Below are 72,089 nucleotides of genomic sequence, written 5' to 3'. Positions count from 1 at the left end.
GCTCTGAAAGTAAAGACCTGATATAGAAACACACAGCGATATTATTTGTGGCTCCCTACACTCCCCTATCCTGGTACATATTAAATGTTTCCATGGAGGGTCCGGTACAGGGAGTCTATGGGCACAATTTACATTCATCACATTCAGTCCAGATGGACATTATTTGCCGGGGAGAGACAAAGGCTGAACTGGGGCTCCCTGCCAAATCGGGGGGCTGCCAAGCTGCGAGAACTTGCCAAGTGGAGCTGGGGACAAGTACCAGGAACCCATTGGAGCAATGACTTGTTTGTATGTGACGGGGGCTACAGACGACTCCGGCAACTCTCCAGTCTGGCCTAGTGCAAGGCATTCTGGGAATTGCTGCCATTTTTCAATAGGGAATCATCAAAGGTACGAAATAATATTCAACTAAACCACATTTGTTGTGCAAAATATTTATAGGGAACAGAGATACAGGGGTGATTGGGTAACTGATGCAGGGAATGGTGGGGGCCTGGAAAACTCATACTGATTTTAAAACAATGGGCACAAACCACCCTTGATTTTACCCCTATGAGTTGTCCCCAGCATGCCGCACTCTGCACTTCTAAAATAAAGTTCTGCGCTTATTGGGGGAAGGCGATGGGCATCATGTGGGCACCCCCTGGAATCAGTGGTCTGTATGTGCTGCCCACCAACGGCACATTCTCTAATCTTTAGCACTTAAATATATTGATGTCCAAAGTGCTTCTTTTATTATAGGGCTATGTATTCTATATTTATTCTATATTTCTACATTTATTTATTCTATATTTATGCTATATTTATTCTATATTTCTACATTTATTTATTCTATATTTATGCTATATTTATTCTATATTTCTATATTTATTTATTCTATATTTCTATATTTATTTATTCTATAATTATATATTTTTTTATTCTAAATGTATTGTATATTTATTCTATATTTATTGTATATTTCTATATTTATTTATTCTATATTTATTGTATATTTCTATATTTCTATATTCTATATTTATGCTATTTTTATTCTATATTTATGCTATATTTATTCATTCTATATTTATTTCTATATTTATTTATTCTATATTTATTCTATATTTATTTATTGTATATTTCTATATTTATTTATTCTATATTTATGCTCTATTTATTCTATATTTCTATATTTATTTATTCTATATTTCTATATTTATTTATTCTATATTTATTCTATATTTATTTCTATATTTATTTATTCTATATTTCTATATTTATTTATTCTATATTTATTCTATATTTATTTATTCTATATTTATTTATTCTATATTTATTTATTCTATATTTATTCTATATTTATTTATTCTATATTTATTTATTCTATATTTCTATATTTATTTATTCTATATTTATTCTGTATTTATTTCTATATTTATTTATTCTATATTTATATATTTATTTATTCTATATTTATTTATTCTATATTTATTCTATATTTATATATTTATTTATTCTATATTTTGTTATTTATTCAATAGGAAGGAACAAAGATCTGAGAGGGGTGTGAGAGGGGCAGGAGGATCGCTCAGGAGGTGATTCGGGATCAGTTGGGTGTGAGGGGCTGTGTAAGTCTTCACACCTGTGAGAATGGGGGTCAGTGGGGTCAGTGGGGTCAGTAGCACATGACTGTGGGACAAAAGGGAATGCGCTGCGTCTTGTCCGGATCTCTAATTGTCATTGTTAATGGCCTCTGTCATGATTCCTGCTGGACAAAAAAGGGAGTTTGGTTTGAATCCCTGAGCCCTTGCCAGAAAAATAATTAGGAAATCAATAAAAGCCAAGAGCAGAGGGAAAAAGTTTTCAGAGGGAAAAAGACAGAGTCATATTCAGTGAGAATATTCACACTTTATACACAGACTCTTCCTACTCCCAACAGACACTTTATTGCTCATGGATTTCAATGAAAATCAAGTGGAGATGATTCATATTATTTCATTTCCCCCAAAAATCAGGGCTGGCCGGTTCTAAACATCTGAGTACCATTGGGCTGCTCCGACTACCCCTTTCTGCAACTTTGGTGCGGCCCTAAACTAACTGCCACACCTGCAACTGCCACTGTACAGGCTTATTGCTCCTGTAGGTTTTATACAAAGTATTTGTAACTATAAGGGGCCGATTCACTAACTTCGAGTGAAGGATTCGAAGGTAAAAAACTTTGAATTTCGAAGTTTTTTTTGGGCTACCTCGACCATCGAATGGGCTACTTCGACCTTCGGCTACGACTTCGAATCGAAGGATTCAAACTAAAAATCTTTCGACTATTCGACCATTCGATAGACGAAGTACTGTCTCTTTAAAAAAAACTTCGACCCCCTAGTTCGGCATCTAAAAGCTACCGAAGTCAATGTTAGCCTATGGGGAAGGTCCCCATAGGCTTGGCTAACTTTTTTTGATTGAATTATCCTTCGATCGTTCGATCGAACTATCTGCGCTAAATCCTTCGACTTCGATATTCGAAGTCGAAGGATTTTAATTCCTAGTCGAATATCGAGGGTTAATTAAGCCTCGATATTCGACCCATAGTGAATCGGCCCATAGTATCATTATTATTATATCAGGGTTTTTATTTTTATAAAATTATTTTTAATTTTATTTAGCTCTTTTTGCTCTTTTTACATAAGAAATTTAGTATTTTTATTTTTTCTAATTTAATTGAAATTCACTTTTATTTGTTATTTATACAGGTATGGGACCTGTTATCCAGAATGCTCGGGACCTGGGGTTTTCCGGATGACGCATCTTCCTGTAATTTGGATCTTCATACCTTAAGTCTACTAGAAAATCATATAAACATGAAATAAACCCAATAGGCTGGTTTTGCTTCCAATAAGGATTAATTATATCTTAGTTGGGATCAAGTACAAGTGACTGTTTTATTATTACACAGAAAAAGGAAATAGTTGTTTTAAATTTGGATTATTTGGAGATGGCCTTTCCATAACTCAGAGCATTACAGATAACGGGTTTCCAGAAAACAGATCCCATACCTGTGTATAATTACTGTAATGCTAATATTTAAGTATTTTTTTAAAAAATCCCTCTTTAATTATAAATATTTCTAGAATATAAATATTTGGATTATTTCCAGTATTTTTCTTGCTTGTGCAAAGACTATTTTGGGTAATTATTATTATTGGCAATGGGGAGGAAGTTTCTGGGGGGGGGGGGTTCTCACTGCGCTGACCCAGCAAGAAACCTAAAAAGTACTAAATAATAATAATATTTGCTAAAAACTTTGAAATGTTTTTGTGAAAGAGCACTCATTGTTAATGGGCCAAGAAGGGTAAAGAAGCGTAATGAGTCGCTAATCATTTTCACACCCGTCAGACATGTTATAGAGGAGCCCAGCCGCCCAACCCCAGGAGCAGCTCTTTCTATAGGAATTATGTCACTTACAATCAGATCTGCTTGAGGTCACCCAGAAAACACAAACAGCTGCGGCCCAGGCCCCTTCAGATCTGGGGACACCTGGATCTGAATTTTATGCAAAAATCCAACCACAAAATAAAAAGATTTCAACTGTTAATTAAGGATTTGGGGTCAATAAATATTGAAATGTTTTTCTTGTTTCTGTGTGAAACCCCTCCCTGTTCATTGGGCTCCTTTTCATTTCCCTTTATCTCAACTGATCTTTGTTTCTAATTAAAAGGATGGAATTGTTATAGTGGACCCAAAGTAATTGCTTTATAGACTGTTGTTCTGAATAGGATCAGTGAGTTACCCGGGAAGAATTAGATACACGGGGGATCAGTCAGTAACACGGGGGATCAGTCAGTAACACGGGGGGATCAGTCAGTAACACGGGGGGATCAGTCAGTAACACGGGGGATCAGTCAGTAACACAGGGAATAGTCAGTAACATGTGGATCAGTGATGGACACAGAATCAGGGAATAATTTATATTATTGAGCTTGAAACCCTAGAGCATTGGCTTATGTATATTTCCCCTTTAAAAACAGAGACTGGTTTATTCGGCTGGATTCTCATTGGGCAGAGAGTTAACCTGTTAGAAGTCAGTTGGGGCAGGCGCTACAAGGCACAAGCAGTGGAAGGGATTACACAGAGTAGTTACACAGAGTAGTTACATTGAGTAGTTACAGAGTAGTTAGACAGAGTAGTTACATTGAGTAGTTACACAGAGTAGTTAGACATAGTAGTTACATAGAGTAGTTACATAGAGTAGTTACACAGAGTAGTTACACAGAGTAGTTACATAGAGTAGTTACACAGAGTAGTTACATTGAGTAGTTACACAGAGTAAATAGACATAGTAGTTAAATAGAGTAGTTACATAGAGTAGTTACACAGAGTAGTTACACAGAGTAGTTACATAGAGTAGTTAAACAGAGTGATTCTCACCTGGTTTCCATGTAGCAGCGCAGAGTAAGGACAAACATGGTCATTATTTAGCAGCTGTAATTAAACTCAAGGCTTCCCAAAAAGTTAATGACCAGATGGTGCTCTGCTTAAATAGCCCCCCCCCGAGTCTGTTAATGAATGAGACGTGTGATAGAGGGTCTGGGCCCATCTCACAAATGATTGGGGGGGGGTTAACCTAAAAACCTCCCTTGTTTTTCCCTCCTTCTCTTTGTCCCCATCGCTCTGTATATATTGCCCCATTCATAGCCCTGACTCTAAAGCCTGTTTACACTTGCCCACCCTTAGTGAATGAGCCCCAGTGTGGGAATGATCATGCCAGTGCTGATCCTGCTATTGGCTCGTTGATAAAACAATACAATTACAATGTGGAATACTCTCGCCGTCTCCTCCTGACGCATTTCGCACTGCACCTGTCAATCCAGTTTAGGTCTCATTTCCCTCCTCTACAATAAATGGATTGTGCTGCACTTTCCCCCGCAATGCGACATCAGCCGTATCACTACCTGGGAACAGTGCGTGGCCCATGACCCGAATATCCTACTCCCTCCTCGCTGCCCTAAAGCCAATGACATCATCAGGCTGAGCAGCCAATGGGTGAGGATCTTCAAAGCGCTCTGAAGGGTTGCCAGGCGACTGAGCATGAGTCAAAAGGAACTGAAATACAATTTGGCAGTTTTGCAGATTAGAACCTGGCACAGGATCATTGCTTTCTGGCACAGTGACTTTATAAAGAGTGGAACCCCCTACCCCAAACACAACGGCTACTAACCCCCCAACTGCTGCCCTAGTAACCTATGGGGCACAAGGTGCTGTTCTCGTCTATATTGAATCTTCTACGGTGTGGGGTGGCCACCATTGAACGTGCACCAGAAAGAGTGGAGGAGTTGTGTGCTGACACAGAATCACTAATTGAAGCCTTATCCAGTCTGTCTGATTATCTGGTTTTGACCGCTTGCCTGCCTGACGATTCTGCCTGTCCTGATCCGGTCTGTTCCGTTTTCACCAGACGCCTTGTCCTTGACCTTCTGCCAAAAGATTCTGCTAACAGTCGTGCCCCTTCGCCAGCCAGAACTCCTTGCCTTGTACCCCTCGTTAAGTCCAGGTGGCACCCAATTAAGCTGAGGGATCCTCCCGAAGTCCAAAGGTGGTCACACTACTGGTGAAGCCGAGCCGAGACCAGGGTCCTTGGCATTTGTTCTGGTATTGGGTGCCGGCCGTGACACAACTTTTCAATTGGCCTTCATTTTTTATTTTTTATAGTTTTTCAATTATTTGCCTTTTTCTTCTGACTCTTTCCATCTTTCCAATTTAAAAACAAATGCTCTGTAAGGCTACAAATGTATTGTTATTGTTACTTTCTATTACTTTCTATTCAGGCCTCTCCTATTCATATTCCAGTCTTTTATTCAAATCAATGCATGGTTGTTAGGGGGATTTGGACCCTAGCAACCAGACTACTGAAATTGCAAACTTTTGTTAAATCAAAAGCTAAATAACTCAAAAACCACAAATAATGAAAAATTAAAGCCAATTGGAAATTGTCTCAGAATATCCCTCTCTGTATCCTACAGTTAATTAAAAGACGAATAACCCCGTTAAATCATATTTTTCATGGAACAGAATGCTAACACTGCTTTTAACAGTAGACCTCACATTAGTATGGGCACTCCTGCCCTAATAAATTGCTTTTTTTATAATTATTTGTTTGGAACACATTTCTTGGGGTATCCATATTTTTGGTATTTAATTGCAGTTTGCCTTTAAGCTGGGGCTCTCCATATTGGATACCAACTATTAATTGCATTTCTAATAACTCCCTATTAGTGAATTTGTCCTGTTTCGCTTCTCTGAAAAAATGTGTGAATTTTGCAAAACAGCGAGGATTTTGACGCCCGCTTTAATTTTGCCACCCACAATAAAGTTAATGGGCGTCCGTTAATTTTAATGCACGACAGTTTTAATGCACGCGACTATTTTGACGCACGTCCAAATTTTTTTTGACGTGAATTTTTGCCGCAGTTTCGCTGCAGATTTATTTGTCAGTGGCGAAACGTGGAAATAAAGCTGCACCTGCAATTTATATCTTTTACACTACAGAACTACAACTCCCAGCGCTGGAAACTGGGTAGTGCTAGAACTTGTAGCTGAGCCAGTAGGAGAAGGCGCTGAGTCTATGACACTGTAAGAACGAGGTTCGGCGTCGCTGTTAGTTCAGGCCTAGGTGTGGGGTAATAATAACAGACATTCAGTCTTTATTTCTCTCTAGGATGAATCAGCTCAATTAATAAAGAAGGAATAATGTATTTTAAGGAATTCTCATAAACATTTCCCCAAAATACAAATCATAATTCACAGCACAGGAATGCTCTGGGCACACACTTGCCTCTACCCACATACAGTGCTGCCTAAGGGAACAATATGGCAGCCAGCCGTGGACTGGAATTCTAAATAGGCCCTGGCATTTCAAGTAAGTAATCAGCCTTATATTGTGACATTTCTATTCTATGTGTACTGTATATTGTGAGTGGCTCCCTAAGCTCAGTAAGTGACAGCAGCACAGAGCATGTGAATCAGTGAATCAGCAGAAAAGAAGATGGGGAGCTACTGGGGCATCTTTGGAGACACAGATCTTTACTGCTAAAGGGCTGTGGTTGCCTTGGGCTGGTACAGAAGCACAAAACATCATGTGCAACATTTCTAGCTCCTTCTTTAGTTAGGCTTTAATTCCCCTTCATGTCAGAGCATACGTGTTTTAAAAAACTGTGGTTTCCATATAAATTGGAATTGTTGGTACTCACTGAGCCTGGGGTGGGAGATGTAGTCCCGGGTCACTGCCAGCATGTGCCATATTTGCCTGGTGCCCTTCCACCCTCATTGCCACTTTGGTAGCCATATCGGCAGCCTCTGCCAGTGACTCCAGAATCCTTGGCTTTTATAGGCTGGTGCCAGGGGCAGACGGGATCCATTGTTTGGGTGTCAGGGTTTCCTCTGCCGATCCGCCTGCACAGGGAGTCTATTTTCCAGAATGAACCCACCTCTCAGGCTCTGTTACCTGCTGGCAGCATTCTCTTATTTACTGTAATATCTACCAAATGTACATAAACTGCTTCTGCTCCTGGGCAGTGGAGTAACTAGATGCTACTGGGCCCCACAGCAAATTAATTTTAGGGCCCCCAACATTTGTCCTGTTTTACTAATATATATTGACATTTCTCATTAATTAGGGCCTCATAGGCCCCCTATACCTCCTGGGCCCCCCTGCAGCCGCAGGGTCTGCTTCCTCTGTAGTTACGCCCCTGCTCCTGGGCCATTCATTCTATTTATATGGGATCTATATAAATATATTCTATAGCTGGGCCTCACCCCTGGCACTGTCAAGCCTACTGACAAAGGTTTGCTCACTGTCCATTGCAATCTAGCACATCAGCAGCTCAATAGTGTTGTTTGTTGGTGTTTCCCCTGAGGCTATTTACTTATTCCAGTTTGTTTATACCCAAAACATTTCTGCCCAAACACCTTTTAACTGTTCTTGCAAACTGTGTTTTAGATGAAAGATAGAGGGCAGGGTGGTATCTCCTTAAACTAGGCAGATTGCTCCTTCCTTGTTGTCATGAGAACTTCTCTCTTACCTTGGCCAACAGCTGGTAGACTGAAAAAAAGCCACCAAATCTACTGTGCCGATCTCCCTGTGGCTGATGCTGTTCCACAGCCACAAGACAGGGTAATAATGATGGGCAATAGTTCTTACAACACTTTTTTGGGGAACAACATGCACTTGTGGTGATGCTGTAGGCCATACAATTCATATTTTAGGGCACCTGGAGACACCATGGACTATCTCCTGCATTGTTAGGGACACGATGGCCAGTCTGAAACATGTTTGGGATCACTGTGAAGGGTTTTATTTAGGAATAAGACGGATTTTTGTGGTCAAATTGAAAGTCTTCTTCAGTGGAGGTACATTCAGTCATTGAGCAGATTGGTAGACATGCATTTGAGGTCTGAGAAGGCAATGCCAAACCAACTGTTGTTACCTTCAGTCAAGCATATATATATATATACAGTAATTCTGTGTCTAACCCAATATAGTCTTTAGTTGGACATGAAGGCCGTTTAAGGTGAGTTCATCTAGATATCCCATAAACACCAATATGAAGAACAGTTAGGATGAAATTTTGGGATGACCACTAGTTTCTTACCTTGGAACTGTGTTCGGATAAATGATAATGCAATGTTTTATGTTACTTTATTGTAGATTTTGGACACACTGGCCAAATAATGGATCTCAAACTGGGGCTTTAGCCAAAAGCCTAGAAAAACCACTGCTTTAAGGGGTCTTACTGCTTAACAGAAGTAATTGTAGAACATAGGACCTACAGCTGCAGGTGGGCAAGGGGTAAGGACCTACATGTTGGGCCCCTGGCTGTTCAGTTGTTGATCCTTATTTTCCTGAAATACAGTTTGTACCCCTCAAGTCCAGAATATCATATAGAATCAATAATCAATAAAATTGTCTCATTATTTTACCCAGTTAGTGTATTTCGTAAGTTGCAAAATAATGTGAAGAACAAATCACTGACTGTGTCCAGTCAGCACAAAAACCATGAATAAAACATAGAATTTAAGATTCTGCTGGAAAGGCCTCAGTGACATGTGGGAAAGTCTCTTTGTTAAATCTTTAATGAGAAAACAACACAGTAGAGGGGCCTTCAAATCTGCTGAGTTCCTACTAAAACTTACCAGACCATCATGGGCCCTATTTATCAGATCCTGAAATTGGATTTCAAATAAAATTTGACGAAAATAAATATTTTCATTCTAAAAAGTGGTTTGAAACAAATTGTTTAGACTGTTTGATCCTTTCCATGATTACTGCTCGGTAAAAAACATAGGGAATAATTAAATTGGGAGGCCACTTTTTCTATAATTTATGTCTTTTTTGTTATTTACAAGTTTGTGATACGATACGTGGATTTCAGACCACTGACTCATTTTCAGGTGACTGTGGGCTTGAATCACATGACAGGAAGTGTGAATGAAGGAGCTTGCGTACCAGGATGTCGGGAAGCAGAGAAGGTTATAACTTATTCTAAAAATTACATTTTATGAAATATTTTGATGTTCCTTGTCCATCAAACCAAAAATATATGATTTATTTTTTTCAAGTAGCCCTTTAATACTTAGGGGCACATTGATCAAAGTTCAAGAGAAAAAGTGCGGATAACAGTCTGGATTTTCCATTTCAAAGGTACGACATTGGCTGTTAGGGCAGTGATTATTATAAATGGGATTTTTCTTTTAAAAAAATGGTAAAACATTAATTTTCATAAGGGGGTTAGTGCACAGCGTACTTATCTGAATCTGCTGCACAATAACATGCACAAATGAATGACTTAGGGAAGTCCTTTATGCGCAACAATAATTGGTTTCAGCAAAAACATCCATCATTTTTAAATATGAAATAATTGGCATGTTTTTTGGAAAAAAAATCAACCCTCTAGTGTAATTGACTCTCAGTAAGATAACTGACCACTACAGTTTCATCTCACCCAATCCTCCAACTCAAGCCCCCTTTAAGGAACTCCTCCAAGCCTCCTTTTGGAGTACAGAAATTGCCTCCAAGGAGGAGCACCTTAAAAGTTCCTTTTGGAGAATTGAAATGTCTCCATGGATTGGAGGAGTGTCTTAAAGGGCTGTACCTTCTTTTTGGAGCATTGAAATTGCCTCCAAGGATTAGAGGAGTGCCTTAAAGGGCCATATTTTCCTTTTGGAGTATTGAAATTGCCTCCAAGGATTGAAGGAGTGCCTTAAAGGGCTGTGTTTTCCGCTTGGAGTATTGAAATTGCCTCCAAGGATTAGAGGAGTGCCTTAAAGGGCTGTATATTCGTTTTGGAGTATTGAAATTGCCTACAAGGATTGGAGGAGTGCCTTAAAGTTCTGTGTCTTCCTTTCGGAGTATTGAAATTGCCTCCAAAGACTGAAAGAGTGTCTTAAAGGGCTGTATCTTCCTTTTGAAGTATAGGAATTACCTCCAAGGTCTTAAACGGCCATATCTTCATTTTGGAACAAGTGACTCTTAATACCTGTTTTCATGATAAATATGATTTATAACGGGTTAGAGCAGATAATTGACCATTTTAAAAACAGCTTCTTTTTGTTCAAAGACAGTTTTATAAACATAATCATATAAATGCCACATTTGTTGTATTTGTGTGTGTATGTGCAAATAAAAGGCCAGAGAGATAGATGCCCATCAGTTGAAAATATAAGACATTTACTTGTGCGGTGGATTTTTTTCTCAAACAACATACATAGTAGAATGCCCGTTGACCAGTATCATAACCTTGGTCTTCTGGAAGGAATCTCAATGTTTGTGGAGCACATATTTCATCATCACCACTGGTTCTTGAGTCAGGTTACATCATATCATTGCACCCTCCACCCCCCAATATTAAAAGTTAGCTCTTCAGGTCAAGATTTCCTCGGCTTATACCACTGACTGAGCGGCACACATCACAAACACTAGTGTAAGAAAATATTATTAGTAAATCTGTATATATTTGATTCCAATAGACTATTCATCATCATAACATTGCAAGAACTTTACAACAACAAAAAAACAAACATTTTCAGTCCAGTCACCAGGCTAGTGCATCTCTATGGTTATTTTAGTTATCAACATAATGACCTTGGCAATCAAAGGCATTGTCCTGCGCTAAATAGAGAGGAAGCCCACAATGATCTCTCTCTAGGCTAAATGATTCTAGAGAACCTCATGTCATTGATCCAAAGAATGCTACATTAATGTTACACATAGATAAGAGTCATTTCAATAACTGGTAGATGACTGCAGTGTTTTTGAGGCTTATATGGTGGTTTAGTTTGAGACCAGGGGTATAACTAGTATTATTTGAAGACCACCCTATTCCCATGCTTTCACCAGTCAGGCTGTGAAGTGACTGCTCTTTTATCTGGTGGAGGTGTGTTCACCTTAAATGGTATTTTAGCAGTTCAGTGGTGGACTGGACCTTCTAAAGTCCACCAAAGAACTTGACCTCTGGAGCCTACTGGTATGGCTCTTGGGTGTATATAATAATGAACTGATGGGCAGTATACCACAGAGGGGATCACTAGGGTCAGGACCACCTAGATAACCCTTTGGTATCCTGGCAGGTTAATCCGCCCCTGTTGCAGTTGGTGGTGTTTCTATTTTGCTTTTTTACAACTTGACCAGAAAACTGATCACAATGTTAGGTTTTTATTGCTATATGACATGTTTGAGTTCATTTTGACTTCAGGTCATCTGCCAGTCTGGCATTCAAACCACCGGCCAGTTGTTAGACTTCAGGTGTCCACTGATGCCAGTCAGTAGAGCTGCAGAAGAAAATGGTTAAAAATAAGCGGAAAAACAGAAACATATAAAAGAAGACTATTTGGGAACTGTCCTGCTGTGCCACTGATAACATCATACTATTATATTATATATTTCCGAAAAAATCAACTGCCCCTTTATTCCATTGCCCTGCCCCCCACATTTGGCAAGCTGTATACAACTGAAATAAATAATGCATTTTCATAAATTTTTTAAACACTGATCTACCAATAATCTTAGCCATTACCAATAAGCTTGCCATATAATATGGTCCCTTAACTATAATGGCATTGATACCAATGTTGTATGAATGATTAAAGGCAATCTATCATCTTCTTCAAACATCATAAATCTGAAATATGGTCATATTTTATTTGAGTGCTGCTTTCTAGAAAAAAAATCCTTCTTGAACTTTCCAGCACCTGTATAATTTTTAAAGGAAACTTTAACGATGCAATGGCTGAGGACCACAAGGTCCATAATTCAACAATGGACAAAAGGGAAAGGCTAATATCAGTAACAATAATAATACAACTTGATACTAGGATGTAGCACAAAAAACTGTAAGGCTGTGCTTAGAAGGAATTAAGATTATAACATTGCTTTAATGATAGATTCCCTTTAAGGATCACTTGGCTATGAATGATATACTTGTACTCGTGCTTCCACCTGGATGTGTCTCAAGAACCTCTTCATGCCCAATAATGAACCTCCATATATATCAGGTTTTGTTACAACCGCGAAGCAAACACACACACCACTAGACACATTTTGGTAAACAGTCTTTGACAATTCCCACCAGTCACAGAGTGTGTAGTACCAAGAAGCCAACACATCAGATTTAAACAGACACCTTCCATTCAGTTATGTGTTTAAGAAGTTGACTTCTTGCCTGAAGCAGTGTCTTTCCTATCCAGGCGAGTGTAAGGCTCAAAAGCAGAGCTTCCCAGTCCATACCCTGAGGGTATTTCATGCAGACCTCCCAATAGAGGACCAGGAAAATAAAAAGGGGTCGGTAACCTTGGAGAAGATGAGGCTGCTAATGATGGAACTTGTAAGCTGAAAGCTCCTGCTCCAGGAGGTGTAGTACTGATGACTGGTGAAGTGCTTCCCGATGTCCCCAGGCTGGTTCCATTTCCCGATGAAGTGCCCATGTTGTTTTGACTAGAGATCATATTCGGTGGTGCTGGGACTGACAAAAGTCTGCCTTGTTCCAACAATCGCAAAATATTGCAAGTAGCAAAGGATTCGGAAGTGGAAGAAGAACGTTTCTCAGAGTCCCTACTCTGATCTTTTTTCTGTTTCGTTCTTCTGTTCTGAAACCAAACTTTGACCTGCATGGGGGGGAAAAACTGTTACTAGAACAACGTAAATGTAGAGATTATTGCACTCATTGCTTAAACCACTAACAAGGTTGTTGCATATATTTTTCTTATGGTTTTGGAGAAGCTATTACATGAAATTACTGTGCTACTTCAACCTAGTCATTTTAAACTTAACAATTTTCTTCTGGTAGGACAAATTGCTTATTCAATCAGTCTGTGACCTACTTGCCAGGGTGGAATGGGTGTAACCACACATTTCACATAGACAGAAAAAGAGATCCTCTAGAAAGTTGATATACCCAGTGTGTTCCTTTAATTTAATTGATCTTATGAAAGACTAGAAGTGGGAAGAACTTGATTTATTTGATAAAGGAATTACTCTCCATCTATTTGTTGCTCAGGAAATAGTGTTAAGCCTCCATTGAATCTGTGATATGGTTGCTATAGTCTAATGCCATGACCCCAAACCAGTAGCTTGTGAGCAATGTGTTGCCCACCAACCCCTTGGATGTTGCTCCCAGTGGCCTCAAAGCAGGTGCCCTTCCCTCAGTCTTGGAGGGAAGTTTTGGATGCATAAAAACCAGGTGAACTGCCAAACAGAGCCTCAATGTAGGTTGATAATCCACATAGGGTCTACGAAATAGCCAATCACAGACCTTATTTGGCACCCCAGGAACATTTTTCATGCTAGTGTTGCTCCCCAATGCCTTTTACTTCTGAATGTTGCTCATGGGTTGAAAAGGTTGGGGATACCTGGTCTAATGGCACCCCAGGCAGAGATAGAACAGGTTCTGGGGTGGCACCAGTCACACTCTGCATAGCTACCCTTTGGAAAGAGGGAACAGAAACACTCCATGACAATATAACACTTAGTTTTTACTAATAGACACAGTCTTAAATCAATTGTGAACGCTTTATCTGGAAAGAGCCCTTGGAAATTACAAAGAACTTCAGTCTCTGCTCATCTACAAACCATTCATTGAACATCATCATTGGTCACTCAGAAGTTTCCCTGCCTCTAACACTTCTAGAATCTTACTTAATATTTATCTTCAAAGTATCACCCTACATTCTGTCCACCGACCCCTCCACCTCTCCAATACCGTGGAGTCTCTTCCTGCCCGTGTTTTAGGGAATTATGTAAAAAGAGTTTGCTTCGAAACCCATAGTCTATTCATGTTATCCATCCTACCAGATGGTCCCATTCTCTGGTCAATGGGATCTTATGGGAAATATGTAAATAGGTAAATTAGCAATTTGTTTTCATAGTTGTGATTGGTTGAGATACACACTGTTTTGATTGGTCACAACCCTTATCTGAGAAATCTACAGGGGTGTGCCCATCAGCCTATGAGTAAGTGCCCCAACAGGCACGAAACGCGTATTCTCCTAATAAATGTATTTGAATTTTTAACTACTTTTTGGTTGATTTTTTGGAGAAAACTCACAATTTCTGTTGTTGCTGGGATCTAATGTTATCCAAGCAAATGTTCCATAGCAATAAAATATGTGTGATGGAAAGGCCTTGACTTGCGTCTGCTTGTTGTGTTGTTTGTTATTGCCAATGCAGGTGAATATGTTATCATACAATGGAAGCGTACTTTAATCGTATAAGGATCTAACATCAAATTTCCAAGGGCACAAAATTAATAATTCTTTATTTTAAAAGGGATTTTAATGCCTACAAAAAAAAAAAAACTAGGCGATTGCCTTGCAAGTCCTCCCAGCGAAGTACAAATTAAAAGACAAGTAGCGGAGCTATGGGAAGCAGCATGTAAAAAAGAATAAGTGGCTGAAGGAAATCATTCATTATATGAATAAATGCACTTACTGCTAAGCCAATGTGACAGTCACAAAAGCAAACACGAGGGCCTGCTGAGAAATCTCTCGCTATAAGCCCACTCTGTTGTTTAAGTAAATCGCTTCTACGCAGCTTTAAAAAAAAAGGGGACAATTACAGTTTTCATTTTTGGCTTTTTACCCTGGGTGATTGGAGAAAAGGCCGCCATTCATCTGGCTAAAATGCAGAGGCCGGGCATTGAGTTATTAAACGCAAGCGAGAGCGCTCATATTTTCACAAACACAAGTCGGACTGTGCAGAGAAGCCAATCGGGTCTGAGCATTCAGTCAATCTGATCAGAGACATCAGGAGCCTCCTTCTTTTACCCCTGGGCCTGTTTAAAGGGGAACTATCGTGAAAATGAAAATTTAATATAAGCTTCATCATACTGAAATGAAAAGTTTTCTAAATATAAGCAATTGGAAATTCTGCACTGTTTCTGAAATAATCAAGTTTATCTTCACTATTTGTCTCTCAGCATCTGTTTCTCTTCATTCTGTCTTCATGCAGCAGTTGGGTGTCAGATATTCACTGACAGTTAGATCCAATATATCTTATAGGGGGGCTCCTTTTGCCTAGAAGATGTATTAGAGGTCACTCTATTAAACTCACCAGACATCATGTCTCTCTACATGCAGAATTTGTGCAAAAGGCAGTTATTTTGTTACATTTTGTTTGTACTGGAATCAGTTATTTGAGTGAGCTCTAATACATCTGCTGGGAAAGGAGCCCCCCTATAAGATATATTGGATCTAACTGTCAGTGAATATCTGACACCCCTACTGCTGCATGAAGAGAGAATGAAGAGAAACAGATGCTGAGAGAGGAATAGTGACGATAAACTTGATTATTTCAGAAACAATGCAGAATTTTTAACTGATTGTATTTAGAAAGTTTCTTATTTCAGTGTGATGAAGCTTATATTCAATTAGCATTTTCGCCTTTATGACATAGAGTGCAACTAGTAGTGGGTGCCTTTATGACATAGAGTGCAACTAGTAGTGGGTTCCTTTATGACATAGAGTGCAACTAGTAGTGGGTGCCTTTATGACATAGAGTGCAACTAGTAGTGGGTGCCTTTATGACATAGAGTGCAACTAGTAGTGGGTGCCTTTATGACATAGAGTGCAACTAGTAGTGGGTTCCTTTATGACATAGAGTGCAACTAGTAGTGGGTGCCTTTATGACATAGAGTGCAACTAGTAGTGGGTGCCTTTATGACATAGAGTGCAACTAGTAGTGGGTTCCTTTATGACATAGAGTGCAACTAGCAGTGGCTGCTCTTAGTGAAATGATCTGTTACTATTAAATAAGGTGAATAATTTATTCTAAACCAATTATTTTGGATTGTACCAAACTTCATGTGGGTTTCCTGAGAAACTCTGCTGGATGTAGGTCTCATATAGTGGATCATTCTATGCTCCATGCGCCATTAGTAGTTGTTTGTAATGACATTCTCCTTGCCTTCAGGTCAGTTGTGACCCCGTCTTCTAGACATCTGGTTATACGTAGAGCCAGACCTTCATAGCAAGTATCTCAATTAACCACATGAAAGGGTAGAAGACAAAAATAGCTTTAACTGTGTAGATAGCTATACTGGATTATCATGATTAACACGTGCTCTATTCTAATGTACAATGGCAATATCCAAGGCCCAGGAAGATCTACTGAATAGGACCCAACATCTGCTCTGCTTTCACTAAAACGGCCAAATGTAATCAACTAGTGGTATCCAGAACTCTACATAAAACGCCTATCAACATACTGTATAATTTGCATTGCCGCAATTTCCTTTCTAAACCCCTGTGTCCCTTCTCCGGATCTAAAGTGATGAGCAGCCAAGTCTGTCTGTTGCCCCAACTATTGGGTTGGGTGGAATATGACATATACTCTGAAATGATAAGTGAATAGGAAACATTGTAATTGGTGCAAATACTCCACAGTAGTTTAACAGTGGTTCAGCCAGGTTCTTGCCAAGTGAACCCTAATTTGGGCAGGTGATCAGTCAAACTTCAAGAAGGCCCCTCTACTTTGAAGATGCAATAGTGCTAATGCCTTCCCTGTGTTGGTTCATCCCACCCATAGATGATTCATTAGAGGGAAGCTGGGTCAGATGTGGGCGATAAAGTAGATCAGACTTCTGGCTGGCTCAGCAGGTAGTGGGTTAGAGTCAAGTTTGGTCTGAAACATCCAACCCATACATCAATACTCTACAAATGTCAGCAGTACCCCTAGTGGTTATAATTAGTGATGAGCAAAATGCTTTGCCAACTTTAGACGAGAAAATGACGCCCAAAAAATTGTCGCAAGTCAAAAATGTGTCTTTCCGTTGATTTATATGCCCCTCACCAACTCTCTTCTTTGTGCCCCGGGCTGTATTAAAAACTCTTGGACTTTTGGTATGGACAGTTGTAAATGCCAGCATGAAACTGACAGTTGGGTGCAACTATTTGCTCTCCATACCAAAGGCACAAAGAGTTCTCTCTAGCAGTTGGGAGGGGGACATCATTGTGCTTGAATATTGGGTTAAAATGAAAGGCCTTATGTTTTCTGAAAGTCAGGCAGGTTCTATATTTATATTGTAAGATATTGTATTGTATGGTCTGTGCGTTATTGGAGCCTTGCGAGCGCTGTACAAATATTATTATAATTATTACTGTTATTATATTTGATTTCTTTCCTGCCTTGCACTGCCATTGTCCAGAAACAAACATAAGATTATTGAGCGGCAATAACAAGCTGACCTTTGTGTGCATTTTTTCACATGCTGTCAAGGTTATTACAGGGAAGGACCTAATCCAAACTCTCAAAAGCTTATTACATTTATAAAAAATGTAAAAAGAGAAAACAAAAAAAAAAAAATTTTTGTGTACTATAGTAGGAGTAAACGGCAAGCGGCGTTTATTGTGCCAGTGCCGGCCTTCACATTTCGGTACGAGTTCTATTCTAGAATTTTGGCCTCTCTCCATAAAAAAATTAAAATTAGAATTCTTGCACCCGATATGGTAAATTGTGTGCGTCAGTTGGTTAAAGGGTTTGTGGGCTCCCCGTGTCCTCACTTGACAAGGAACAATAGGGTCACCCGGGGATCTGCAGCAGAACGGAGCAGAAAGTGGCAATACACAGACAATGCAAATCCTCCGTGCAGCGCCGGTGATTGCGAGGGGACGAGTCGGCCCATTCATGCAAAGAGCTAATCCCGGTTACCAGCAATGGCCACATTCCTTTCTTTTATTTTACTTTATTTTCTGCTGTACCCAAGCAGGCGGACACAAAGCCAAGAGCAGGCGGACCACCAGCTGCAGGACCTGGACCCAATATTAAGATCTGTTGTTATACAATAAGGAAAATAATGGAGCCAAAATAACTCACTCACACCCTCTGGGGTTTTACAAAGCAACTCGCCAACTTATATTTAGTTTGATTTTTGCTACACAGCGTCAACCGGGAACACTGATTTTAGCCTGTAGTTGTGCCACAAAAGTTTGTTCATGAATTGCGGGAGAACATTTTCCCAGCGTTCTTGTTATAGGTGCCGACTGCTGATTGGACAAAAACTGACTTTTTAGGACAAAGGATTTTGTCCTATGAATTTTTTTATTTTAAAAAACTCTAAATAGATATAAGGTATGAGGCCTCGTATACCAACAGTTGGGCAACGTGTAAAGTGCCGTTTGTGTATCTTGGCCCAATTGTATTGCATTGAGTTGTGACTCTTTGTGCTCCTAGAATGGGGCCTAAAGGTTGCCCCTTGCTCTGACTGGGCAGGGAAAAATTACCTACAGAAGGGACGGGAGGGTAGAGGAGATTATGGGCATCCCCTGGAAAGACACGTTCAAGGCAGGTTTTAATTATAGGGCATCACTGATCTTTCTGCACTCTGTGCTGTTTTTTAATCTGGTGCAGAGTACAGCTGTCTATACTACATGTCTTTACTATAGGTGCTCCAAGCATGTGCTGCACTTGGACTTGAGGCATTGGTAACTAAGCCCTAAAGTTTCTGCTATGGTTCAAGGGATAGTCAAGAAGACATTAAATACCCCCAATATTCTCAACCTGAATGACCTGCTCTTCCACTTCACTGAGCCCCTCCTCCATTGGGGCTTCATAGTTTCAGATTACTGCCCTAGTGGAATTTCATGGAGTGATTTCTCATAGGCATAACCAAACTAAATCCGAGCCAAAGGGATGTGGTTATGTTCTTCTCAGCTAATTATTTCAGGAAGAACTATTTGGCATTCTAAAATATTACAAGATTTGGTGCCACACAAGAGGTTTGGAAAACCTCCCTGTAAATATGAAGGTTGGGTAAAAAGAGACAGTAAGCTAGTGCCTCATGAAGAATCGCCTATGATGAATGTGGCTCTTATAACTTATCTTAATGCTCATGGCCGCCAAAAGCCAAAGCCCCACACTAGACTTTAAGCTGTGCAAGTAAAGACTCGGACTTCCATTTTGGAGGACATTTAGGGCACAGCTTTCATTAACTGAATTACTTATGGGTGAAAACTCCCATACACGTTATTGCTGCAAAAATCAGCTGAGATGAAGGAATTTGTGGAGCAGTGAGGGGCCTCATGCCCACGAGAAAGGCCAAAGTAATGAACTACTTACCCCTGTGGTTTAACTCACATAACTCTGACCCCAGAAGTTTTATAAGTCTGACAGAATAAATAGAAGCTGATCAAACCAACTAGGTATATGCACTGGAAAGGATATCAAAGGGCTCCTGCAGTCAGCAACACTGGGGTTCATCTCAGCCTCTTCCCAGCACCCCACTCCAGGGATAATCTTCCCTTATTCTGTGAGGTTGGACAAAGCCTCAGTTCCACTGGGAGACAGACCTCTGTTCTTTCACTACAGGGCTGTAGCTTTCAATTGTTATTGGTCAATCCACTAGTCGTATCTGGTAGTGATTTTTATCTCAGGAACTGGACAATGAATGTATAATGAAGATGTGCAGGTCTTTGATTTATACACTCAACTGGGATGGGATACCTGGACTCAAACTGGGGTCTCCTAGAATCCTGCTGGGATTGTCCCAGGGAGGGGGGGACAAGCTTCACTATATCTCTATAATATAAACAGTCCATGTCCATGGGAAGATGGGAAGAGAGAAGGAATTTTCATCTGATCTCATTTTCTCTAAAGCCCTCAGAGACCTTTCCAAGCACACAAGTCCCAGTGCCCTGCTCATCAGACAAACCACATACAGAGGCTTCACTAGATCCAACATTGTATTAGAGTGAGTCTGTTTCCAGAATCTCTTCTGAACCCGGTAGTGATACAGATTAACCATATCCAAGGTTTGTAGTCAGAACTAGGCAAGATGGAAGCGGCCATACTTCTATCAAGAACTACTCAAAGAATTGAAGAACAGTCTTGACCCTGTATTGGGACAATTTCATTTCCCAAGAATCCTGCCAACCAATAAGATAAGAGACAGGTAAACGTTACCTCCCCTGCAGTCCACCTACAGATCCTACAGAAGGATGGGGGACTTGATCAGTAAGTCATCTTCCACTGATTTAACCCCATCACATTAGTGGAAGTCAAGCTAGACATAAAAGAGAACGTTCTACAACCAAAGTGATCTGGATTCTGATTGGCAGTTTGTGGTGTAACTATCTAATTGTATAATGTGTGTATAATACTGTATGTATAATAATATGTGTATAATATGTGGAGGGTTTGGCTCTCTGCTGGAATTAGAAAGCAAAAGCCTTGATGGACACAGATCGATAGGATATGGACACTTATAACAATTATCAGATATATTCATATATAAACCCATGGCTATGGTGGAACAATCTCGTTATCAGAACCTTGCACAGAGATGAGTACACTCGGTTGCACAGGTTAACCCTGTGTTCTCCAGTGTTCACCGACACCCTTTTGGGACCCCGCGCTTTCTGCTGCGGAAAACCAGCAAGAAAGTGCAGATTTGAGAAATAAGTCTGTAAACGAGGTACTGGCAAGGATTTAGAAGAAGATGTAGTCAGACAGGTGAAGAATCAAGGGCTGGAGGCAGGAATCGTAAACGAGGGTCAGGCGAGTAAAAAAAAAAAACAGATAATCGGAGCAAATGATACGCTTGAGCAGGAACAGTAAACTGAAGCCTAGCTTGGGCATTCACAAAATGGTGGCCTCGACCTTTAAGGATGTTTTGGCACCAAATTCGAATTGTTGCGCCTATTCGTGACGTTCGGCGCCATGATGCTCGGCGTCAAAGCTGACACAACAGCAGGAAGTGCTCGTCTGCGCATCAACCTCTTAGACGAGACGCGCCGGGAGGTAAGAGATTGCCGGCATCTCCCAGGCACATCATACATTTGGTTATTGCACATTTTTCCCTTTAATTACTTTCCACCTGATAATGGGGAAAATTAACACAATTGGCATTTTCTGGCAAATATGAGACTTTTCCTACTTCCTTCCTTTGCTTTATGGCAGGCGTTGTCTGGATCAGAGTCTGACTGAGCTTGGAGATGAGAGAAAGCTTAGCTCAGGCAGAGTGGAGAAAACCTAAGAACTTTTATAAATATATAAAATATATATTATCTTATCTTAACCCCCCCCTGATAAGATTAATAGATATAGAATTTAGAATGAATTGTTGGATCTAAGTGTGCAGATATGGTTAAATCCAGCAGTATCTAAACCACGGTGCTCTGTCAGATTTCTATCTCTCCATTCTGATGGCCGTGGGTAGCAAAACATTCAGAAGGGAATAAAAGAAAGATAAAAAAAACGAAGTGATTTGAAACCTCCTGACAGAGCTATTAGCCCGAGTCTCGGGAAAGCACTTACTGTAAGAGGAGTGATTTTTGGGCCTGAATTGAGGGGCACGGAGGCTTGTTTTTATAAACAGGCAAATGACTCAGCTGGCATTCCCAGCTGGCGGCCTTTCAATTATTATTATAAGCGGCCCACCTGCTGGAACCTTCCATATTTCTGCAGCAGCAACAACGGCTAAATAAATAGCGATTGGTTATGCGCCCCATCTCTCATCTAGAAATGCAGGAACAAAAGTTGTGTGTTTTTATTAGTACAGAAGACGATGATATCCACCTCGATCATGAAAAATATTCCCTAGTTAGTGCAGGCTTTAGCTCATATACATGGAACAATACCAGTGTTTGGTGTTTCCAGGTTCTAAATGATAAACATGGATACCCACGTGTCACCCACCTCCCAATCCTGCTGTATGTAGCACACCTGGGTGCAAGAAGAACCTCAATAGCTGCAAGGTGCAAAAATAGAGTGATTTCAACTTATTTATGATTATTGGACTTCTGCCTATTTTATGATATAATATCTAAATATCTATTAAATCTACTGAAGGACAAACATCCCATTGATAGGGTCAATCAACCATTTATTGCCACAAAACAATCATAAATGACATATAACTGCTTTCTCATTTAGTTTTATGAGTGGGTCTGTACCAGGTCAACTGCTTATGGCCACACATATAGTATATATAGGCCACACAGAGTCGCTGCTGCAGAAAGACTGGTGGCAAGAGATCAACAATAAGACAAGAGGAGAAGAGAAGATGGTGTCAATCGGGCAAGATGGTAACACTAGAGCAAAATGGCAAGAGTAAAAAAAAAGAGTAAAAAGAGCAAAATGGCAAAAAGTAGAGAAAAGATGGTAAGACTTGGAGATAGTAGGTAGCACTAAGCCAAGATGGAAAGAGCATGGCAAGATGGAGACAGTAGGTAGAACTAGGCAAAGATGGAAAGAGCATGGCAAGATGGAGACAGTAGGTAGCACTAGGCTAGGATATAAAGAGCATGGCAAGATGGAGACAGTAGGTAGAACTAGGCTAGGCTATAAAGAGCATGGCAAGGTGGAGACAGTAGGTAGAACTATGCCGAGATACAAAGAGCATGACAAGATGGAGACAGTAGGTAGAACTAGGCAAGGCTATAAAGAGCATGGCAAGCTGGAGACAGTAGGTAGAACTAGGCTAAGATATAAAGAGCATGGCAAGATGGAGACAGTAGGCAGACCTGGGCTAAGATATGAAGAGCATGGCAAGATGGGGACAGTAGGTAGAACTAGGCTAAGATATAAAGAGCATGGCAAGATGGGGACAGAAGGGTAAAATGGAGAGTGAAGGTAAAGAGGGTATCATTATAGCAAGACGGTGGCAGTAAAGTAATAAGTTAACACCAGGGTGATATAGAATCAGTGGTGCAAGATGGAACAGTAGGCCAAGATTTCAAAACTATGACACAATGACACAATGAAGAACAACAGTGGGACAAAATGGCTAAAATAAGACACTGTGCTCCTGGCCTGTGGCCCTACAGCTATTACTGTATTATAACAACAGCTGAAAGAGCATAGTTGGAACAGTCCTATCTGCTACAAAGAATAAGCCCCACCCATGAGGAGGCCACTCCCACAGTGTGGGAACCTCTTATTACATACCACAAAACAGAAACCTCCATTTTCAATGACAGTTAGAAATGACAGCCCCTCCATATAATGGGGAATTACAATAATGGCTCACACCTCACTATCCCTGGCACCTGCAGTTCATGGAAAGGGCCAGAATGCAAATAAAGCCCCTGAAGCTGATGGAAATTCACCACATGATTGATTTGTGGGTCTTTACTTTGTTGTTTTTTGGAATATTTTCACAATCATTTTTTTTTAAATTATAATTTTTTCCAAGCATCTCCCCAGTTTTAAATCTGATTGCTGTGGTTGCAGATTTTAGCAACCGTCTGATGGTTTCAATGTGAGACTGGAAGGCGAATACAAGAAGGGCCGAAAAGAAATTAAAATACAAAAAAAAAAAAATATTTTTAGCCGCAGAATCAACTTTATAATGGGCAGAAATCAATGGAACCAGCGACCAGATGCTAAAATAAATAACAATTTTATTTCTATTTTGAGCAATTTTTTTTTCACATTGTTTTAATTTTAATAAAAAAATAAAATAAAGACCAACTGCAAAGCAATTTACTTCATTATATAACATACTGAGAAACCTACATATTCTTTAATCCAAAAAACATCAGAACCAGGATATTTTTATGTTTATTTTATTTATATTTTAAATAAGTGTTATATGTGTATAAATTAATTATGATTATTATAATTAATTATATTATCTATATTATATACATATACATATTTATACAATTTTAATGTTACGTTTCGACAAAAATTCCATGTTTTTCGTTTTCTGCACAACAGAGTTGTCAGCAGTCGCACGGGATTCTAAAGAATTCGATTTTTTTTGGGCAAATAGTGATTAAAAATCTAATTTCTAGAAAGAATATATTCAGATAACGGTATATAAAATTAACTTGGGCACTTATTGATGTTTTGTTAATGGGAAAAACTATTTACAAGAAATCCAGGGGGGGAAAAAGAATTCAATTAAATTTTGACTCTTCCTAAATGAAACCATTAGGGGAAAACAAGATTTTGGTGGATTTGCCTTTAATATCTGCAATTCTGACTTTTCTTTCTGACAGATGAAAGATCTACAGCTTCAAGTGTCCCAGATCTATTGGCTAAACCAATGCTGCTTTCATTGTTGTGCCCCTAAAAAAGCATCTCTATAGGAATATTTCATCTCGGCTTGAGAGACTGATTGGAATTGGCCGGATTATAGAGAAATGCTGATTTGCCATTGATCTGCTTGTGCCGTGGGCATCATCATGAGTTGAGTGGTGGGCACGGCTTTAATAGCAGTACAGCCTGTGTCTGTGCCCCCCGCCCCGTGCCCTGTACATGACCCACTCAGCTGCCTCACTAGTGACCTCAAATGATTAATCCTTAAACTCTGCACTTGTCACCCCTTAGGCTAAAGGATTAAACTGTGATATGGATGGAGCTTTGCTCTCTGCCCTTGTCACTGTGTATCTGATTGTGCTGCTCTTATATATATTATATATTGTCCTTATTCTACTGTATCTGCCTCATCAACTCACAGCCACCAATCAGCACTCTCTCCTCTGACACAAGGCTGCAGGCTGAGTTATACAGGGAACTCTGAGTATCACTCATGTATTATAAGGGATAATGTACCCCCTACTGTAAATGATAAGGATATTAGAAGTCACTGAGGGGTTGTTCTGTGACCATATAAAGGCACAAGGCTGCAGGCTGAGTTTATACAGGGAACTCTGAGTATCACTCATGTATTATAAGGGATAATGTACCCCCTACTGTAAATGATAAGGATATTAGAAGTCACTGAGGGGTTGTTCTGTGACCATATAAAGGCACAAGGCTGCAGGCTGAGTTATACAGGGAACTCTGAGTATCACTCATGTATTATAAGGGATAATGTACCCCCTACTGTAAATGATAAGGATATTAGAAGTCACTGAGGGGTTGTTCTGTGACCATATAAAGACACAAGGCTGCAGGCTGAGTTATACAGGGAACTCTGAGTATCACTCATGTATTATAAGGGATAATGTACCCCCTACTGTAAATGATAAGGATATTAGAAGTCACTGAGGGGTTGTTCTGTGACCATATAAAGACACAAGGCTGCAGGCTGAGATAGATAAATAGATGATAGACATGGAATGGATAGAAGTAATAGATAAATAGATGTTAAGATAGAGAAGTAGAGAAATGTTAGAGTAACTATAATCAGATAGTGATATAGGGTGATACACAGAGGTACAGATACAGAAAATAACATAATGAGAAGGTGGGGAGAGATCAGTGCCCTGAAGAAACTGCATTCAGTGACCTACTTCTCCTGCAGCTGCTTCATTCAGCTCTATATACAGTATATAGATATAGATATATATATAGATATAAGTACAGGGAGAGCAGATGCTGCAAATTCACTCCATGAACTTCTGACCTATAAGACTATATTAACCTCTCACTGACCCTGCAGTGTAACGTATGGGGCATCTTATATATGAGTCTATCAGAGGGGCCACAGGGAGAGCGGATGTAAAGTAGAGCTTTGTTACTGATGCTTCTTATTCAATTACTCCAATTACTTACACCCATGGTGTGATCTTATGTATTAATTACACATACAATTATCTGTTCTTATAATTACACTGAGGATCTGTCTGTCCTGCCATTTACTACTGCTGGAGCTTCAACAACTCATTCAGGTATAGTAGAGAGAGATGGTGTCTATAGTAACAGTGGATAATAGTCTCAGGGAAGGGAGTGTGACTGTGGGATAGCAGGTATAGTAGGGAGAGATGGTGCCTATAGTAACAGTGGATAATAGTCTCAGGGAAGGGAGTGTGACTGTGGGATAGCAGGTATAGTAGGGAGAGATGGTGTCTATAGTAACAGTGGATAATAGTCTCTGGGAAGGGAGTGTGACTGTGGGATAGCAGGTATAGTAGGGAGAGATGTGTCTATAGTAACAGTGGATAATAGTCTCTGGGAAGGGAGTGTGACTGTGGGATAGCAGGTATAGTAGGGAGAGATGGTGTCTATAGTAACAGTGGATAATAGTCTCTGGGAAGGGAGTGTGACTGTGGGATAGCAGGTATAGTAGGGAGAGATGGTGTCTATAGTAACAGTGGATAATAGTCTCTGGGAAGGGAGTGTGACTGTGGGATAGCAGGTATAGTAGGGAGAGATGGTGTCTATAGTAACAGTGGGATAATAGTCTCTGGGAAGGAAGTGTGACTGTGGGATAGCAGGTATAGTAGGGAGAGATGGTGTCTATAGTAACAGTGGATAATAGTCTCTGGGAAGGGAGTGTGACTGTGGGATAGCAGGTATAGTAGGGAGAGATGATGCCTATAGTAACAGTGGATAATAGTCTCTGGGAAGGGAGTGTGACTGTGGGATAGCAGGTATAGTAGGGAGAGATGTGTCTATAGTAACAGTGGATAATAGTCTCTGGGAAGGGAGTGTGACTGTGGGATAGCAGGTATAGTAGGGAGAGATGTGTCTATAGTAACAGTGGATAATAGTCTCTGGGAAGGGAGTGTGACTGTGGGATAGCAGGTATAGTAGGGAGAGATGGTGCCTATAGTAACAGTGGATAATAGTCTCAGGGAAGGGAGTGTGACTGTGGGATAGCAGGTATAGTAGGGAGAGATGGTGTCTATAGTAACAGTGGATAATAGTCTCTGGGAAGGGAGTGTGACTGTGGGATAGCAGGTATAGTAGGGAGAGATGTGTCTATAGTAACAGTGGATAATAGTCTCTGGGAAGGGAGTGTGACTGTGGGATAGCAGGTATAGTAGGGAGAGATGGTGTCTATAGTAACAGTGGATAATAGTCTCTGGGAAGGGAGTGTGACTGTGGGATAGCAGGTATAGTAGGGAGAGATGGTGTCTATAGTAACAGTGGATAATAGTCTCTGGGAAGGGAGTGTGACTGTGGGATAGCAGGTATAGTAGGGAGAGATGGTGTCTATAGTAACAGTGGGATAATAGTCTCTGGGAAGGAAGTGTGACTGTGGGATAGCAGGTATAGTAGGGAGAGATGGTGTCTATAGTAACAGTGGATAATAGTCTCTGGGAAGGGAGTGTGACTGTGGGATAGCAGGTATAGTAGGGAGAGATGATGCCTATAGTAACAGTGGATAATAGTCTCTGGGAAGGGAGTGTGACTGTGGGATAGCAGGTATAGTAGGGAGAGATGTGTCTATAGTAACAGTGGATAATAGTCTCTGGGAAGGGAGTGTGACTGTGGGATAGCAGGTATAGTAGGGAGAGATGTGTCTATAGTAACAGTGGATAATAGTCTCTGGGAAGGGAGTGTGACTGTGGGATAGCAGGTATAGTAGGGAGAGATGGTGCCTATAGTAACAGTGGATAATAGTCTCTGGGAAGGGAGTGGGACTGTGGGATAGCAGGTATAGTAGGGAGAGATGGTGCCTATAGTAACAGTGGATAATAGTCTCTGGAAGGGAGTGTGACTGTGGGATAGCAGGTATAGTAGGGAGAGATGGTGTCTATAGTAACAGTGGATAATAGTCTCTGGGAAGGGAATGTGACTGTGGGATAGCAGGTATAGTAGTGAGAGATGGTGTCTATAGTAACAGTGGATAATAGTCTCTGGGAAGGGAGTGTGACTGTGGGATAGCAGGTATAGTAGGGAGAGATGGTGTCTATAGTAACAGTGGATAATAGTCTCTGGGAAGGGAGTGTGACTGTGGGATAGCAGGTATAGTAGGGAGAGATGGTGTCTATAGTAACAGTGGGATAATAGTCTCTGGGAAGGGAATGTGACTGTGGGATAGCAGGTATAGTAGTGAGAGATGGTGTCTATAGTAACAGTGGATAATAGTCTCTGGGAAGGGAGTGTGACTGTGGGATAGCAGGTATAGTAGGGAGAGATGGTGTCTATAGTAACAGTGGGATAATAGTCTCTGGGAAGGGAATGTGACTGTGGGATAGCAGGTATAGTAGTGAGAGATGGTGTCTATAGTAACAGTGGATAATAGTCTCTGGGAAGGGAGTGTGACTGTGGGATAGCAGGTATAGTAGGGAGAGATGGTGTCTATAGTAACAGTGGATAATAGTCTCTGGGAAGGGAGTGTGACTGTGGGATAGCAGGTATAGTAGGGAGAGATGGTGTCTATAGTAACAGTGGATAATAGTCTCTGGGAAGGAAGTGTGACTGTGGGATAGCAGGTATAGTAGGGAGAGATGGTGTCTATAGTAACAGTGGATAATAGTCTCTGGGAAGGGAGTGTGACTGTGGGATAGCAGGTATAGTAGGGAGAGATGGTGTCTATAGTAACAGTGGATAATAGTCTCTGGGAAGGGAATGTGACTGTGGGATAGCAGGTATAGTAGTGAGAGATGGTGTCTATAGTAACAGTGGATAATAGTCTCTGGGAAGGGAGTGTGACTGTGGGATAGCAGGTATAGTAGGGAGAGATGGTGTCTATAGTAACAGTGGATAATAGTCTCTGGGAAGGGAGTGTGACTGTGGGATAGCAGGTATAGTAGGGAGAGATGGTGTCTATAGTAACAGTGGATAATAGTCTCTGGGAAGGGAGTGTGACTGTGGGATAGCAGGTATAGTAGGGAGAGATGGTGTCTATAGTAACAGTGGATAATAGTCTCTGGGAAGGGAATGTGACTGTGGGATAGCAGGTATAGTAGTGAGAGATGGTGTCTATAGTAACAGTGGATAATAGTCTCTGGGAAGGGAGTGTGACTGTGGGATAGCAGGTATAGTAGGGAGAGATGGTGTCTATAGTAACAGTGGGATAATAGTCTCTGGGAAGGGAGTGTGACTGTGGGATAGCAGGTATAGTAGGGAGAGATGGTGTCTATAGTAACAGTGGATAATAGTCTCCGGGAAGGGAGTGTGACTGTGGGATAGCAGGTATAGTAGGGAGAGATGGTGTCTATAGTAACAGTGGGATAATAGTCTCTGGGAAGGGAGTGTGACTGTGGGATAGCAGGTATAGTAGGGAGAGATGGTGTCTATAGTAACAGTGGATAATAGTCTCTGGGAAGGGAGTGTGACTGTGGGATAGCAGGTATAGTAGGGAGAGATGGTGTCTATAGTAACAGTGGATAATAGTCTCTGGGAAGGAAGTGTGACTGTGGGATAGCAGGTATAGTAGGGAGAGATGGTGCCTATAGTAACAGCGGATAATAGTCCCTGGGAAGGGAGTGTGACTGTGGGATAGCAGGTATAGTAGGGAGAGATGGTGTCTATAGTAACAGTGGATAATAGTCCCTGGGAAGGGACTGTGACTGTGGGATAGCAGGTATAGTAGGGAGAGATGGTGCCTATAGTAACAGTGGATAATAGTCTCTGGGAAGGGAGTGAGACTGTGGGATAGCAGGTATAGTAGGGAGAGATGGTGCCTATAGTAACAGTGGATAATAGTCTCTGGGAAGGGAGTGTGACTGTGGGATAGCAGGTATAGTAGGGAGAGATGGTGTCTATAGTAACAGTGGATAATAGTCTCTGGGAAGGGAGTGTGACTGTGGGATAGCAGGTATAGTAGGGAGAGATGGTGTCTATAGTAACAGTGGATAATAGTCTCTGGGAAGGGAGTGTGACTGTGGGATAGCAGGTATAGTAGGGAGAGATGGTGCCTATAGTAACAGTGGGATAATAGTCTCTGGGAAGGGAGTGTGACTGTGGGATAGCAGGTATAGTAGGGAGAGATGGTGTCTATAGTAACAGTGGATAATAGTCTCTGGGAAGGGAGTGTGACTGTGGGATAGCAGGTATAGTAGGGAGAGATGGTGCCTATAGTAACAGTGGATAATAGTCTCTGGGAAGGGAGTGTGACTGTGGGATAGCAGGTATAGTAGGGAGAGATGGTGTCTATAGTAACAGTGGATAATAGTCTCTGGGAAGGGAGTGTGACTGTGGGATAGCAGGTATAGTAGGGAGAGATGGTGTCTATAGTAACAGTGGGATAATAGTCTCTGGGAAGGGAGTGTGACTGTGGGATAGCAGGTATAGTAGGGAGAGATGGTGCCTATAGTAACAGTGGATAATAGTCTCTGGGAAGGGAGTGTGACTGTGGGATAGCAGGTATAGTAGGGAGAGATGGTGTCTATAGTAACAGTGGATAATAGTCTCTGGGAAGGGAGTGTGACTGTGGGATAGCAGGTATAGTAGGGAGAGATGGTGTCTATAGTAACAGTGGATAATAGTCTCTGGGAAGGGAGTGTGACTGTGGGATAGCAGGTATAGTAGGGAGAGATGGTGCCTATAGTAACAGTGGATAATAGTCTCTGGGAAGGGAGTGTGACTGTGGGATAGCAGGTATAGTAGGGAGAGATGGTGTCTATAGTAACAATGGATAATAGTCTCTGGGAAGGGAGTGTGACTGTGGGATAGCAGGTATAGTAGGGAGAGATGGTGTCTATAGTAACAGTGGATAATAGTCATTTTGGTGTTTGAGCAACTACCTGCTCGCTGGGGTCTGTTATACTCTTTCAACCAGGCAGGACTTTGCATAAGAAACTGGGGTAGTAGTGAATGGGAGAGGTCCTAAAGATATTCTGATCTGCACTGGGTTTCATGCAAAAATCAGAAGATTTTGTGGTTTTCAGGCAAATATCCGTAAAAATCTTTTCTCGTGGAAAATCCAAAAAATTTGTATGATTCGGATATTTGTACGATTTTCAAGATTTTTTAGAGTTTTTTCCCGCACTGGAATTTTTGGGTAAAATGTATTTTGCAAATAAGGGGAAATAACCCGTGTGGATTTGTTCAGAGTATTTTATAGAAAATAATGAGATGAATTCAGATTTTGATAAATATCTAAGAGTTAACAGAAAAGGTAAATCACCGCTTTAAGGCCTCTTACAGACGAGAGGTTGAAGCTGCGCTCCCCTGCGTTCCGTTTTTCTGCGTTCAGCCGCAGGGGAGTGCAGGAATAGTCGCATTAAGTTTTTTTCAATGGGGCTGTACTCACACAGGCGCGTGTAGGCGCCAAACGCAGGTTGAGACGCAACATGCTGCATTTTTCCTGTGTTCTGTGTATCATAACATCTTAATGCGTCTATTCCTGCGCTCCCCTGCGGCTGAACGCAGAAAAACGGAATGCAGGGGAGCACAGCTTCAAACGCTCGTCAGTAAGAGCCCTAAGGCCAAGAAAGGCAACATGTCTCCCAAAGGTAGGTAAAAACAAAAAAACACAAGTACTTACAGTCATATGAAAAAGTTTGGGAACCCCTCTCAGCCTACATAATAATTTAATCCACTTTCAACAAAACAGATAACAGTGGTATGTCTTTCATTTCCCAGGAACATCCGAGTACTGGGCTGTTTTCTGAACACAGATATTTAGTGAAGCCGTATTCAGTTGTATGAAATTAAATGTGAAAAACTGGCTGTGCAGAAATGTGGATATCCTTGTCATTTTGCTAATTTGAACCAAATTGGTTGGATTAGCTCGTTAAGCCTTGAACTTCCTAGGCAGGTGTGTCCAATCATGAGAAAAGGTATTTCAAAAATGTTGGAGCTGTTACAAATTGAATTATCTTTATTTCTTGGGCAATTTTAGCGGCTCTGTGTCATTATAAAATATTTTTATTCAGTTATTCCACCATGCCAGGTTTGGTTTTTTTTGTTGATCTGGTTATTTAATAATACTTTATGGGTTTATTAGCTCATTATCCTAAATAATTATCTTGCTCGTTTTTATATACCGTAATTATTATATACTTTGGACTTGTAAATTGCATAACAGGGGCATATATGTCATTATATTGTGTTAAACATAATCTGTTAAATTGTAAATCTTTTATGCTTTGAAAAACCCAATAAAAATGATGGGGAAAAAAAGAATATGTATTTAAAGTGGCCAATTGTGTTTGACTCTCCTCTGAAGAGTGACAGCATGGGATCCTCAAAGCAACTCTCAAAAGATCTGAAAACAAAGATTGCTCAGTATCAGGGTTAAGGGTTGGGGCACACGGGCAGATTCGGGGAGATTAGTCACCAGGCAACAAATCTCCTCTTCTTCGGGGCGACTAATCTCTCTGATTTGCCTTCCCCTGCCTTCCACTGGCTAAAATGAAAATCGCCTGGGGGAAGCCACTTGGAGCACTTCGTTTTCCGAAGTCGCCCGTAATTGCCTCACAAGGAAACTTTGGAAAACGAAGTGCTCCGAGTGCCTGCCCCAAGGCAATTTTAATTTAAACTGGCGGAAAGCAGGGGAAGGCAAATCAGGGAGATTAGTTGCCCCGAAGAAGAGGAGATTTGTTGCCTGGCGACTAATCTCCCCGAATCTGCCCGTGTGCCCCGACCTTTAGGGGAAGGCTACAAAAAGCTCTCTCAGAGGTTTAAACTGTCAGTTCCAACTGTAAGGAATGTAATGAGGAAATGGAAGGCCACAGGCACAGTTGCTGTAAAACCCAGGTCTGACAGGCCAAGAAAAATACAGGAGCGGCATATGCGGAGGATTGTGAGAATGTTACAGACAAGCCAAAGATCATCTCCAAAGACCTGCAAGAAGATCTTGCTGCAGATGCAGGTGTATCTGTACATCGTTCTACAATTCAGCACAATTTGCACAAAGAACATGTGTATGGCAGGGGGATGAGAAGCCCTTTCTGCACTCACACAAACACACTCGCTTGTTCTATGGAAAAGATCATTTAGACAAGACACAGGCATTTTGGAAGAAAGTGCTTTGGACTGAGGAGACAAAAATGAGATGAGACAAAAATGTAGTTATTTGCTCATAACAAAAATCGCTTTACATGATGAATTCCAAGAAAAACACCTGCTACCGACTGTCACATTTGGTGGAGGTCCCATCATGCTGTGGGGCTGTGTGGCTAGTTCAGGGGCTGTGTGACTTGTTCAGGGACTACTGGGGCCCTTGTTAAAGTCCAGGGTCAGATGAATTCAACCCAATATCAACAAATTGTTCAGGATAACTACGCTGCAGGGGTTGGATATTCCAACAAGACAATGACCCTAAACTCACTTGGAAATCTACAAAGACATTTATGCAGAGGGACAAGTACATTATTCTGGAGTCCCCCGACTTGAATATCATGGAAAATCTATGGGATGATTTGAAGCAGACTCTCCATGCTCAGCAGCCATCACATTTAACTGGAGAGATTTTGTATGGACCAATGGTCACAAATACCTCCATCCAGAATCCAGACACTCATCAAAGGCTATAGGAGGTGTCTAGAGGCTGTTACATTTGTAACTAAGTATTGATGTAATATCTCTGTTGGGGTGCCCAAATTTATGCACCTGTCCATTTGTTATCATGTATATTGCATATTTTCTGTTAATCCAATAAACTTTATGTCACTGCTAAAATAATACTGTTTCCATAAGGCATGTTTTATATATATATATATATATATATATATATATATATATATATATATATATATATATATCAAAGGAAGTTGCTACTTTGAAAGCTCAGCCAATGATAAAACTCCAAAGAATTAAGAGGGGTTCCCAAACTTTTTCATATGACTGTAAATCTGTAAATCCAGATGTCAAATTATAGTTCAGGTGACCCCCCCCTTCCCAGGACGACTCGAGTTAGAACATGCCTTGGAAGTGAATGTATTTTATCCTATTGCATCTGAGTGGCCTATAACCCACGTGGGTTACCTGCAATCCTGACCTCCTTAAATGGTTAACGTGAGTGCGGGAGGTTCCGCGTATCATTTACGTTAACCAGTTTTTCCCCAGCGTTTCCAGCCGTGACACAATAACACTCCCCTGATCACACGGCGAGTCAATAGTTCTCAGCTGCTCTGCAATTACAGCAGGTAATTATATGTATGGAACACTCCATTGATAAGGTGTCCCCATATTTGTAAACAATGTCATAATTGTCCCCATGGCTAATTAAATGGTGTAGGAGTGAGACTTTCACTAAGATCATCTCATCCCTGCCAACAGCACAAAAGTCCCAGACACACGCCTGCTCTGGATTTCATATTGTGCTGAGAATGGAGCATTGAGCATGAAGATGGCAGCATCCATACATCTGCACCAACAACCCCCAGTGTTAGAGATACCGCAACTTCAACGAGAGATAAAATCTCTGTTCTGTCTCTAGACAAGTGGGGGTTTAATGTCTCTACAGTGCTCTGGGGGTGCAATAAACATTGTGCTTCAGGATCTATGTAAATGTTGTAGCCCCCTATAGATACAAAGTTGGCCAAAATCTGAGGACGTGTGCTCAGGACGTTGTCATTGTCACTAACCTTAAAATTCAAGTCTCCGACTGGAGGTTCAAAACTCATTTGTGTCATGTTATTCCTCGTGTCATTGGTCCCATCAGTCCACAAGGAATCAGGACTTCAATTTATTAAGGTTTTCCTGGGAAAGTCCCAGAAAAACTTTACATTTTCAATGGGGACTAAAAAATAAAAACCCCTTCCTTTAGATTGAATGAAGTCTCTGTACCTTATGATATTAAAGAGAAGAAATCTGTTTTTGTTAACGGTCTGATGAAGACCTGTTGGAGAGGTGGAGCACCTAAACATGTGTATGGAACGCCAAGAGTTCGTATTCCTTGACTGCAAAACCTGTGGCTAACCTTTCTTCTTCTGTTTGGGTGCCAGGGAGCTAAAAGGCTGAAATCCAAATGAAATAAATGAGATTAAGGGGGGATTTGAGACAGGGGCTCACTGTGACATATCAGAGGATAAATAGAGAAAACTTGCAAGATGTTGAGTGACGGGAGATAGGCGGAGAGAACTATGTGGCTAGTGGCACTGTAAAATTATGTGGCATGATAAGGACTGGTTGTAAACTGCAACAATTTACCCTTAAAGGGTTATGGCATATAGCAGGGGCCCCTAAACTTTTTTTCCGTGAGCCACATTCAGTTGTAAAAAGAGTTGAGGAGCAACATAAACATGAAAGAAGTTCAAGGGGGGTGCCAAATAAGGTCTGTGATATGACAGACAGTCTAAATGAGGCTTTGTTTGGCAGTACGTCTGGTTTTTATGGAACCAAAACTTGCCTCCAAGCCTGAAATTGAAAAATAAGCACCTGCTTTGAGGCCACAGGGAGCAACATCCAAGAGGTTGGAGAGCAACATGTTACTCCTGAGCCACTGGTTGGGGATCACTGGCATACAGCATGTGTTGGTCAGCGCTCCATGAGACTGGAGGAAACAGGTTTAACTCCATAATAGGAAGGATTGATCTACTGTATGAACAGCCGGGTGATGGAGGTGGTAGGTTATGAGCGACTTGTAGGTAGGAATCACGAATATTACAGTCATAAAGGGTGGCCAGGGCAACTGAAGTAGGCATAACCCTCTTGCCCCTACCAGTCCCCTAAGTGTATGTACATCATTCACTGTTGGACCTATGGTATGTGGTAAGGGGAGGGTTGCCTTGCACCTACTGATGCTGGGCTCTACAATGGCACTGGATGTTGTATATGATGTAAGGTGGAGGGTGCAGTCTGATCCCGGACAGAGGTTTTCCTTTGAATTAGTACTAATTATCAGGCTTTTGCATCCCTTTGTGTTCCTGCACTTACAATTTCAATGACTCCTATTATTTTCTTGGTTTGCCAGTTGATTGGATTTTAAGTTGAATGTTTCAAGTCACCTTGTATTGGGAAACAAAACCTTCTGCAACATCTGTCCATTGATGTCTACCTCAACTAATCCTCTTATTAATTCAATAACACAGGTCAAATTGATCAAAACTTTAATAAGACTAGCTAATAAGTCTATTGTGCACTGTAGGTTTGCCACATTGTGTGGCTTCCTTACCTGGGTTTCTGACAGATTGAGTTGCCTTGCCAGCTCTGTCCTCTCTCTGCCAACAACATATTGGCACCTCTGGAATTCCAGCTCCAGGCGGTAAAGCTGTTCAGCTGTGAAGGATGTTCTGGTACGTTTGGGTCGATCAAGATCCAGGCCCTTTGGGAGAACAATCTCCCTGATTGTCCCTTTGGCATCTAAAAAACAAACCAGAAAGGTATGACTTAGTGATGAATGAATGTTCTTGAATGATTGGTCGGTGTAGCACTGATCACAAAAGTGGGTGCAGAATTTCAGCTAAAAAAACCTTCACTAAAGGTGGTTGTACCTACTTTATGTGCACTGTAGTATAGGCTTTACTGACTGGAATTCCTGAGATTTCAGTAGTGCAAGATTAATTCATCTTGAAATAATATTTATTGTAACAGCGACACCTTTATATCAGAGTAATCATAAAGCTTTAGGCAAGTTAACTCTATATTTTATTAGTGTTTAATGTCTAAAGCTTCTGCAAACCATTTTGAATGCATTTGTGGGTATCTGTTGACATGATGCCTTGCTGGTTGTGTATTAATAGAATGCAGGGCTCTGGTTCATTATATAGACTGGATTACTTTCCCAATAAATCCAGTGGATTGTATGTGTGTGCAGATCACAACATGGCAACTGCCAATCTATGAGATGAAGAAAGGATGGTCCAGTGGCTCACCCTGGTGCTCTAGTGGCCGGCGGGGATGCCCACCGCGCCTCCAGTGGGGACGCCCGCCGTATGCGTCCTTCTCCTCTGTGTGCCGGTTTCCTCTATGGCACGATCAGCGCGCACTTCCAGGTTTCATAGGCGCAACTACGCCAGCGTGATGGCGCAAAATTCAAATAGTACTTAAGGGGAATTCAGTGCTATAGACGTAGGTGAAAGGCGGCTGTTATAGGCAGAAGCAAGAGCCGAGACCAGGAAGCCTAGCACTGGTTCTGGATTTAGGGTGCTGTTCATGACATACAGTGCCTGAGGAGGGCTATCCCTACTCTAGGGACAGCTGTATTCTTTGTCAGTTCAGGATTGAAATAATTGATATACTCTGTACATACTGTATAGCCAGAGTCAGTTGCCCCTTATCAGAACTGATAACAGTTTCATCTCCTGTATGTCTGTCTTCTTCCAATGAAACTCCGTATAGCAGAGACATTCCAACCTCGAAGGGGAAGAAAGTACAAGCCATTTTCTCCCTCTAAAACCTAGTACTTTTTTTGATATTTGATAAAAGAATAATGATGTTTATGTCTTCAGGGCGTAACCCTTCCTGCATATAAACACCCAAATGATGAATGGAGGGTCTAACGCTGAACGTTTATGTTTGCGAATTGCTGCCTCCACTCCATGTTGTGAACAACTGGAACAGCCTTAGGCACAGAGCACCTTCCCATTGCAGATAGTTTTGTATGCATTGGTTAAGCAAGTTAAATACCATTGTGGGGAAGAGATCAAGTAACATATGCAGACTTTCAATTGGCCTATTGATGAAATACTAGGTCCACTGTGAAGCCATCCTTCAGCCTTCTAAATCTGTAACTCCATATCAATACTCTCTACCTCTTGTATGTTCTATGAATCCTTAGCCAGGTTTTGTAGAACATAGAGATAAGTTATGTTTCTATAATCCCTCAATGAATCTATGGGACCCAAGCAGAATGGAGGTACCCAGCTAATATTCAGGAGGCAACACACCTACGTGATGTAATAACAGCCACTAAGTTTTCACAGCAGCCAACCAGCAAGTAACATATACTAATTGCCGGCAATTGATTGATTGATTGCTATGGGTTAAAAACCTGGTGCAAAATGTAATTCTGGAAACGCATGGCAATAATAATGGGGACAACTGAGGCACCTTTGGAGACATTTAAACTCTGGGGAAGATTTTTGTGTCCAACCCAAGACTTCAATTAGGAAGTCACTGCAATAGCTGATAACGAGATGTAATGGGCTCTTTTCATCCCATGTCTCAGAAATAATAAAAAGTAGGTGTAAATTATAAACATGATTATTGAGGGGCCCACCGATATTAGCACATTTCGCTCTATGAAGAATGCATTGTGCAGGGCTATGTTGAAATAGATGCGATTCTACGCTCATATATGTTCCTCTTATGTTGATTTGGTATAACCTTATTAATATAATCAGTACATTTACTAATACAATTTGCTGGACAAGACCATAGATTGGAGTCGTCTAAGGAAAGCTGTCATCATTAGCTACATGATTGTTCTCACCACAGTGCCCCCAATCAAGTTGCCTCTTCTAGATAAAGGATACAATACATTCCACCCAATACCCTTCCATAAAGCAGCAGTACTCCTAAATACTTGGGGGCTCCGCCCTAGATGGATCTGTTGGTTTATTTCCTGCCATAACATTTCTACTATAAATTTCTACAACTAAACCAATACATCATATACATTTGAGTATTTACAGCACATTTGTACTGTGCATAGGAACATAAACAATCCAGTTAATGTCGAATGAATATTTCAAGCTTATGTAATGCAAGGGCTGTTTTGATCTAATAACTGGGATATCATTGTTTATGCTGTTTGTGAGTTCGTCTGTATTGTACATAAGCAATGTCCTCATCTTCCACCCAGCACAGAGGGTTATTTCAGGTTGTAACTGAGTCTATTTATACCCAGCACTGTAAGTTAAACCGCTTCTGACTAGGGACCTAAATAAAGAAAGACGGACACAAGGAGCCCTTGTTTAGTGTCTGGAAAATGAACAATAAAATTATAATGCATTAAAAGTAATTGCAATTATATCGGAGTTTCTCCATTCATGGAAAAAACCCACTACATTAATAATGATCCAAAGCCAAACATATATTTCTTTAACAAACTTTAAATTAGAGCAGTTTAGGGCAAATATTTAAAAAATAGTCCTGACCCAACTTTGGACCACGAGAGGGGGTCAAATTAAAGTTGCAAAACCTGTTATGTAATGTGTGCATTCCATTCCTTTCTTCAGATCTTAGCCTAAGAATATCACACCTGGGGTGGGTTGTATGTAAGTGCCGTGTTATAGGATCAGCTCATGCAATAAATCAATTCTATATTTATAAGTTGTAATTGACTTGGGTTTGTATTTGTAGACCTTCACTGCTGTAGTCTGGTATGATTGTGGTATGGGATCTCATTATTGGAAAATAGCCTTAAATGCCCCAGGAAAGCTAAAGATCGGTATGGGTGTACAAACTGCCGCCAACCATATTACCTGCAACTGCCTGCTGCTTTGAAAACATCATTGTTCCTGTTTCAGATCAATATTGCAGCATACTAAAACCAAAGCGTAGAACAAATCAGATGCAATCACTCAATCACCAAACATACAGTGTCAAGAACAGCCAATGATTGAGATTCCTTATTGTAAGTCCCACGGGCAAATGTAACAAAACTTTGCACTGGGTCTGGTAACCCACACCAAGAGTAAATGCAGCCTACTGATTGGTGGCTATGGGTTACTAGACCCGGTGTGACTTTTGTCACATTACTGCTGTAGGACATTGGGCTACTGCAACAATAATGAAACCTTTCATCATCCTCTGACACAGCCCTTGTCCCCTAAGTTTAGGATTCTGCACTGCCCCAAGCTGGGAGGAGTTCAATGCACCAAAATTTAAAAGAAAAACCAAAGCAGTCCAATTTCATTATAAATATAATTTTCTTATCTACCATGCTGCATTAAGTTGGCCATACATGGGCCGATAAAAGCTGGTGACAAGTCGGCAGCTTATTGACACGTGTGTGTGGGGCCCTCCAACGGGCTTCCCTTATCGATATCTGGCCGAAAGCCTCTACATATATGGCCACCTTAACTTTACTACATCTCTTCCTAAGTTCCTGGTCCTCCATAGTTTCACATACCCCCATTTCAATTGTCATCTCTAATCTGAAACTTTTGTGCTTGCTGCTCCGTCTCTCTGAAATTTCACCCCTGATTTTCCTCAGTCAGAAATCCTCGCTCAGTGCCTCTAAAACTAAACTCAAATCCTCCCTCTTGGAGCACCAACGTGGTCTGATCCACTTTAAAAAGATAAAGTTCCAAGTGCTAAGAGACACAGGAGGAAGGAGATCTCTGTCCCGTAGAGCTTACAATCTTACAAGCCATTTGCCCAACAATAATAACAGTAATTATTACCACCTATTGCTGTCTGTAATCTACCCACTCACAAAGGCTGTAAGGAAACATGGACCTTCTTCCTCTGGTGTCTCCATCTGCCGTTCTTAACACTTGGAAATTAATCTGGGGAAATGTTTTCATTGCATTCTCTGTCCCCCCTTGTCAGTACTAATCATGTATAGTAAAAATGTAGAGTGCTGTGTATACTAGTAGTGTTATATATAAGTAGAGCTAAACATACATATACAGAGGAGCTCTGTCCCTTAGGATAGTACAGTGTGCAAGAGGTGGGGAGTCTTGTGGATTACGGGAAGAAAGTTTGTGAAGCTCCGACTTCAGTTGCACAAGGCAGTCACATCTCCGTCCTCATATTGTACCTGATGAACGTATTCTCACTGCTCATTTCCCGGATAACCCTGCGCTAAAAGTATATTTACCTGCCCCTTATTCCAAGTCAAACAATTCTTTCACCATTGACACATATGTCATTTCCCCAAGACTAGATGACTTTCCCAAATATCCCCCTGGGTTTGAGATACACATACAGTAGGTTTTTCTTTGAAGTGTTCTCATTTATTATGAGGTAGGTGCCACTGATAGCAGCTGGTCGTGTGGGAGATCTTTAAATGCCAGAGCAGGCAGTAACTTGTGGCTACAGGTGATCTTTCTAATGCCTGTCGAATGGAGCTCATGTGGGTGCCCATGGGATGCCCCTTACATGGCAGGTGCAATTTCAACTAGAAGTGAAAAGATTTGCACTTTCCTGACAATAGTGAAAGCAAAACTAGGTTTATAAAGTCCATAAAGGGCAAAAACCATGGCACTGGCATATGGTTGGCTTTCATTTTTGTTTTTGAGGCATTACATATAGGTGGTCTGATTGTAATACATCACAGTGAGGGCAGCAAGGTTGGGGAATGTCCTGCTGGGTGATGACTGGTTCAATTAGGTGGCTTCTTGGACAATCATAATATCCAAGGTAAGTGGGATCATAGATCTAGACCAGTGATCCCCAACCAGTGGCTCATGAGTAACATGTTGCTCTCCAACCCCTTGGATGTTGCTCCCAGTGGCCTCAAAGCAGGTGCTTTTTTAAATTACAGGCTTGTAAGGAAGTTTTAGTTGGTGTACTGCCAAACAGATCCTCCTGTAGTCTGCTAGTCCACATAAGGGCTACCATCAGTCAATTACAGTCTATATTTGGCACCTCCAGGAACTTTTTGCATGCTTATGTTGCTCTCAAACATACATTTGAATGTGGCTCACGGATTAAAAAGGTTGGGGACCCCTGATCTAGACTATGTAATATTCTATGATGATGTTTGTGATATCTTTCACCTTCTGTTTGAAGGACATATACTGAAATGTTCTTATTGTTCTTATACGGAATGCCAAAGCATTGCATAGTTATCTTCATGAGAAGAAGCTCTCCTCCAGCCAAGCCTCCAGTTGCTTTCTGCTACACGAGGGCAAACGCTCCTTTGAGAAACTCATTGAGAAAAGAGATATAATCTTTCCAGAAGAAGCCATGTTGAACAACAGCAGTAAATGTACGGGACAAACCTATGATTTTGCTTTCTGAAGCTGTCACATTGCTGATTATAGACTACAATCCACACTTGTCTTTTCCACCTTGTGGATAATTTCTGTTTGCTGTATGCATGCTGTTTCGTTCATATTTCCTGAGCTTTGATACCTTCCTTGCAGATCAAGAAAGAGAAAAAAAGGGTTTGTGATACCAGGTGCCCTTTGCAGTATATTGAAAAGGATATAAAGGGCAACTTAGAGATCCAAGGCCATAAAGCACGAGACACACCGTTGGTTATAGGGCTGTAATACACAACCAAGGATTAACAAAGCATGCTGAGGGTTGTAGTTTAAGCTTAAGGGCTATGGGCAGGGCCTGTTTTGTTATGCAGATATGGCACCTGTTATCCAAAATGTTCCGGACCTGGAGGTTTCTGGATAAGGAATCTTTCCTTCATTTGAAACTCCATACTTTAAATCACGTAAACATTAAGGGGCAAATTCATCAAGGGTCGAATATCGAGGGTTAATTAACCCTCGATATTCGAATGGGAATGAAAATCCTTCGACTTCAAATAACGAAGTCGAAGTATTTTGCGCAAAAAGTTCGAACGAAGGAATAATCGTTCGATCGAACGATTAAATCCTTCGAATCGAACGATTCAAAGGATTTTAATCCAACGATCGAAGGATTATCCTTCGACCAAAAAATTTAGCCAAGCCTATGGAGACCTTCCCCATAGGCTAACATTGGGTTCGGTAGCTTTTAGGTGGCGAACTAGGGGGTCGAATTTTTTCTTAAATAGACAGTACTTCGACTATCGAATGGTCGAATAGTCGAACGACTTTTAGTTCGAATCTTTCGATTCAAAGTCGTAGTCGAAGGTCGAAGTAGCCAAAAAAACACTTTGAAATTCGAAGTTTTTTTACTTCGAATCCTTCACTCGAGCTTGGTGAATGGGCCCCTAAATAAACCCATGAATAAACTCTTTTTTTTCGATCCAATTTTTTCAAATTTCTTTTACAAAATTAAAGTTTTGCCTCTTAAAACATGGCAGCATTTTAAAAAATTTTCTCCCAGATGCAAACGCAAAAATGCCTCTTTGGGGTTCTTTCCTCACTGAAACATGACTGATCCCAAATAATTTCACACGGTGCTGCACAGCGTAATTATTTTGTTTGTTAAAATCAACAACTGAAGGAGCTGGAAATACACACTTGTAAATACTTGTAACAATTTTAACGAGCACTTTAAAGGGGATTTCCATCCAAAAACAGTTTTTTATTCTTTGCAAAATGGAAGACCTTGTCAACGCTCATTAATTTAACATTTTCAGTGGATTGCAAGTAAATTTTTAAAGACAACTGCAACTCTGTTTCTTAAGGTGGCCATGCACGGGCAGATTTAAGCTGGTGATTTTAGTCCTCCCTGACCGATATTTGCCAAAAAATCACCCAGCTATTGATCAGACAGATTTGATTTTCTTTGTGATCGAGGACAGTATCAGATAGTTGATGCGGCACTCGTCCTGTTGGTGCCCATTCCCATTACTATCATTCGACAGTTTGGCCCTAGGACCCGATATTAGAGTCCGGCTCGGAGCCAATTTCTAAGACTAGACCCGAACCTGCAACCCGCAGCCCACGACCAGAACCGCAACCCGAATATCTACCCACTTTGATCCATTACCCAACCCAGACCCACAACTGCCTTATCCGCAACCCGACCTGCAACCCGCCAACCATCATCAAACAGGAAGTGATGTTTCTGTAAATGGAAGTGACATCATCAAAAGTGGGCGGGACAAAAACACATTTTGTAAAACTTTAAAAGGAGTAAAATATAGACAATAGTACATAACATAAGAACCGCAACCGACCCGTGACCCGCATCTATACCCGCACCTGAAAATCCTCCCCTTATTCCGCAGGGTGCCTGCTTATTTTGCGGGTAACCCACAGGTACCCGACCCGCTGCAGGACTCTATCCAATATTGCCCTGCCTTTGGTGGGCATTTCGGAAGAAAGATCCGCTCGTTCGACAACCTTGACAAATGAGCTGATCTTAAAGGGTATGGCCACCTTTACTCTTGAAACAATGCAGCAGAAGTCAGTTCCCCCTTGGTCTGCTTATCAACTGGCCTCTGCTACAGGTATGGGGCTGGTTATCTGGGAAACCGTTATCCAGAAAGCTCCGAATTATGGAACGGCCATCTCCTATAGACTCCATTTTATCCAAAAATTTTACAAAAATGATTTCCCTTTTCTGTGTAATAATAAAACAGTAACTTGTACTTGATCCCAACTAAGATATAATTAATCCTTATTGGAAATAAAACCAGCCTATTGGCTTTATTTCATGTTTATATAATTTTCTAGTAGACTTAAGGTATGAAGATCCAAATTCCAGAAAGATCCATTATCCAGAAAACCTCAGGTCCTGAGCATTCTGGATAACGGGTGCCATACCTGTAACATGGTTTCTGTAGTGCAGAGAAATACCTCTATTATGTACAGAATGAAGAATATTGAAATAAGTTAACATTTTACCCAGACAGTTGAGGGAGAAATGAATGGAGTTAAGTTGCACAATGGAAATGCAGAGTAGGGAATATCTTGGGAAGCTTGTTGGGAATATAATAGAATCGTCTGAAAGGAAATGTTTTTCTATAAGTCATCAAGGTGAAAAGACATGGATATCATTTCATTCGCATATCTAAAGGCCGGCTTCTCTTTCCCAGTTAATCAAATGATGCATTTTTCTGTATATTGGAAAAACATTGGGGATTTAGAATTTCATAATAAGATTTTACATTCAGCTACACGTTGCACCTTCTGCACAGAACACACTTAAAATACCAAAATATTAGTATCTTACTGCTAAATTATTTTATAAATGTAGAAATAAAATAGATTAAATATATATATATATATTTCCCGTACAAATTGGCACATGATTATTTCAGGTAAAGCTGAAGAAATAAAATCAGGTTTATGCAGCAGAGCTTTGTAGTACACACTGCACACAGGCAAATTAGGAAGCCTCGTTGTTCCCTGAGTGCTGGACTGAACCATTGAAGGAAATAAAAGAACCTCGTCCATGCCTCGTGGTCATAGAACATCTATAATGTTCATACTGTATCCCAACGCCGACGTATGATTAGTCATTTACTTTGCAAATATACTACAGTCATCAGAGCCGTTATCTGGACAGCCGTTAACCAGAAAGTTCCAAACTATGGGAAGGCCATCTCCCATAGACTCCACGTTAATCAAATCATCCAAAAAGTTTTTAACCAAAACAATTCAAAGTTTTAAAAAACGATTTCCTTATTCCCATTTTCCCTATTGCCAATACTTGATCCAAACGAAGTTACAATTAATACTTAATGGAGGCAGCGAATGTGTATTTGATGTATAAATGATTTTTTTAGTAGACTAAGGAGATTATTTACTAAAATACGAACTTTTCTCATTATGTCAATAAAGAATGCCAACTAAACTCCCATCCACGATTTTACCTTCAAAATTTTCATGATACAGGTATGGGACCTGTTATACAGAATGCTCAGGACCTGGGGTTTTCTGGATAACGGATCTTTCTGTAATTTGGGTCTTCATGCCTTAAGTCTACTAGAAATTCATTTAAACATTAAATAAATCCAATAGGCTGGTTTTGCTTCCAATAAGGATTAATTATATCTTAGTTGGGATCAAGTACAAGTGACTGTTTTATTATTACACAGAAAAAAATTGTATTATTTGGATAAAATGGAGTCTATGGGAGACAGCCATTCCATAATTCGGAGCTTTCTGGATTTCGGGTTTCCGGATAAGGGATCCTATACCTGTATTACTAGAAACCCACACATTTTCAGATTTTTGCACGTAACTCAATGCATATCATGATATCTTCAAATTTGAAATGGGACCTTTGCCTTTGACTTCTAAAGGACCTCGACATGTTGGAGATGGAGTATTTTCGGATTCGGGCTTTAAGTAGCCTCGGGGTATAATAAATCTTGAAAAATACAAGTATTTTTTTCTACCAAAAATTCATGCTTTCTAGTTTTTTCATTCAGACTTTAATAAATAAGCCCTTTTATGTATGGAAATCAAAATTATGGAAAGATCCCTTAAGAGCTGCATCCCATGCGACATGAGACCTGTTATCCTGAATGCTCAGGACCTGGTGTTTCAGGATAAGGGATCCTTCTGTAATTTGGATCTCCATAGTTTAATAAAAAATCATATAAACATGAAATAAAGCCAATAGGCTGGTTTCTTTCCAATAAGGATTAATTATATCTTAGTTGGGATCACGTACAAGCGACTGTTTTATTATTACACAGAAAAAGGAAATCGTTTTAAAAATTTGAATTTATTTGAATAAAATGGATGGAGACGGCATTCTCATAATTCTAAGCTTTCTGGGTAATGGTTTTCCGGATAACGGATTTCATACCCGTACCATATAAAAAGTGGCGCAGAATATGATTTTATGCTTTTGTTTTGTTTTTTTACCCAGTACTTTGCAAACTTGCATGGAAAACTTCATTGCTAGTAAAATTGTAGGTAACTTCTGATGCAAATTGCTGGACGTGCCAGTTTCTTGCCACTCATGGGAAGACTTTTGACTTACTTTGTGGCGTAACTCTGGAATATAATCTTATTTTGGTATTAAAATTTGAAATGATTATTGCTGCCAGGGTAATAACACTGGTTCTTACACCCAAAATGGTAAGCTCGGCAATAGAACTAACCCCACATCTATTTCATTTTACATCAAAGCTGACCCTTTTTTTGGGATGTGTAAAATTCTAAAACTTGTTATAAAAATCAATCTTTCATTTTTATCAACGGATAAAATGTTTGGTGTAGGTAAGGTCTAGGAATAACATGTAAGATAGCAGCACAAAACAAACCCTAGAGCAGATATAGTTGTGTTTTGTAGGTGATGTAGTTAATTTGGCACAGGGTTTATCCACTAAGAATGTTGCCCAAAATGGCAGATAAACCCTATTTAGAGGATAAATGCTCAAATCCTTCCCATACGGAAAATAAAAACATCACCAAACAGCACACATCTCGCTGTCACAATCACGTAGGCTTTTCCCGGCATTGAGCAGAGTAGGAGGACCCCTTATGGACATTCACATTAATATACATCCGAAAAATCCTGGGAATTTAGCACCGTGTGTAAACGGAATAGTGAAAAGGAAATTCAATTTAAGAAGTTAAAGGGCTTCCCTTTCTGTGAATCTAAACATAATATCCCAGGCTTTCGTTTTTATTCCTTTTACAAGATACATACCGGCAAAAACTCTAGATGTGATGTAGGTCCTGGGAAAACTGATGTGATGTTATGGGGTGTAAATTATTGGCGGAATCTTCTTGGCATAGTAACTGCTCAGGCTCTTTGCTTAGCCGTTTGGCTCAATATAACTCATCCACTACATTAAACGGCTCATGCTCTGGTGTAGCAATTCCTAAACTGAAGGGCTGATAGCGCCCTAGGAAGGACCCAGTGTAGTTTATAGAGCTCCAACTTGAGAGTGAAAACTTTGGGTGCTCTGTGTTTGTGAAGATTCTCATTCCTCCAGGTCATGGTACATCTGTAGAAACAAGTCAAATCAACTGGACTTGCTGTGTTTTTCTTAAAAACGTTTCACCTGTCATCCAACTGGCTTTCTCAATTCAGAATGAATAGTGAAACGTCTTCAAGAAAAACACAGCAAGTCCAGTTGATGTGACTTGTTTCTACAGATATCTGGGTGCTCTGGTAAAGATCGGGGTGACAATTACGACCACCGTTTCCTTATCTATCACCTCATTATGAGCCAATGGGGGCAGATTTTGAAGCACAGTTGAGTTGGCTGAAACCTTTGGTTGAAGCTTATTAAACAGCAAATTCTGCCTCTACCGTTTGGGCATCCCCCTTTCTTTTACATTTACAAGGAGCCTAATCTAAATGGTATCACACCTGCAGTTTATTTGTAGTAAAATCAACATATTTGCATCAATGTAGTAAAAACCCAATATTCCATTTGTGACTTATATCCCTGTGCTTTTTCATTGTATGGTGGAATAATATAACTGAAGGCATCTACTTTATACAGAGCCACTGTTTTGGTCCTCGAAAAGGATGCCGCCGCCGCGCAAAACGATGGCCGTTCGTAATATACCATAAATTTTTAAAATAATTGAAATGATCAGCCAGTGCCGGCGCAAAGTTATGGTTGCGGTTGGTCTACAATCCACATGGACAAAATCAAACAATACCCTAAATACGATTGTTCTAACAATGGGGACATTTTTTATGGAAGTTGCAATAAACCCGATGGGTAGTATTACAGAAACCCTGACATGAAGCATCATGTTATTAAATAAATGACAATGTATTGATTTAATATCAAATTTAATGCAGATCTAACCCCATTCCTTTCATGATGTGGTCGAATACACGGCAGAGACCGTAACTGTTAAAGAAATTCTAAGTGATATATATATACAAAAATCCATCCATAGAAAATGAATGAATAAATTAAATATAACACAAAGAGGCATGCATACATAGCCATAGCTACAATCATATATATATATATTTTTTTTTTTTTTTTTTTTTTTATTGATATTGTAATGTTTGGATATTAGTTTCTATTGTAGAGATGTTTTTTTTTAAAAAAAAAAACAAACATTTGTTTAAAGTAATTTTTGATGCAAAAAATGTGTACTTTTTGTTTCACTGGAATTTTTTTTTTAATAGACATTTTTTAATATAACCCCATGTCATTTTAATTTGGTACAGTCATATGCCTCCAAGTTATTTCTGCTTTCATACAACCTTAAGAGGCTTTTTTTTATTACGAACATATTTGATATACAGGTATGGCATCTGTTATCCAGATAGCTTGGGACCTGGAGTTTTCTGGATAATGGTTCTTTCCGTAATTTGGATCTTCATACCTTAAGTCTACTAGAAAATCATATAAACATTAAATAAACCCAATAGGCTGGTTTTGCTTCCAATAAGGATTAAGTATATCTTAGTTGGGATCAAGTACAAGTTACTGTTTTATTATTACACAGAAAAAGGAAATCATTTTTAAAAATTTGGATTATTTTGATTAAATTGAGTTTATGGGAGATGGGCTTCTTGTAGTTCAGAGCTTTCTGGATAACGGATTTCCAGATAACAGATCCCATACCTGTATTTGAATATCTGCATAGGGTCAGAGAGCACCCAAGGCAGATATTCAAATATATTAAATATATTCCTAATAAACAAATATACCAAAGCACAATTGTGCCCTATTCTCAGCAAATCTATTTAAGTGTATAGTTAAAATAAAATTTTTGAAGTTCTACAGTGTTTAACACATAAAAATGAAAGGTAAGGAGATGCCAGAGATTGTATAGAGCCGTTGCTGTTTACTTGGCTACACTCATTCCCATTTACTTTAGGTTTTCTTGAATGGACCTACAAACAAGACTGACCCTTTCTGCCATATTGACTGGGAAGCCGCAGCCTTAGGAACACAGTAACGCATGTGAAAATGGTGTGAAGTCAATGGACTAAGGGCATTTCAGTGCAATGAGACTAGAGAAGTGTCAGCATTGGAGCCTAAAGAGACACACAACAGGGTACAACGTTTTGGGAACCTCCATTATTTAACATAATACAGACGACTCAGAAATAAAGAGGGAAGCCTCTGAGACAAATGCAGCCTATTAATGCTGATTATACGGATCTAGAGAATGCTGGGAAACACACACACACCCCATAAGAAAAAGTGTAAAATTGTCATTTGCTTTTTGTCCAAACCAGCATATTATCTCACAGTTTCGATTATTACGAATTAACAGTTTAAAATGTTTAAAGGCAAAGGCCAGTCACACCAGAAAGCAACAAAAACGACATTTTCTTTTCTATGAATAAAGTACATTTGGTTTTAGAAGTTGCCCTACTTACTAAATACAATGAAACCTCAATTTTACCTCCCTCCCGATTTCAAGTTTTCCCTCATTTTAAATCCATTTTTGCGGTTCCATCTAAATATTATGAATGATATATTTCAATCTACGAGATTTTACACCATTTTTATCCGGTTCCCTGAAAATTGTAAAATTGTAGATGAATTCCTGAATTAATGAATCATTCAAGCTATGCGTTTGTTTATTTCAAAATGCTGCACTCTTAGCGGAATGGTAAGAACCGTCCCATTTTTATTATTTTTTACTGCTCAATGACTGACTACTAAAGGCGTTACTTATGTGATTGTGGAGTCCTAAGGAAGAAGCAGCCAATGGCCGCATTTTTTTTGCAGTCAAATTGCCAGAATTTTAGAGTAACTGTTTCCAGCATTTTGAAGGCATATTGAATTCTCCGCCATTAATTCTCATACTTCTTATTAAATTATCTTTGGAAAAAAACCACACAATGGTTGCAGCCCAGTTCTAATTTGAATAAATGCTATTGCCGTCCAACACAATGTTGAATCACTACAGAAAAGCCAGTATGGCTGATGATACTATTTACGGTAATGTATATAGAGAAGACAAGGCCGCATCCTACTCGTATTGTGAGTGAGCGAACAATAAAGTTATGTATCTTTGCATATGAAAAAATGGCACGATTTTCATAGGGGATGCCGGAATTTTTTTTTTTAAAGCAACAACATATAAAAATATATTTAAAGTGCACTGTCTGTAGGGGGCTGAAGAAAGATATGCTCTTAATATATTCTATAGGAATCTTCTATATTTGCTCTAGACCAGTGATCCCCAACCAGTAGCTCGTGAGTAACATGTTGCTCTCCAACCCCTTGGATGTTGCTCCCAGTGGCCTCAAAGTAGGTGCTTCTTTTTTAATTTCAGACTTAGAGACAAGTTTTGGTTGTATAAACACCAGGTATACTGCCAAACAGAACCTCAATGTAGGTTTACAATCCTCATAGGGGCTACCAAATGGCCAATCACAGCCCTTATTTGGCACCACCCAGGAACATTATTCATGTTAGTGTTGCTCCTCAACTCCTTTTACTTCTGAATGTTACTCACGGGTTCCAAAGGTTGGGGATCCCTGCTCTAGATCATGCACAGACTGTACTGGTCCATGCTGGTTTCTTACTGGAACTAACAGATATTATAGACTGAGTTCCATAGCTTTCCGGCTGTGTTTACAGAGACCTGCACTTGCATTCATTGTTCTCCTGCTAAACTGAAAGCTGACCTCGTTAATGCAACTTTATACATATTTCATGCTTTGTCAATGCACGTTTCCAGCTATATTATCCATATCGTGCCTGACGTAGGAGGATTTCGTGCCAGCTGGACACCCAGAACAATAACATGCATTGTGCAGTGCTGGGAAGGAAATATAGCTCCGAATCGACAGTTTCTTCTGGACCTGAATGCTGGGTTTCTAGCATGGCATGCGCAACGGAAGACTGATATCGTCTAGATCTTCTGGTCATTGTTTAAATCATGTAACTTTCACATGATCACTGTGAAAGGAAAACAAGCACCTCCAGCTATGAAACGGCAATGCTCCAATAAGGGCTTGTTAACACTGATTTGTGCTCCTTACAAGTACACACATACACACACACACAGAGGCATCCCTTTCACATTTAGAAGTACAAGGTTGGATTATTTTGCTCACCCATTTCTCAGATGCCTCGGGATGGCACGGGAAGAACATAGATGAATACATCTATGTTCTTCCCGTGCCATCCCATTCCCTATACCCCCCCTCCTCAAGTGTTAAATCCTTACCTCTGACCAGGATCCGTCGACAGTAATCAGCTTCTCCTGGGGACTGGCTGTCCAGAACCTCTTCCTTGGATGAGCCGGGACTGGAGGTGGAGGTCACAGGAATGTCCTTAAGACTGTGGCCTCGCAAGGAGCACTCCAGATCAGCCCTTGTTCCCCTGTCTCTGACTCGTTCTGAACAAGATGTGGCTGATTTGCCACACAGAGGGCTTCTCTCCTCGGACACTCCATCGCCCATACTAGTGGCTTGATCAAACATCAAGAGAACCCCTACCAACCCTTAAGCTGCCCCCTCCTGCCAACAACACTTCCAGAAAAAAAACAACAACAATCAACCACAGGCAGAAGTCAGCAGCCAAATGCATGTCGGGCATCAGAGGTTCCACACACATATTCCACAAAAGGTCTTGCCATGGTTGCAGGTGTAGACGGGCACATGTTCACTTCGGCAACTTACGTCTTCTTTGTAGATTGACACACAGCTCAGTGCCCAGAAATCCAAATTAAAAAGGCATGGATCTTAGAATCAATGTGCCAAATTAAGGCATGTAATGGGCTTTAAAAAGTATTTCTGATTTCTAATACCAGTTTTTAAGGAGGCACAGGCAGACCTTCTCCTTTGTGTCCAGTCATGTAAGAAGGGGGAAAAAGGTATGAAGGTATGTATGTTCCCAGGATTTTTTTACGAGGTCAGACTCTGACAGTTCTCATATCACTGTTGTCCAAAAACTTCTGAAGTCTTTCAAAATACATTTAAGAATGAGTTAGTGTTCCGAAGTCGGTTGCGAGTGCTCTGGGACCAAACAGCTCATCTTGCTCCGGCAAAAAATCCTCCTTTGCATTTTTTCCTTGACAGGTTGGACTTTCAAATATGATTGTCTGGGTAAAAGATCAATACTACTTAAAAAAAAATATATATATATATTTTGGGGAGGAAGGAGGGGATAGAGGGATGGAAAATGGGGGGGGGCATGGGAGAAAAAGGGGTGGGGAAACACAAGATTAGTACAGCTCGTCTATATGTTCAACTCCCATTTCCTTCCTCCTAATTTGCTATTTCTGATAAACTAAAGGGAATACCTTGGGATCACAGCTACACAAATGCTTCTGTTCAGACAAGAGGTAGGTAGGAGGCATTTTTAAATTGGGTGCTTAGCCCAACGTAATTTCCTGCGTGTCAGATGCCTGCCATTGATTGGTAAACAAAGAATCTATTTTGTGGCAGGTATTTGAATACACAGGCAGAAAGGGGGAGAGGTGGGTAGGAAAAGAACATGGAAAAATTGCCATTTTGAGATATTTTTTTTAAAATTATAAACAAGGGCATGTATAGAATGAGCGGAAAGGCTGGTGTATGGTTATATGTTGGCAAACATCTAAAGCCAAATACGATCTATCACAATATAATATTATAATATAAAATAATATAATTATAGACATCCTTATTATTAGTGTCAAAGCATTGTATATTCTTGAGTGTATATTTTAAAGCTTCAGAATTAATTTAAGATAAATTGTCAGTTATTCAGACAAATCGAATCCTTTTGGGATCGGGCAGGTTTTACTGATCTCCGAATGGATCTGCCTTTCTATCCACCTCTTGGCCTTATCGAGTTTATTTTAAGGACCTTCAAAAACGTTATTTCAGGCTGGTAACCTGCAGTGACTAATACTGACGTATCATTCTCTTCCAGCGCTGTGTAAAGATAAATACTACTATTATTTTGCACCTGTAATTAAACATTTCAAAAACAGCGGAACGCTATAAACTCGAAACTGCAATTTTCATGGCTAATTATGTTGTTCGAGAGTATTATAAAGATTCCTATTTTCTCAACCATGCCTTGCTTTTTTTTTCCTTCTTCAACATAGGAACACTAAATGCAACTAATAGCACCTATGTAAGAAAAACAATGTCTCCATAAGGCTGTAATAGGCACCTAAAGTAAAATATTAGCAGATGAGTAGTTTATACAAATTCTTGCTTTGCTGTGTGAGTTCCTTACCTTATTTAATAGTAATACGTGTTTATTATTTTCTTCCTCTTCGTTATTGTCACCAGGACGAGTCCAACCTATAGTAAAGCACAACTGGGAAGTGAATGACTCTGGAATCTGAGAACTCTTTCAGCCAATAACAGCAAATTATTTGTGGGCTGGAAGTCCGGAATCCCCCCCACAAAAAATACTAATCCTTATGTCTTGTCACATCTCGTGACTATTTCCTACTTTAAAAGTATCTTTAGCCGCAGAGGTTTGAAATACACAAAAGGTTTAAGTGAACAAGCCTGTGTTAATTGGATATGCTTGTCTGACTTCCACTGGGGTCTCCCGAAAAAAAAAGGAAACTGGCAAAATTTTGTTAATTAAAGGAAATTAACATGTCAAAAGGAACCAAAGAAATTAAGAAGAAGAATTAAGATAAGAAAAGAGTAATTATTCCCTTAAGTCTTGGTAAGAGCCAAATAATATCCTTACTTTAAAAAAAATGAAAAAATTGTTAATGTTTACTAAAAAAAAAACCGCAGCGAATTCAAATTCTCAAACTCGTATTTTCAGAAATAGAAAAATCAATAACTTACCGACAGCAAAAATATATTTTTTTCCAAAATGTGAAACTTTTCTTTTGGGGTCTTCAGTCTGAATTCTTCGATTTCATATATATTTTGAATAACAACGAAGAAAAACTTCACCCCCAACTCACAACGTGTGGTTTTTAAATACAGCTAAAAATATATATATAACGCAACGTTGGACTTTTATTGGTTTTTGTGGCAAAAATATATTTTTTCCAAAATGTGAAACTTTTCTATAATATATTTTTAAGTAGACAAAAAAATTGTTGCATTTTGGGGTCTTCAGTCTGAATTTTTTGATTTCATATATATTTTGAATAACAACGAGGAAAAACTTCACCCCAACTCACAACGTGTTGTTTTTAAATACAGCTAAAAATATATATATATAACGCAACGTTGGACTTTTATTGGTTTTTGTGGCAGAGAATAAATATTCAGAAATATAACGGAAATAAAGAAAAAAAAGGATCATTGCCTGGAAGAGCTAACAGTCTAATTAATATTTTACTGTGATTTTAGTTTTCATATAAAACATATTTTCTAGAATATCTTTCAGCAGGTTGAGATCATTATACGTGGATCTTGTAATGTACCTCTATGTTTATCAGTTAATATATCGAGGTAAAGACAAGAATCTTAAACAAATGTTTTTCCTTTATCCAACTTTGATTTGAGTGTCCTTTTTTTTTTTGCACAGGATAATGCAATGCAATGAATGGAAAAAAAGGATAAACACTAGAATTTTAATTTTAATACACCCTGGCCTAGGTTTTCTAATAAAATTTGAAAAATACAAAAACACTTTTTGCAGCCTGCAGTGTCGTTGCTGAGTTTCCTCCACTTGCAGCAAAGTCTAATGAGTCTCACGTATAATAAATGGAAGTGTATCAATAAATATAAGATGCAATAGATGAAAGTAATTATTATTAGTATTTTCTTCTGCTCTTACAAATGATTCCAGCCTTTTATTGAACCTTTAGCCTCATATCTTATATTATACAAAGCACAGTATACTCTAACAGAATCAATGTCTTATAATTGACACAATCAAATGTGAAAATGTAACATTGAAATGTTAGGGAATGGCTGAATATTTAACAGCAGAACTAGGGTATATAGTGCACAACGCTCTTTGCACGTGTTTCTTTCAACTTACCTTTTTGTGTGCAAGTTACATTTTTTAAAATAACATAATGGGTGTAAAAAAAAGCACAATTTTATCTTTAATATACAGGTATGGGACCTGTTATCCACAATACTCGGGACCTGGGGTTTTCCGGAAAACTGATCTTTCCATAATTTGGATTTTCATACCTTAAGTCTACTAGAAAATCATATAATCATTAAATAAACCCAATAGGCTGGTTTTGCTTCCAATAAGGATTAATTATATCTTAGTTGGGATCAAGTACAAGCGACTGTTTTATTATTACACAGAAAAGGGAAATAGTTTATAGAAATGTGGTTTATTTGATTATAATGGGGTCTATGGGAGACGCCTTTCTGTAAATTAAAGCTTAATGGATAATAGGTTTCCGGATAACAGATTCCATACCTGTACATCAAAACCCCAAACAGTTTTTGGGTATTTTCTCTTCCTCACTGATAACTATGTTCCATAGTATTACTATGCTGACCTTGACAGTGTGATTAAGGAAATACTAAGGGGGTTATATACTAAACTCTGAATGCAAAAATCCCGAAAAATTTGTGATTCTTTATAAAATCGGACTTTTCAAAAATCATGAATTTTTCGGAATTTATTAAACCCTGAGGATGAAAATCTGAAAATCCGGCATCTCAGACCTGTCGAGGTTGCATATAAGTCAATGGGAGAAGTCCCAATGATTTTTTGATGTGCGTTGGGTATTGTGCAATACCCCCAAGTTTTAGGGAAAAAAGCATAAGAAATCGGATTTTTTTTTTGGGTGAAAAATCCGAAAAAAATTGTGAAAATTGGATGAAAAAACTGAAAAAAACTTGAAAATCTGATTTTTTTCCCCGCAAAGCAAATTTTCAGGAAAATGTAATAAGAAATAAGCGTAAAAAACCCGAGCAGATTTGATCGGAGTTTGTAGCAGTAAATATTGAGATAAATTCGGACTTTGATAAATAACCCCCTAAGGGTCCAAAGCCAGGATAGAAAAAACTTCTATACATATATATTTCCATATCTCATATATATATATATATATATATATATATATATATATATATATATATATATATATATATATATATATATATATATATATATATATATATATATATATATATATACATGTATGCACATATGTGTGTGTGCATATGATTAGTAAATGACATACCTATGTTCTATGCAGTGGTGATGGGATACAAGCTCTTTAAATAGTATCTGTGTGTTCAATTGCAACAGAATTACTATAGAAGATTTGCTGTTAGGCGTGTAAAAACATATTAAATTAGATTTTCTTTTTGTATTTAAATTTTTTCTATGAAAAAAAAACAATATGCATCCTGTTAATCATACATGTCGAGTTTTATTGTAAAAAAAATCTAATACACAGAAGTATAGTTCTTTAAAAAAACAAAAAACCTTGTTTGCTTGGGGTGGTCTTGTACAACAAGTCTATCCCGTGCATTTAGGCAGCATTGCAGTTTTTGCGGAGCCTTCAAGAGCAATAGTCACATTTAAAACCTCAACTTTGCACAGTAAAATGAAGGTAAAGTTATTAAAAAAAAGGGGCCTTCTAAATTCTTTCTGCACAAAAAATGTAAAACACACTTTTTTCCATTTTTATTGTGTTATCTTAAATTAAACGAGCCACATTTGTAGATTTGCATCACCAAATAATTTTGAAGTCAAGGAATACATTTAGGGGGTTATTTATCAAGGTTCGAATTAATAGGAGTATTTCTAAGTTAGAAATCAGAACAACTCCAATTGCCCAGAATGGACCTTATTTATGAATAAAAAAGGCCGAAAAAATAGGGTCAGGAAAACTCCAAATTGTTTGTGGTTTCTGTGCAAAAAAACTCAGAAATCTACGAAAAAATCGTAGTTTTCTGAGTTTTTTGCGCAAAAACTACAAACTCATCGGAAATCTGTACGGACATCAGAGCAGACACTGGGACCTTCCCCATTGACTTATACAGGACCTCGAGAGCTTTTAGATGCCGGGGTTTCGGATTCGGAGTTTTTAGACCATCGGACTTTAATAAATGGCGAAAAGTTGTTGTTAAATAAAAAACAACACCATTTATTTCAGTTGAGTTATATGAAGCAAAAGCAATGACTACACAACATTTCATGTATTCTTGGTCCAGTTTAAAAGAAAATGATGTTCTGGAACTCTCGAGAAATCTGGGGCCATAAAAATCTCTTAAAGTGCCATACACACAGCGCTGGATTCCATGGTGCGGTGCCCCAAGGCGCATGGTCCCCCCCACGAAAATACACTATTTTGGATTCAGCTGGACCCACGAATCCTTCGCAAAAGATTCGGCCAAATACCAAATAGAATACGAATCCTAATTTGCAAATTAGGGGTGGGAAGGGGAAAACTTTTTTTTTTACTTCCTTGTTTTGTGACAAAAAGTCATGCAATTTCCCTCCCCGCCCCTAATTTGCATATGCAAATTAGGATAAGGATTTTTTTCGGTGAGGCAGAAGGATTCGGCCAAATCTGAATCCTGCTGAAAAGGCCGAATCCTGGCTGAATTCCGAACCGAATCCTGGTAGCCTAATTTGTAGCCTTACTGAGTATTTGTTTTTTTAAATGGGGTCAGTGAAATCTGGAAAGAGTTAGAAGAGGAAGGCAAATAATTAAAAAAAAAACTGCTTAAAATTAATAATGAAGACCAATTGAAAAGTTGCTTAGAATTAGCCATTCTATAACATACTACAAGTTAACTGAAAGGTGAACCACCCCTTTAATTTTTCAACCCAACTTACAAAGTAACTAAATTAAAAAATTTACTTCACTGATAAATAATTGCGTCTTAATCTTAACTTAGCAAGTAATAAATAATGTTGAATAGGAAAAGTAAATTGGATGACTTGTGACTGTACAGTCTATAGCCATGGACCTTCTCTGTAATGTCTCATATACATATATTTCACTATAGCTGCACCCTTGCTAATAAAATAAATAAATGTATTACATTTCATTTCAGTCAGTCGTGTCATTATCTTTAGTCTCAAAATATAAGCCCCCCCCCCCGTCTGTGGACTCACAGGTCTGTATCTAATCATCAATGTCAATGCAAATAAATGTTCTCTGTTTCTCAAACTATTGGTTGTATTTCCTGTTGTATTTTTAAAATAAAATATTGGTAGAGAAGCAACAGATTCATCAAGAGCATATTCAATATACATTTAACACATAGACTGGGTGTATAATCAAACCCCATTACAGCAGCCACTATTATGTACATCTTTGTGAATTACATAATATCCTTATCATTTACAGTAGGGGGTACATTATCCCTTATAATACATGAGTGATACTCAGAGTTCCCTGTATAACTCAGCCTGCAGCCTTGTGCCTTTATATGGTCACAGAACAACCCCTCAGTGACTTCTAATATCCTTATCATTTGCAGTAGGGGGTACATTATCCCTTATAATACATGAGTGATACTCAGAGTTCCCTGTATAACTCAGCCTGCAGCCTTGTGCCTTTATATGGTCACAGAACAACCCCTCAGTGACTTCTAATATCCTTATCATTTACAGTAGGGGGTACATTATCCCTTATAATACATGAGTGATACTCAGAGTTCCCTGTATAACTCAGCCTGCAGCCTTGTGCCTTTATATGGTCACAGAACAACCCCTCAGTGACTTCTAATATCCTTATCATTTACAGTAGGGGGTACATTATCCCTTATAATACATGAGTGATACTCAGAGTTCCCTGTATAACTCAGCCTGCAGCCTTGTGCCTTTATATGGTCACAGAAAAACCCCTCAGTGACTTCTAATATCCTTATCATTTACAGTAGGGGGTACATTATCACTTATAATACATGAGTGATACTCAGAGTTCCCTGTATAACTCAGCCTGCAGCCTTGTGTCTTTATATGGTCACAGAACAACCCCTCAGTGACTTCTAATATCCTTATCATTTACAGTAGGGGGTACATTATCCCTTATAATACATGAGTGATACTCAGAGTTCCCTGTATAACTCAGCCTGCAGCCTTGTGCCTTTATATGGTCACAGAACAACCCCTCAGTGACTTCTAATATCCTTATCATTTACAGTAGGGGGTACATTATCCCTTATAATACATGAGTGATACTCAGAGTTCCCTGTATAACTCAGCCTGTAGCCTTGTGCCTTTATATGGTCACAGAACAACCCCTCAGTGACTTCTAATATCCTTATCATTTACAGTAGGGGGTACATTATCCCTTATAATACATGAGTGAGGCTCAGAGTTCCCTGTATAACTCAGCCTGCAGCCTTGTGCCTTTATACGGTCACAGAACAACCCCTCATTGAATTCTAATATCCTTATCATTTACAGTAGGGGGTACATTATCCCTTAAAATACATGAGTGATACTCAGAGTTCCCTGTATAACTCAGCCTGCAGCCTTGTGCCTTTATACGGTCACAGAACAACCCCTCATTGAATTCTAATATCCTTATCATTTACAGTAGGGGGTACATTATCCCTTATAATACATGAGTGATACTCAGAGTTCCCTGTATAACTCAGCCTGCAGCCTTGTGTCTTTATATGGTCACAGAACAACCCCTCAGTGACTTCTAATATCCTTATCATTTACAGTAGGGGGTACATTATCCCTTATAATACATGAGTGATACTCAGAGTTCCCTGTATAACTCAGCCTGCAGCCTTGTGTCTTTATATGGTCACAGAACAACCCCTCAGTGACTTCTAATATCCTTATCATTTACAGTAGGGGGTACATTATCCCTTATAATACATGAGTGATACTCAGAGTTCCCTGTATAACTGAGCCTGCAGCCTTGTGCCTTTATATGGTCACAGAACAACCCCTCAGTGACTTCTAATATCCTTATCATTTACAGTAGGGGGTACATTATCCCTTATAATACATGAGTGATACTCAGAGTTCCCTGTATAACTCAGCCTGCAGCCTTGTGCCTTTATATGGTCACAGAACAACCCCTCAGTGACTTCTAATATCCTTATCATTTACAGTAGGGGGTACATTATCCCTTATAATACATGAGTGATACTCAGAGTTCCCTGTATAACTCAGCCTGCAGCCTTGTGCCTTTATATGGTCACAGAACAACCCCTCAGTGACTTCTAATATCCTTATCATTTACAGTAGGGGGTACATTATCCCTTATAATACATGAGTGATACTCAGAGTTCCCTGTATAACTCAGCCTGCAGCCTTGTGCCTTTATATGGTCACAGAACAACCCCTCAGTGACTTCTAATATCCTTATCATTTACAGTAGGGGGTACATTATCCCTTATAATACATGAGTGATACTCAGAGCTCCCTGACCTGTATATGAGCCTGAGTCTAAGTTCCTATTGGTTACTATACACCTCCATTTCCTGCTCATAAGTCATGTGACTGCATTAGGTCGCTAAATGTCTGCCAAAAATGAACACTGTCTTTCAGTTTATTTCTTGATGGGGCAAGTGCAACCTTTTTAAATTTCCCATGGATGCCGGTGCATAGAGGCATTTTCTTCTTTGGGAGCACAACTCATAGAAGGCTAAGTTAGAGCTGCCACACACATAGAGTTGCCACCGGCCTTGCTTGTTTCTGTCCCCACCCACTTTTGATGATGTCACTTCCGGCTTGCAGCAGTGTCACTTCCTGTTTTATGGTGGTTGGCGGGTTGCGGATTAGGCAGTTGTGGGTCCAGGTTGAGTAGTGGATCAAAGTGGGTAAATATGCAGCTTGCGGATTTGGTTCTAGGAGGTCCCCCATAGGCTAAAACAGCAATTCGGCAAGTTTTAGATGGGGAATGGTCAAAGCCAAATTTTTGAAGCGACAGTACATCATAAATTTTGATATTGAATTTTCACATTTTTTTCACATTAGATTCAAATTTGGCTTATTCCCTAGTCAAAGTACACTAAAATTACCTCGAAATCCGAATTTAAAAATTCAAATTTTCACTTCGACCCTTGATAAATCTGCCCCGTATGGTTGCCACCTGGCCGGTATAATAATAATAATAATGGCTGATCCCAATGTTATTTATTGGGTAAAAAGAAAATATATAGGAATTTTTTCCAGAAAAGGTGTCAACCCTATTTGCACCCAAAGTCACCCTGCAGCTGCCCCAGTGCTGAGAGGCCCCTTTAGATGGGTGCTTCACCTTTAAGTTAACTTATATGTTACTGAATGGCCAATTCTAAGCAACTTTTCAATTGGTCTTCATTATTTATATATATATTAATTATTTGCCTTTTTCATCTGACTCTTTCCAGCTTTCAAATGCAGGTCACTGATCCATCTAAAAAAAAACAAATGCTCCGTAAAGTTACCAGCGTATTGTATTACTATTTTTTATTCCTCGTCTTTCTATTCAGGCCCTGTCTTTTATTCAAATCTGTGCATGGTTGCTAGGGTCATTTGGACCCTAACAACCGGATTGCCGAAACAGCAAACAGCTAAAATAAAAAGCTAAATAACCACAAATAATGAAAAAATGAAAACCAATTGCAAATTGTCTGAGAATATCCCTCTCTGCATCATACTGACAGTTAATTTAAAGGGGAACAACCCCTATAATATCTTGGCTCAAAGAATAAAGGCGGTGAAGGGTCAGGCATGAGTGTAACTGCAGTCCAACTGTTATTGTAGTTATACGAGAGAGAACATTCGCCAGCCCTAAGTAATAGGGACAATTTACAAGTGAAGAGAGTTTGGGCTTTTACTGCAGGTTTACTTGTTGATTTGCTCCTTAAGTCAAACTACAACTCCCAACGTACAGCCCTGGGCTTTATATGTCAGTAGTTACAACAGACGATTAATCCAAGTCTTCCCTGTCCATTCTTTACAGAATAATAAAGGCCAGCGGAGGTGTTGTCTTGAGCAGCAATTGCCCTCTGACCTCGTCCCTCTATTAAAGATCCCACCCAGCCTGTAAATGGCGAGACTCTAGGGGTCGGCTACACCGCAGGGGGGGGCTTTATAACCATATTGTGGCCACAGGATTTGCTGCTAAGGAAGAATGAAGGGAGCAGAGCTACAAATTGCTCTTTACAATACTGACAGTTGGCAGCTTTTGTCAGGGGGGAAAAAAGGGCAGATTTAAATTCCTGACCTCTGTGTTCCTGCCTTAAAATAATTCTCTATCCACGCAGCTTTTATTATTCTGATTTCTTTAAATAAATGTTTACTACAGGTGGTACAGAGAGTTCTATTGGCTGTGATGTCTCAGAAGAAGTGTATATATATATATATATATATAGCCAACAACATGTGTATATAAGACAAATACACCATGAATTCTCTCATAAGCCGCCCATAGGGAAGTCATCAGCTGTATTGTGCTAAGTAGGGATGTAGCGAACTGCCGATTTGGTGTTCGCGAACGCCGTTCGCGAACACCGGCAAAAAATGCGAACGTTCGCGAACAGTTCGCGAACTTCGAACACCCGCTGAAATCGTTCGATTCGAACGATCGAAGGATTTTAATCGTTCAATCGAACGATTTTCATTCGAATCGAACGATCGAAGCATTCGATCGAATGCTTTTCATTCGATCGAATGCTTACAATCGTTCGAACGAATGGAAATCGTTCGATTTTTAGCGGTCGAAGGAATTCGAATGGTCGAACGATTTGTATTCGAATCGAACGCGAACTCAAAATGCGAACGTCGCGCGACGTTCGCGAACATTCGGCGGACGCGAACGGTCGAAGTTCGAGCGAACAAGTTCGCCGGCGAACAGTTCGCTACATCCCTAGTGCTAAGTACATCAGCATAACGTAGAGTAATTCCGATTCTTAATAATAAAGCTGCCTGCTATGGAAATATTATATAATACACTAGAACCACAAATGTAAAAGATTTACAAATGTCATCAGTTCTAATCAGCGCATAAGTGATGTCATCAATGTAACATGGGATATTAAAACTCAGGTCAAAATGCACATACAGGATCCATTATCCAGAAAGCTTTGAATAACGGAAAGGCCCTCTCCTATAGACTCCATTTTAATCAAATAATCCAAATTTTAAAAAATGATTTCCTTTTTATTGTGTAATAATAAAACAGTCGCTTGTACTTGATCCCAACTAAGATATAATTAATCCTTATTGGAGGCAAAACCAGCCTATTGGCTTTATTTAATGTTTATATGATTTTCTAGTAGACTTAAGGCATGAAGATCCATTATCTGGAAAATTCCAGGCCTCGAGCATTCTGGATAATAGGTCCCATGCCTGTGCTAAGTTTGTAAATGTTTCATTGGTATACCTGTTTAAAACTGAAATGGTATGAAACAAATAGATTTCCACTGATTATTATTACAAGTTTGGGATCTGTTATCATTTAAACGTTAAATAACAATTTAAACGTAAAAAAAACCCAAATAGGCTGGTTTTGCTTCCAATAAGGATTAATTATATCTTAGTTGGGATCAAGTACAAGTTACTGTTTTATTATTACACAGAAAAAGGAAATTCAATTTCAACATTTGGATTATTTGATTATAATGGAGTCTATGGGAGACGGCCTTTCCATTATTCGGGTGCAGGTATAGATGTGGGTCTGCCAGTCGGGTTGCGGATCTAATATAAATATCTTTCTTATCTTGAGTTATATTGTCTATATTTTACTCCTTTTTCCTGTCCCGCCCACTTTTGATGATGTCACTTCCGGTTGGCTCGACAGCACTTCCTGTTTAATGGTGGTCAGCGGGTTGCGGATCGGGTTGCGGATAAGGCTGTTGCGGATTGGGTTGCAGATAAGGCAGTTGCGGATCCGGTTGCGGCAGTGGCGTAACTACTGGGGGAGCAGGGGGTGCGATTGGGCCAGGGCCCGCACCCCCTCAGGGCCCCCCGGCAGCTCGCGCACCATTCAGTTCGGCGGCCGTTTCCAGCCGTACGGAGGGGGCGGGGCCCGGCTGCATGTCCTGCACCAGGGCCCGCCCCCCTCTAGTTACGCCTCTGGGTTGCGGATCCGGTTGCGGATAAGGCAGTTGCGGGTTTGGGTCGGGAAGTGGACCAAAGTGGGTAAATATGTGGGTTGCAGTTTGGGGGTCTCATAAATTGGTTCTGCCCAGGACTCTACTAAAAGATGCCATAGAAAATAACTAATTGGGGGATTGTTTGGCCCTCAATGTACTTGGAATGCCAGGGCCTATTTTGACTCCCAGTCCAGACCTACATGGGTCAAACACTGATCTCACATGGGCATTAGCCATCACTAGTTCTCTGGCAGCTGGGGTTGCCACCTGGCCGGTATTTTACTGTCCTGGCCAGTAAAAGTGATGGCTGATCCCAATGTAATGAATAGGCAACCCTACTGGCAGCGGTATGTCCATATATATATAAATGTATGTCTGGCACTGACATGATAGAAACTGTCCATAGACCAAGCTCTGAACTGAAGGCCACTGTCCTATCAGGATCCCCTGGGAGTCTGTGTTGGTGGTCCTTAGGAACTGAATTTGAAAACAGGAAAATAAAGCGATTTCATCCCCTTTTCTACCCCACCCGGCCCCCTGGTGTCAACTATTGTCACGTGGAAGTAAAGAAGGAGCCTGTGCTTTTCTATTCAGCTTCTTATTATGGCCCTAAAGAACCAGGACACCCCGTAACTTGACATTGTGCTCCCTATTATGCCGGTAACATGATTAGTGACCGCTCCGGTGTCAGGGCATAGGCACAAGTCTGGTGATGAATTCAGCAATGATTTCTGCTTAATATATGTCTTCTCTTCCAAAGGAAAAAGTGCTCTATTGACTCAGCAGGGATTTGTTTGAGTGCACCAAAACGCTATATATGAAACGCTCTACATATTGTTGTAATTACCCAAAATGTGAATTTAGTAAAAAAAGCAGAGGTTGGGCGACTCCCTTTCCATCTATTGGGCAATGCAGGTTTGGTGACCCCTTATGTCACTAAAAAACAATTGCCATTCAGTAATCATGGGTGCCTACTACTATTCATCAGTGTCCTTTATCCAGAAAGCTCCGACTTTCCGCAAGGTATAGTTCCGATTTTTAAAAATCGATTTCCTTTTTCTCCGTAATGATTAAATAGTACCTTGTACTTCATCCCAACGAAGATATCATGAATTATATACAACATATGGAAATCCAAATTACAGAAAGACCCTTCGTCCGGAAAACCCCAGGTTTCCGAGCATTGTGGATGACAGATCCCATACCTGTGAACCCTAAAATAAAGGGGTACTTGTACTTGATCCCAACAAAGATATCATTAATTATATATACAGCATAAACAGGGATGGCACTCACAGGATTTATACAAAAATAGGCAAATGAGTAAAGGAAAAAAGGTTTATTCATCCAATATTTCGGTCCCACACAGGAACCTTTATCAAGGATATAGGTTCCTGTGTGGGACAAAAATGTTGGACAAATAAAACGTTTTTCCTTTACTCTCATTTGCCTATTTTTGTATAAATCCTGTGAGTGCCATTACTGTTTAAGCTGTTTTTACTATTTTTTGCATGAGCACTCAGGTTTCAACTGCTTTCAGGTTCAGATTAATGTTCCATTAATTACCGTATATACTCGAGTATAAGCCGTCCCGAGTATAAGCCGAGGTACCTAATTTTACCTCCAAAAACTGGGAAAACTTATTGACTCGAGTATAAGCCTAGGGTGAGAAATGCAGCAGCTTCTGGTAAGTTTCAATCAAAAAATTGAGGGTTTCTGCTCCCATTGGAGGTGCCGGCATCTCGTTTTTGAATGCCGGCGACCATTTTTGGACGCCAGCGAATATTCTTGGAGACTATTCTTGGACGCTGGCGACTATTCTTGGACGCCGGTGACTATCCTTAGACGCCGGCGACCGTTTTTGCGCTTGACCCGGGTATAAGCCGAGGTAGAGTTTTTCAGCATATTTTGGTGGCTGAAAAACTCGGCTTATACTTGAGTATATACGGTATATATAAACATTTTTTTTAGTAGACTTAACATATGGAGATCCCAATTAGGGATGCACCAAATCCACTATTTTGAATTCGGCCGAACCCCTGAATCCATTGTGAAAGATTCGGCTGAATACTGAACCGAATCTGAATTTGCATATGCAAATTAGGGGTGCGAAGAGGAAAACATTTTTTACTTCTTTGTTTCATGACAAAAAGTCACAAGATTTTCCTCCCTGATCCTATTTGCAAATTAGGATTCGGTTCGGCCAGGCAGAAGGATTCGGCCGAATCTGAATCCTGCTGAAAAAGGCCGAATCCTGGCCGAATCCCCAAACGAATCCTGGATTCGGTGCATCCCTAATCCCAATTACAGAAAATTCTAAAAACCCCAGGTTTCTGAGTATTCTGGATAAGAGATGCCATACCTGTAAACCGTAAAATAAAGTATTAAAGGAGTTGTTCACCTTTAAATGAACTGCTAGTATGATGTAGAGAGACAATTTGCAATTGGTTTTAATTTTTTATTATTTGTGGTTTTTGAGTTATTTAGCTTTTTATTCAGCAGCTCTCCAGTTTTCAATTTCAACAGTCTGGTTGCTAGGGTCCAAATTGCCCCAGCAACCATGCATTGATTTGAATGAGAGACTGGAATACGAATAGGAGAGGCCTGAATAGAAAAAGGAGTAATAAAAAGTAACATAAACAATACATGTGTAGCCTTACAGAGCATTTGTTTTTTAGATGGGGTCAGTGACCCCCCCCCCCATTTGAAAGCTGGAAAGAGTCAGAAGAAGGAGGCAAATAATTCAAAAACTATAAAAAAAAAGAAATAAAATGAAGACCAATTGAAAAGTTGGCCATTCTATAACTTGAAGGTGAAGCGACCCTTCAATGAGGTCGGAGTGCTACATTTAGGTAAGGAATTTGGAATGTTCCAAATAGGGAAAAACCGATTAGTGACTCAAAACGTTTGTTATAAGAGAACTAAGTTTATTTGGTGCCATTACGAGATACAAGACTTGGTTCTCTTGTGACCAAGGTTTTGAGTCACAACCCTAAGGGTTTCTTACATACGAGCTGTACTCACACAGACGCATGTAAGCGCTGAACGCAGGTAAAATGCAACATGCTGCGTCCCAACCTGCGTCGTCGCTTATATGCGTCTGTGTGAGTACAGCCCCATTGAAAAGAATTCAGTGCGTCTACTGCGGCTGAGTGCATGAAACCGGAACGCAGGGGAGCGCAGCTAAAACCGCTCGTCTGTAAGAGCCCTAAAATGAAGCACTAAAGCTGACTATACACGTACAAGGTTCTATTCTATTCTGGGATATGTCCAAAGAGCGATCATAAAAGACATTCTTTACACCTCTCCTAAACTCTGGAATTTCCTTATTCTCTCTCCTTGACACAATGTCACGCCGGAGCTCAGTATCCGTGACCCTGCAACATCTCGCAACATTGTGTAGCCAATGAGATTTAATCACGCGTGGCTGACGAATTGTAAAAGCCCTTTCCTATGCCCAGCAATTAGCCTTGATTAATACACTAGTGGGTGTTAATTAGGGATCCTGTAATGACTTGCTGGGGCTGAGGCTGTGCCGCATTCATGAAACGCCACCGCGCACTAACACCCGTGATGCTAATAATACACATTCCACTCAAAGTTAATTGTTGCATCTACAGATCAATCAATGACTGGAGACGTTAATAAAATCCTCAAAGCTATTTAGAACATCCTTCTTTTCCAATAAAAAAAAAGAGAGAACCGGGTCTAAACTCCACATTGTATATTGAATTTACAGAGCGGGGATTACCTTAAAGGCAGGCCCGGACTGGCAATCTGTGGGTTCTGACAAATGCCAGAGGGGCTGCTGTATGGCTCCATAGAAAGTTACAATATAGTGGGCTGGTTGGGGTCTCTTTGGGCTGGTAGGAGGCTGTTTGGGCCTCTGTGTATTTGGAATGACAGGGCCTATATTGAGTCCCAGTCCAGGCCTGCTTAAAGGGATACTGTCATGGGAAAAATTTTTTTTCAAAATGAATCAGTTAATAGAGCTGCTCCAGCAGAATTCTGCACTGAAATCCATTTCTCAAAAGAGCAAACAGATTTTTTTATATTCAATTTTGAAATCTGACATGGGACTAGACATATTGTCAATTTCCCAGCTGCCCCAAGTCATGTGACTTGTGCTCTGATAAACTTCAATCACTCTTTACTGCTGTACTGCAAGTTGGAGTGATATCACCCCCTCCCTTTTCCCCCCCAGCAGCCAAACAAAAGAACAATGGGAAGGTAACCAGATAGCAGCTCCCTAACACAAGATAACAGCTGCCTGGTAGAACTAAGAACAACACTTAATAGTAAAATCCAGGTCCCACTGAGACACATTCAGTTACATTGAGTAGGAAACACAGCAGCCTGCCAGAAAGCATTTCTCTCCTAAAGTGCAGGCACAAGTCACATGGCCAGGGGCAGCTGGGAAATTGACAAAATGTCTAGTCCCATGTCAGATTTCAAAATTGAATATAAAAAAATCAGTTTGCGAAATGGATTTCAGTGCAGAATTCTGCTGGAGTAGCACTATTAACTGATGTGTTTTGAAAAAAACATGTTTTCCGATGACAGGATCCCTTTAACATTCTCTAAACTCTGGTGGAGGTTTAGTCAGTCTGTTTGGGTAATCATCTTTATTAATGATTAAAAATGTTTGTCCCCGTAGCAAACGTGGACAGGATCAAATGGTTATTGGTCGACCGAGGGGCAGTTGGACATTTAGGGGACGATTTATATTTGTATTTTTTTTTGTTTTCCCTAAATCAAATTTTATATTTAGTGCTAAAAATTGTGTATTATATACCTTTCTTCCTTTCTATTTTTCTTTTTCTCTGTCTACCTTTCTACTAAAACCTCCTTCATTTCCATGAGGCTTCATTGTTTCGTTATTGTGATATCTGTTTTCAGGACGTGATGCATAACTGTTACTTGTACTACTTGAAGAGTCATACCCTGTGGTGCAATATCTGATACTGTCACTTGAATAATCTCTTACATCATTGTTGTACCTATTATCTTTTTGTTTTGGAAATGAAGGTCAATAAAACGTTAAATTACAAAAAAAAAAAAAAAAAAATTGTGTATTATACTAATTACGCTAAACCTTAAAAAATTTGTTATTTATTAAAGGAACAGTAACGCCAAAAATGAAAGTATTTAAAAGGAATGACAATATAGTGCAACTATAGTTGCCAGTGGTGTACACCTGCAGTCGCACGGGGGCCCGGCGGAACAGGGGGGCCAGTATTGTGGGGTGTTTCATCTATAGATAACAAAAAAAACCCTCCCCAGCTGCTCTATTACCTACAGCGAGGAAGGGTTGCCAGACGGAAGTCTTGGGAGGACGGGAGTGGTGTTGTCAAGCCACAGGCGCTAATCACTGAAAAACATGCGCATTTAACTGCGCTGGACAATTACTGGCGACTCATAAACACTTTGAATGGGGGGGAAATTTGGATTGTGTTGTCCACTTCTAATTGAGCTACAAAATTCTGGGTGACTGACAAAACACTAAAGGGCTAATTTCTTGAGCAAGCAGATAAGCACAAGGCTATGCACATGTTAACGCTATAAATTAAAGGTACTGAGCACCAGTTTATTTGTTACCCAAATATGCCTATTAATACGAGGGAACCCTAGAGCTTCATCAATACGTGCAACATATTTGCACCCAAAGAGTCCCATGCTAATGCCAAATGCGGTGCCACCTTCTCCACTATCAACATTTCAGCTGCATGTGCCAATTAACAGACAAACGTTTCTGCAATTGCATTTGGCACGATGCATTGGACACAATGGTGACAAACTTAAGGCTGCTCTTGGCTGCAATAGTGGCAACTGTAGGGAAAAAATACTGCCTTGTGGGTAAAAAACCTTGCATCCCAAATTGCACTGATGTACACTGCACTTGTGGTTGGAAAATTGCCCTTGAAAATGCAAAACACAAGAAAACGATCATCATTATCAATTCCATAGAATATAAAGAGAAAAACTATTTTAGTAACTGCAGGAGATGCCTTCACCCAGACGTATCTGTGACCCCTGGTGTCCTGCGATGTGCAAAATGCTTCCTCGGCACTTGAATCCCTCCGAGTGACAAGTGTTAAGAAGGTCACAGGGCAATCTCCGAATAACTAGAGAACGGGTCACAAGTTTACACAGTTATGAATTAATAAAGGCCCGATTTATCCATTCCACTGGGCCAAAGAAATGGAGGCTGGGGATTGAGAAGGAGGGATACGGTCTTCTAAGTAGCAATCAAGGAGTTTCTGTTTTAAGGAATTTCCCATTAACATGCAGCACTAATGGAAAATGTAGCCCTTTGAGCATATGAGGTTAATTACCATTTAATGGACAGTCTTACTTTTCTGCTTTTTCTAGTTCTTTGGAGTTCTGGGACCATTGGAAGTTACTGCTCATGTCAATCCTCCTGTGATAAACTTTGGATTGGAATGGATTATGGTCTAGCCAGGGGCACAGAACAGGGAAATAGGAGCAGAAAAGTCAATGACAAGTAAAGATTGTCTCTGGTTATAGAAGATATGGGGAAAGTGATAAAACAAGTAGAAAGTTTGGGCAGAGACACACGGTCAAATTCGGGGAGATTAATCGCCCGGCGACAAATCTCCTCTTCTACGGGGCTACTAATCTCCCCGAACTGCCTTCCTGCCGGCTAGAATGAAAATCGCCAGAGGCATTACAATCAGAGCACTTTGTCTTCCGAAGTCGCCCAAAGTTTCCTCATGAGGCACCTTCGGGCGACTTCGGAAAACAAAATGCTCTGAGTGCCATCCCGTCTGTGATTTTCATTCTAGCCAGTGGGAAGACAGTTCGGGGAGATTAGTCGCCCTGAAGAAGAGGAGATTTGCCACTGGGCGATTGATCTCCCAGAATCTGACCGTGTGTTTCTGCCCTAAAGGCTGTAATGGTGAGTTGGAGGCTGGAAACTAGATAAAGGAAGGCTGCACACAAGGGTACTTTGGCTTGATTTTGGAACAGGGCTAAGGAACAGGCAGTTGGCAATAGACAGGGGCAAAGACAACTCTCTAAGGCAAGGTTTCAGCCAATAGTATTTGCCAAGCCAAGAAGAAGAGACAGAAATGAACTCATGGAAAGAAGACTGAAGGACAAAGCAGGAATCCTCAGGCACATGGAAAAGAGAACTCAGGAGCATGGTAGCAGAGACTTAAAACAAAGGAGACTTTAGGAACAAGGTTAGACAATGGATCAGGAACATGGCAGAAATGACTCATGAACAAGGTAGAGAGTAGTGATGTGCAGGTCAGGAAAAACTCAACTTGCACCTTACCCTGGCCTAAACCATAAAACCTTAACCTGCACATGACCCTAACCCTCAAAATGTTGCCATTAAAGGACCCGTATCCAACGCATACCCACATCTTCTTGCTCTGTATGCTACTTCTGTAGACAGGGAATATTCAGGAGCAGAGGAGGAGAGCACTTCCCCACTCTGACCCGCACCCAACCAAAATCAACAACGGTTGCCCTAATTTCAAGATAATGGGGGACGTTTCGAAGAAAAATCTTTTTAGAGCCACAATTATCCCAAAAACATAAAAGAAGACAATATGGTTCACAAACAACCCCAAATGTTCTGTTGTAACAACGGCTTCAATAGTAAAGTCACAATAGTGCCTAAATGAGCCCCACTGCTGTTTCATAGCTTCATAGCAGGTATCAATATAAAACTACTAAACAGTGGTTGAGAAATAGATGTAAAGCTTCGTACAAGAATAGGAAATGTTTA

At 40.0% G+C, this 72,089-nt stretch overlaps 1 protein-coding gene across 1 annotated transcript; it reads right to left on the bottom strand.

The window, feature by feature from the left end:
• Positions 1-12,666: 12,666 nt before the first annotated feature.
• Positions 12,667-51,841, bottom strand: vax2.S (ventral anterior homeobox 2 S homeolog). The gene is made up of 3 exons (NM_001172204.1): positions 51,607-51,841; positions 36,144-36,331; positions 12,667-13,128 (listed from the first exon to the last, which is right to left on the bottom strand). Exons 1-3 carry the CDS (start codon positions 51,839-51,841, stop codon positions 12,667-12,669), a joined length of 885 nt encoding a protein of 294 aa, NP_001165675.1.
• Between the last annotated feature and the right edge of the window lie 20,248 nt (positions 51,842-72,089).

Source organism: Xenopus laevis, chromosome 1S, assembly GCF_017654675.1.
Source record: "Xenopus laevis strain J_2021 chromosome 1S, Xenopus_laevis_v10.1, whole genome shotgun sequence".
Classification (NCBI taxonomy): Eukaryota; Metazoa; Chordata; class Amphibia; order Anura; family Pipidae; genus Xenopus; species Xenopus laevis.
The sequence above is the reverse complement of the archived record's forward strand: the minus strand, read 5'-3'. Positions and strand labels throughout refer to the sequence as shown.

What these genes read in the sequence shown, in the direction of transcription:
- vax2.S (NM_001172204.1), bottom strand. Translation starts at nt 51,841, where the DNA reads ATGGGCGATGGAGTGTCCGAGGAGAGAAGCCCTCTGTGTGGCAAATCA. An exon ending in TCGACGGATCCTGGTCAGAG is followed by an intron (nt 36,332 to 51,606) that starts GTAAGGATTTAA and finishes TTTGTTTTTTAG; the next exon opens with ATGCCAAAGGGACAATCAGG. An exon ending in TCAATCTGTCAGAAACCCAG is followed by an intron (nt 13,129 to 36,143) that starts GTAAGGAAGCCA and finishes CCCCCCATGCAG; the next exon opens with GTCAAAGTTTGGTTTCAGAA.